General features: G+C 48.6%; 1 long non-coding RNA gene and 1 pseudogene across 1 annotated transcript; both read left to right on the top strand.

The window, feature by feature from the left end:
- The first annotated feature begins 739 nt into the window (after positions 1 to 739).
- Positions 740 to 20,866, top strand: LOC137466222 (uncharacterized). Its single transcript, XR_010995052.1, has 2 exons — positions 740 to 1,835; positions 20,552 to 20,866. It is a non-coding gene; the product is annotated as an uncharacterized lncRNA (long non-coding RNA).
- Positions 20,867 to 36,490: 15,624 nt separating this feature from the next.
- LOC137466225 (RELT-like protein 1 pseudogene) lies at positions 36,491 to 37,877 on the top strand (annotated as a pseudogene).
- Positions 37,878 to 60,948: the final 23,071 nt, after the last annotated feature.

The raw sequence follows: 60,948 nt of genomic DNA, 5'->3' as shown, positions 1-60,948 counted from the left end.
TTCCAAGTATGCCCAAGAAAGAAATAATAACCAGGGTTGGGGGGACTCTGCCTCTAGCCAGGAAGAGGCACGGGAAAACTGGATTCTTTTGCTTTGTTATCAGTCTGCTCAATTCCCCGCAGTATGCTGGACACAGACAGCAGTACATAGTGCTGCTTTTGCTTTTTGCTTTTTGCTTTTGCTTTTGCTTTTGCTTTTGCTTTTGCTTTTGCTCTTGCTCCTGCTTGTGCTTGCTTTTGCTTTTTGTTTATTAGTCAGTTTAGCTAGGCAGTCTGAGTTTTCCCTTGACTGCTTTTCTTTCCCATTTCTTGGAAGCATTTAAACCTGCTCCAGACTGGGACCTGGAAAAACACCGAGAGTTTTGCACTTCGTGGCCTGCAGCAGCCATTCCCAGTGCCAGAAGGACGGATAACAGAGCGACCACTCCCAGGAGAGACTTTCTGAATTTGTCATCTCTTCAGAGTGGTGAAAGAGTTTTGTCATTTGATGGTGTTCATTTTTTGTGCTGGGGAGTGCTTTGCCTGTTAAATAAACAAAGGGGTTTTTTCACTTCTCTCCAAGGAAATTCTTCCCAAACCAGGTGAGGGGAGGCACCGTGGGGGTTTGCTTTCTGGGGGCTCCTTCTGGAGGTTTTCTCCCAAATTTGCCCTAAAGCAGGACAAATATTTTGGCACCCAACGTGTGGCTTGAGAGAGTGGAAAAAACCCTGCTCTAATTGTTTTTTGCTTGCAGTTACTCTGTGTTTGTATAGAGCAGTTAGTAGCCATGTTGTCTGAATTCATAATGTCTCTTGGGGTGGAGGCCTGCATGTGTTTCTGGTCCCTAGGGTTTTTTGAGGTCTTAATACCTCTATGGTCCCTAGGTTTATTTTCTTATCCAGAAATAGCTCCGGTATTGTCCCTAATACGTAGTTTGTGCAGCAGAGGGGCACCGACCAGAATATCCATTGGGCTGGGCTTGGTTGTAATGGCTTGTAGGAAGTTTATGAAGGTAGTGGAGTCTGTTCCAGGAATGTATGGTTCATGGGTATGGTTGTGCACCCAGTTTGTTAGAGGAGAAGCAGGGGATGAGGCTATTCAACCTTTGCTTTCCTTCTTCTCCTCTGAATCTGTTACATCCCTATTGGAGAATGTTCAGTTTCCCCTGAATGTTAAAGAGACCATCTTTCTGGTATTTAATGTGGTAAGCTTCCTCTACACAGTCTGCAGCTTCTCTAGAATGAGGGCTGAGATTTCTAGAGGGGCTGATGAGACCCCTGACCCAGGAGTAGACCCAGGTGTGAGAAATCCTGAGTGGTGTGGGAAATGGGAGGATATGGGCCAAATCTTAAAGGAATTTTCTGACTCTATAGTTTGGGACTTTCCACATGAACAGATTCAGAACCCAGCTGAGGTGGGGAAATACCTAAAAGAGAAGTGCCATGATGAGCCTAAGAAGAAAAAGATCATTGCAGTCAGCTGGGCCCTGGCATATGCTTATCGCACCCTGCTAGATCCTGTAGGGCAGCAGACAGAGGAAGGGGGGCAGGGAGATAAATCAGCAGCGATCCCAGTCACTCAGGCTGCAGCCAACACCCCAGGCTCAAAACCAGACTGTAAGCCTCAACCAATGGCTGTTGCTACCAGCCCGAGAAGTGGAAAGTGCACAGACAAGACCGATCGATTAGTGGATGATGATGATGCAGGAGAAGAACCCTCAATGCTTCCTGACATAAAATCAGAAGTCAAAGCAACAGGCACAAGATCAGGAGCTAATATTGAGTCCTTTTCCCTGAAGGACCTTCCTGGCTGAAGAAAGGATTACACTCAATGATCTGATGAACCTATAATTAGCTGGTTAGTGTGGCAAGCACATTTCTCTCTCTCTCAGGATTTTTATAAAGGTGCACAGAGAGAAGTGAAAGAGAAAACAATTTCTATTTCTGCCCCTTGTTTTTCTCTTGTGGAATGTGCTTGGAGAATTGTTTACCTGGAGCAAATGCCTGGTTGGATCACGGTGGATTGTTTGGGCCTGATGGCCAATCAGATCCACCTGTGTCTGGGATCTCAAGAAAAGGGTCATGAGCTATGAGTTAGTTAGATATGACAGTTAGAGAAAGTAGCATGTAGTTTTTAGTATCCTCTTTTATATAGTATATTAATGTATCAAAGCATAATTATAATAAAGAAATCATTCAGCCTTCTGAACTAAGTCAGACATCATCATTCTTCCCATTGGGTTCGCCGACATCTACAACATGTGGTGACCCGGATCCTGTTCGTGTTGCAAGTGGTGACATTGAAGAAAGACCTGCCGCTCCGGTGGCAGTGGCCGATCCCTCCACGGCAGCAGCCAGTCCTCCCACGCCGGAAGCCAGCCCCCCGGCGCTGCAGTCGGCAATTGATCCATCGGCAGCAATGCCTGTGGTGCCGGCCGAGGACCTACCCATGCCGCCTCCGCCGCCAACATCGGCTCTAACGCCCGCACCAGCCCCGCCGGTCCCGGCTGCCCCCTCGGCTCCCGCGGCTTTCGCTGGGTCCCCAGGTGCTGCCACCAGCAACAGCAGCGAGCAGCAGCAGCCTGGGGCCGCGCTGGAGCGGACCCCGCCGTCTCCAATAAGCCTGGGGTCCCCTCCCAGCCTGTTCCCTGGTGTTGGCGGTCCTTGGCAGCTCCTTGCAGCTGCCACGAAAGTGGAAGTTATGAAGTTTAGTGCCTTTCTGGGGAACAGAGTTTTTTTTGGTCCAATTCTTGTTTGGGTGGGGGATTCCCATGGGAGCTCGAGGCCCCTCGCCCCTCCTGCTCGTGTTTGGGGAGCGGGGGGAATGAGTTCTGGGCATGCTGCCCCTGGTCTTGTGCCCGGAGAGTGTGGGGGTGCTGCTGCTGAGGGTCAGGGACCTGCGTGCCGGCCCAGCCGTACCACAAGTCCTGAGAATCAACATTTCTCTGGGGAAAGCACCTGCTCTGCTGAGCCCTGGGGCAGTTCTTGTGTCATGCTCTCGTTTGAGGGGCGGCAGCGACCGTGTCCTGAAAGGCTGCGGCTGCGGCCATGGCCAGGCGCAGTGCGGGATGAACAAAATGCTGGAGGAATTGCCGTGATGCTGGCCGCATGGTGGGGGCGGGCTGTGAAGATGAAGACCCCGCCATGCCGGCCAGGCTGGGGCCATTTGGGCCATCCACCAGGGCCCGGGCCACCACCCAGCTGGCCGGGTTTGGGTCGTTTGACCCGGCCCCCAGGGCCACCAGCTCCGCAGGGTCCTAAAAACCGCTGCTGCTGGGCATTTGGCATAAAAAAAAAAAATCACTGAAATTAGATTTTAGATTAATTAGAGGTGGTTGAAAAGACAAAAAACTAGAAAAAAAAAGTGGTTAAGAGTTTGACCATGGCTTTTCAGAGATTTTTCAGGTTTTTTTTTTTTTTTTTAATTTGGTGATGGGTTTTTGTACAAGAAAGGTATGTTTGCATGGTTGATGATCAGCCCAGAGTTGGTTTTATCAGTTGTTGCAGTCTCTGGGATGACATTCAGTGTTTTGGTGTTGCATCCTGGGTTTGGGTTCAAATTACGGATTTTTTCTTTGTGAGTTTTCCAGTTCTCTGTACCCCCGTGCACCCCCCGGGTTTTCCCCTAGCGTGGTTTCCATGCCTGTCTCCCCGTTCTCACAGTCCTACTCACCCCCGAAAAGCTGGGACACCCAAGCTGGGCGTTCGAGACCTGACCGGGGCCGAGAAAAGTAATGCGCAGCCGCAAGTGGCGCCCAGCGTCAGGGCCACGGCCAGCACAAGGCTGCGGAGCAGGCAGAGAGTCACCACAGAGCACCCGGGAGCCGCGCAGAGAGAGTGCTGCCACCACAAAGCCGCACTGCCAACCAGCGAGCGCCACTGCCAAGACAAGCGAGCGTGGTCCATGCAGAAAACCGCTGCCGCCACTGCAGGGTCGCGGTCCACGACGAAAAAGTGCTCCGTGCCAGACTGAAAATGGGAGCAAGAGCCGAGGTAAGTCAGTGACGTCTCCGCCACCCACAGGAAAACAAGCTGTGTTTTCCCGCATGGGACTGGAAGCGCAACCATTCACGGCTACGGAAAGCCGAAGAACGGATGCTTCCCGGGAAAGAAGACCCTGGTAGCAGCTTTTATTTGCGAAGATTCCGGTTTGTGTGTGTTAGCCACGGTAGCAGCTTTTATTTGACCCTGGTAGCAGCTTTTATTTGCGAAGATTCAGGTTTGTGTATGTTAATTGAGTGATTAGCCACGGGGGGTAGCCAGCTAATACTTCATGTGGGTGGGCTCTGACGTGATTCCAGGGGTACAGATCACGCAGCGCGCAGCGTGTGCGGCGGGCCGCCGGGGTCTTTAGCGTTTTTTGCTTTTTTTTCTTTCGCTTTTTCTGCACCAAGGGTGAGGCTGTGGGTAGAAATAGCATGGGGACCATGCTACCTACCCAACAAAGGGAATTCTATACCCAAATTAAGGGGATTTTATCGGTAAAACGTCCCTACCCCAAAAATTCAGTCAAGCAGTTTGTACGATGGCTCTGCTTTTCCTTTCCACGTGTAACCGCGGAGGATGCTCACAGAACAGAGTTCTGGGAGCAAGTAGGAGCCAGGTTAGCAGAAGGAATCGACAGGGATCCCTCTGTGAAAGATTGCTTCCCAAAGCTCCATTTGCTGATCTCAGAGGTTGTAAAAGCGGGGTCTGCACGAGAAGCGGGCAGGGAAAGGAAAGAGCCATCGGGCAAAACTGTTGTTTCCCCTGAATCCATTTCCCCATCCTCTCCTACCCCTTTTTCCCCTAAACCGGGTAGGCAGAGGGGAGTACTCCGCCACTCTGAGGCGCAGGGCAGCTCCACAGACGTGGACCGTGCTCCTGGCTCCCCCGAGCCGCCCCAGCACCCTCGCCTTACTGGAATTAGCTACTCCGCTGAGGAACTGACCCCAAACCCCTTTTCCAATCCCTTTTTCCCGGTTAGAAATCCTAGTTCTGGCGCTACCCCGCGCTGCTCTGCTCCCCTGAATCCCTTTCTTTGTCCCCCCTGAGGAAGCCGTAGCCACGTGGCTAGGGCCTCTGTCTTCCCAAGAGGGAGGGTGGCCACGTGAAGGGGTTTCTTCTTCCCATAATCCCTTTGCCCCCTTTGTTCCCTGTATCCCCACCTTTGACCCCACCCCCTCCTGCTTCCCTGTGGGTGTGGGCACCGCCCACTCCAGGCATCGGGTTGCCACCCCTCCCCGTGTTCCCCCTGGGGTAGGCGTTCCCTTCTTCCATGTCCTGCCTGCCGCAACATCAGCCCCACCCTCCCCCGACAGGGAGGGCTCTGTCACCTCTGCCCCGCTCTCCCAGGGAAAAGATTCCCCCCACCCTGTCCGCCCTGTCCCTCGTACTCCGCCCCCACGTTCTTCTGCTCCTCGGATACCCAGCGGCGGAGGGGGTGTAGGGGGGAGGGGAGGGGACGGGCCCAATCTATGAAGTCGAGCAGTCGCTCCGCACTCCAGCCTCCTACGCCAGAGGAGGGGAAAACCCTACATGGACACCCCTTTCCTATGAATCCATAAAAGAGGTCTGCAAATCATCACGTGATTTTGGACAAAAAAGCCCCTTCTTTAAAGGCATTTTAAAAACGACTTTAACATCTAGAACCGTAGTGCCAGCAGACCTTAAGCGTCTGTTTAGCTGCCTGCTTCTCCCATCAGAATACAGCCTGTGGGAGAGGAGATGGAAGAAACTGGCAGCAGACCTGCTTCCCGAAATCCGAGAAGGGCCTTACAGCCTGGATTTCGAGGAAGAACCAATCACTTTGGACCATCTCGGAGGTGAAGGAGAATGGAGTGAAGGGCAACTTCAAGCTCGAGGAATTCCAACAGCCGTGCTGGACATGTCCAGGGGTGCAGCAGAGCGTGCGTTCCTGGGCATGCCCACCAAGGACCCGATGGTTCCCTATACAGCGATTAAACAAGGTGTCGCAGAGCCTTTTGTGGATTTCGTAGACCGGGTCCGGGCAGCAGTCGAGAGACGGGTGGAGAGACCTGAACACCGAGACGGGCTAGTCCTAGAAGTGGTGCACATGAACGCCAACACCACCTGTCGCTGCCGGCCGCACCAGTGCCGACCCTCGACCAGATCATCGAGGAGTGCACCCTGAAATTGCACCTGATAGAGGAGGAGGCCCCAAAGAGACCTAAAGACAAGCTGCTCACATCTGCTGCTGCTCCTCCAAGGAACTCAGCTCTGAAGCAACTTCCATCCACACGCCGGTGCTTCCACTGCCATCAGGAGGGACATTTTCAGGATCGCTGCCCACTTCTAAGGACTATACCACTCGGGGCTGCGGGAGGAGGGAGGAGGTACGGGGACCCCACAATCCCAAAAAACTAGAAAAGGAACATGCACTTTTCTTGCGTGCTGATAAAAATGAGGCAAGTCGTGGTGCCGCGAGAGGAGCCGCGATACACCATCTAGTCCCATCTGTAAGCGGCTGCCTCTCAACTACTGACATCGGGGAGCCTTATCGGCTCCGACTCACCAATTCTGTCCACTTTAGTTCCCAGGACTGGCATTTCTTCATAGCAGATGCAGAGCTTCTATCACACATCTGCCGCTGTGAAACCAGGAGGAAGGAGGACCTTCTGAACTGCAGGTACCTCGTGCTCGGAGACACAAAAGGCACCCCATTGGAGATAGAGGTTCCTCCGGTAATTTCCACCCTTAATCCGAGGCTCTTCTATCTCGTGGCATGCTGTGTCCATCCCCCCCTCTTCCTGCCTAAGGGCCAGGTTATTGCACAGGCAATTCCTATTCCTCGTGCTCTCTGCAATGACCTGGAACTCTCAGTCTTCTATGCTGGGAAGTTGGGAGAGGAAAAACCCCTCGTATGGTGTAAACTCAAGTGTGAGGGCCGTTCTGCATACCTTCAGGGGATGTTGGACACGGGCAGACGTGATGGTCATTCCACCACACAAGTGGCCGTCACACTGGGAGCTGCAAAGTGTGGCCACGCCAGTCTTAGGACTAGGCGGGCCCCACCAGCAAGAGAATTCAAAAATATTATCCAAATTAATGGTCCGAACGGGCTGCTGGCCTCAGTATGTCCGTTCGTGATCGATTGTAAATTTACACTATGGGGGAGAGACGCCATGTCCCAGTGGGGAGCCAAATTGGAATTTCTGGCCCCTGGCATTTTTAGGTGCGGCCACTGAGGAGCGCCCCACACAGAAATTAACATGGCTCACAGGTAAGCCTGTCTGGGTGGAGCAGTGGCCGCTAAGTAAACAAAAACTGCAGGCCCTCACAAAAATACTGGAGGAGGAATTGGCAAATGGACATCTAGTCGAAACTAACAGCCCCTGGAACTCTCCAGTGTTTGTAATTAAAAAAACAGGGAAGGACAGGTGGCAACTCCTCCATGATCTTAGGAAAATTAATGAAGCCATAGAAAATCTGGGCTCTCTCCAACCGGGTATGCCATCTCCATCTATGCTACCCCAAAATTATAATTTGGCTGTAATTGACATTAAGGATTGCTTCTTCCAAATCCTGCTCCATCCGGATGATGCTCCCCGGTTTGCCTTTTCTGTACCCTCCATCAACAGGGAAGCCCCTATGAAGCGCTACCACTGGACAGTACTACCTCAGGGGCTAAAATGTTCCCCCACTATATGCCAGTGGTATGTCGCCAGGGTTCTGTCCCCAATGCGTGCCAAGTGGACATCCTGTATTTTCTATCATTACATGGATGACGTGCTGATTTGTGCCCCTGACAACGAGGTCCTACAAGCAGCTCTGGAGGACACTGTTAGGGCCTTGTCGGTGGCCGGATTCGAACTACAAAAAGAGAAGGTAGAGTTACTGCCACCCTGGAAGTACCTGGACCTAGAAATTAACAACCAAACTATTAGGCCTCAACAAATTCAGATAAGTAACAACCCCAAGACGCTGAATGACATCCAGTGCTTGTGTGGATCGCTAAATTGGATCAGGCCATGGCTGGGACTCACCACGAGGGAACTATCCCCTCTTTTTGACTTGTTAGCAGAAAGGGAGGGGCATGAGGGTTTAAGTTCCTCAAGAGTCCTGACCCAGGAGCCCGGAGCCGCACTTGAGAAGGTCCAAACCACCATCGCGAGTAGGCAAGCCCATTGCTGTCAACCAGGGCTGCCTTTCCGCTTCATCATCTTAGGTGAGTTACCCCATTTATATGGTATAATATTCCAGTGGGACAAGGGCCAACAGGACCCCCTCTTGATAATAGAGTGGGTGTTCCTCGGCCACAGACAGTCCAAGAGTATCGCCAGGCCACAAGAGCTGATGGCACAGCTCATAATACGGGCCAGGGCTCGTCTGCAAGTACTAGCGGGTTGTGACTTCACATGTATCCACCTCCCCATCAAAACATCCACGGGGAAAATGACCAAGGAGACCTTTGAACACCTTCTCAGACAAAATGAAAATTTGCAGTTTGCTCTAGACAGCTTCTCAGGCCAAATTCAAATTGGGCATCCTGGCCATCATCTGTTCAATACAGAATTCAAATTGTTGCCAAAAGAATTGCAAAGTAAAAAGCCACTCAAAGCACTGACAGTGTTCACAGATGGGTCAGGGAAGTCCCACAAGTCAGTAGTGACTTGGAAAGACCCAGAGACTCAGTTATGGGAATCAGACGTTAAGGTGGTGGAAGGTTCCCCACAAGTGGCTGAGTTGGATGCTGTCGTGAGGGCTTTTAAAAAATTCGATCAACCTTTTAATCTGGTCACAGATTCGGCATATGTGGCAGGAGCAGTGTCTAGAGCTGAACATGCAGTTGTAAAAGAGGTCCCAAATCAGGTCATCTTCAGGTTGCTCACAGAATTAGTTCACCTGGTTTCTAACCGTGAGCATCCCTTTTATGTGGTACATGTGAGGTCACACACGGATGTCCCAGGTTTTATTGCCGAAGGGAACCGCAGAGCAGACGCCTTAGCAGCCCCAGTACAGCTGGGAGGCCAGCCAAACATAGTCGAGCAGGCCAGGCTCAGCCATCAGCAGTTCCATCAAAATGCCCCAGGTCTGGTACGCCAGTTCCATCTGCGACATGACCAAGCCAGGGAAATTGTGGCCTCATGCCCCAACTGTCAGGAGGCAGCTCTACCAACACTGGGAGCAGGTGTGAATCCCAGAGGCCTCCGCAGATGTGAGGTATGGCAGATGGACGTCACCAAAGTCCCCGAATTTGGGAAACTCAAGAATGTCCATGTAACCGTGGACACCTTCTCGGGAGCAGTTTTTGCCTCAGCCCACATAGGGGAAAGAGCCACAGACGTGAGAAAACACCTCATACACGCCTTTGCTACTTTGGGGGTCCCAGCCACAATAAAAACTGATAATGGTCCAGCATATACTTCCAGGGTGCTCAGTAACTTCCTGCAGGAATGGGGGGTCCAATATAAAACCGGGATTCCTCACTCCCCCACCGGCCAGGCCATAATAGAGAGGACTCACCAGACCCTGAAGCAGGTCCTCCAGAAGCAGCGGGGAGATGTGCGAGTGATGTCACCGCACGAGAGGCTCTGCAAGGCCTTGTTTACCATCAATTTCCTAAACTGTTCTTTTGACAGGCAAGAACCGCCAGCCCTGAGACATTTCAAACAACATCAAGAGCTCCAGCCAGAGGAGAGGCCTCCAGTATTAGTGAGGGATCCAGACTCTAAAGAAATCCAGGGTCCATTCCCACTTTTGACTTGGGGATGGGGATATGCCTGTGTATCCACGCCCTCAGGAGTCAAGTGGATCCCCAGGAGGCATGTCAAACCTTACACACCAGGACAGTCAGTGAGTCAGAGCAATACAGTGCCAGTGGATGCAAGCGATGATCCCACCAACCAAGGGGTTGCATCCAATCGCAGACGCCGCAGAAAAGGGAGAGACTCAGCATCTCCCTAAAAAGCACTTTTCCCACATCTACCTCAGACCGTATATGTCTCCAGGCCGTGTTTATAATAAAGTTGTTGTCCCAGTTCCCCTATCCCCAAACACCCAAGAAAAAAGCAGCTCCAGTACCATCCCCAGGCCCTCTCCATCTACAAAGCAGTCACAGCAGCAGAAGAAGCTAGGAGAAGAGGCCACTGTGCAAGAATCCAAACAGAAACAACTGTCTTTTTTATATTATTTAAAGTGGGGAATTGTTGCATCCTGGGTTTGGGTTCAAATTATGGGTTTTTTCTTTGTTAGTTGTTGCGGTGTGTCTCCTCCCTCCCAAAGGTAACCCTCTCCCCCCGCCCCAACCCCCATGAGCCCTGGCTGTGAGACAGGGGGTCCAGGGGGTCGAGTGATTGGCAGATTTGAAAGATCCCCCCTGCCCCCTGTGGCTATTGGTAGACCTAAGTGCCCCTTCTCCCCTGGCACCCCTCCCCCTCACCTGGTTGGTGGCTACCTGTCCCTGCCCCTCCCCTTACCCCCAGGTTAAAAGGACAATCCAGCCACGTGGCCGGCCCTTCTGTTGGAGCTGCCACCAGGTCCACAACTCTGTAGCTGAAATAAAGACTCTGGATCAAGCTCTAGCAAAAGTGCCTCCTTTCTTCACCATCGCCTGAAGCCTCTCCACTGAGGAATATCGCTCGCAGCCTCTGAGTAACCCAAGGGTGTCACTGGGGAGGAAACATCCCAGCTGCCGCCATTGGATTCAGCAGCAAGGCAAGCCCGGGCAGGTCTCTGTCGGAATATTGGGAACCCCAATATTTGGCACCCACTCATGGGGCAAAAACTCGGCCCTGCGACCAGATGGAGACCCATCTGAGCTTCGCAAGACCACCGAGAGAGTTTCTGGCAGCTTGGCGTTCACTGGCAGGGCTTTGGACGTAGCTCTCCAGCACAGACTTGGATTAAAAAAGTCTCCTGAACGTTTTGCACCTCGGAGAAGAAAAGCTCCTTTCTGGTGAGCCAGCTTCTCAGAGGAGGACAGGGTAGCTTCTCCAGCCCCAGGGAGGTCCTGTTCAGGTGAAGAGAAAACCCCGACAGACCAAGGAGCCTTCGCACCGAGCTGGGTGAGTATTTCCACTCCACGGGGGGGTGGGAAGCTCAAAGGGAAATCCCTGCGGAGGGATCCCGTCTTTTTCGCCCTTATTAGGGCAGGTTTAGGCTACGGAGCCCCGCAGAATCGGGAACAGCAGCACGTGTGGCTCAGCTTTGTACGGCGCGGCTTTGCCGTTTTTAAAAGCCGCGGGAAGCTTTGCTGACGCGGCCGGGAGGAGCGGCAGGCTCCGCCCGTGCCTCTCTCGGCGCGAGTTTCGGCGGGGGGGGAGCACGGGGGGTCCGCGCGGCAGCGGCACCCGGCAGCGTGACCGCGGCAGCGTCAGCGCGGGCGGCGGCCCCCGCGGGTGGCGGGGGGACCGCGGCTTTCGCTTCCTCGGTGCGCGCGGGCGGCGCGGCTCAGCCATGTGGCGCGCGGGAGTCAGCAGGAGCTGCCGGCGGCAGTTTAAAGCTCGCAGAAGCTGCTGCTTTGTGCAGGGCTGAAAGCCACGTGGGTGTTCGCTTCCTGACTGCGGTTTTTGGAATTCGGTTGTGATTTTGGCTTTGTTTTAGGTCAGTGGGGTTTGTGTAGTGCTTGTAACATCTAAGATGGGGTCCAAACTTAGTACTACACAAAAAGGAGTTTATTATGAGATTTTAGGAATTTTTGCTGGTGGAAATGTGTCGTTTTCTAAGGGAAAATTGAAGCAGTTTATAAGATGGCTTTTTCTCCACTTCCCACAAGTCTCACCCGAGGATGTCCACAGCACCCAGTTCTGGGACACTGTTAGACGCGAATTGGTAAAAATTGGAAAATCTGGAAATACTTCTACTGCTAAATTTGTGTTTTGGAGTTTGCAAATTTGATCTGCTTTGCCCAAACAAAGGGAAGTGAAGGAAAAGCCAAACAGCAACGATTGTGCCTCTGCTCTCCCTATTCCCCCTCACCCCAATTCCCAACCCTGTACCCCAAATACCCTTCGTATTTTAAAGGGAACAGAATCTGCTCACGCCCAGGAAGCTGGTCTCCCTGAGCACTTTAAAATGTCCGAGACCCCCTGTCCACGAGGTTCTGGCCAGACCGAGTGGAATTCTCCCCCAACCCTTGTCTCCCCAGCTCAGAAACCCCGAGCACATGTTGGTTTTTCAGAGAGCAGTGATTTCAAAGATGGCTCCCAGTCACCAGAGAGCCCACAAAATGGCGGATGCCACATGGCAATATCTCCCACCTGGTCTTCTCCTTCCCATGATCCCCCTTGGCATCTCAAAAATCCTTTCTTACCCATCACCCCTGCTAATCCTCGTGATACCTTACCTCCCCCCACCCTTTCTGTCACTCCCTCAGCGCCGCCTCCATACCCTCCCCAGGGGGCGTCTACTGACGTGATGTCACCAGGCGTCCCCGCCCACTGTTCCCACAGCGTCCCCGCCCCCTGCCAACCCCCTGTCCCCGCCCCCCGTTCCCACGGTCTCCCCGCCCCCTCCCCGGGTTCCCACGGTGGGAACACGCCCACTGCTTGTCCCTGTACCCCTACAGGTGATCCCAATGCTTGCAATTCAAACCATAGGGAACAGGGAACCGCAGACCCAATACAGGGTCCCCTTTTCTCACTTGCTCCTGTTACATATCAGCAAGCAGGGCAAGCGGGACGAGCCACAACTGCTAATTGGAGAAATTTTGCCCAACAAATAATAAAAGAAATTTGCAAAATTCATAACCAATACGGCTCACACAGCCCATACTTCCGTGGTCTTTTAAATGCTGAATTAAGCAGAGCTGTAGTGGTCCCGTATGATTTAAAACAGCTTTTTGCATGTCTCATGACCACTACAGAATTCAAATTATGGGAAATTACATGGAAACAATTGCTGAAAGAGGCTCTCCCAGCCTTGCATGCTGATCCTAAAACGGCAAAAGATGTCAATGGTCTCCCAATTACCATTGAGCATCTCTCTGGTGAGGGTCAATGGTCTTTGGCCCCAGTCCAAGCTGCAACAATCCCTGTAGAAGTCCTTGAGAGAGTCAAAGAAGCAGCTGAAAAGGCCTTCTTTACTCTTCAACTTGATGGGCCTCTAGAGCCTTATAGTAAGATCAAACAGCTACCATCAGAGCCTTTCTCAAAATTTGTAGAAAGATTGACCAGAGCGATTGAAGTCCAAGTTAGGAAAGAGAATGCGAGGGAAGAAGTTTTGGAGGAAATGGCATTGGCAAATGCTAATGAACAATGTCGAACTGCAATTTTAAGCTTACCTCTAGACCTGCCTCCTACTCTAAACGATATGCTTCTAGTCTATAGCAGAAAAGTGCCTCTGATGAGTGTTGCTTAGGACACCAGACCAAAGCCGCTGCCAAGACCACCATAGAGAGTCGCTGTTGCCAGCCCTGCACCCGTTCCATCAGCACAGCGACACACTGGGCAGCAGCGAAGACCAGCAACGGTGGACCCTACAAAGCCATGCATGCTTTGTAGGAACCTTGGGCACTGGGCTCACCAGTGTCCCCTGAAAAGACAGTTTGATGAATTTGTAAATAGCAGGGAAAGAGAACTACAAGCTCTCCCAGAGGGTCAACAACAACAAAAAAACTGAGGGGGGAGCGCCGGCCTGCCAGGCGCGCAGACACAAAAAGAGCAGGCCAAGGGATTGAGGGAGGTGGGAAACACCAAGCGCGCGGTGACGTCTCAATTTCTCTAAGCGAAGCAGGTGCTTCAAAGACCACTTCTGCTGGTCCACCACCAAACGTGACAGCAAACAACCTTTGCTATGACTTAGGCAAACCCATTCTAACCACAACTTCTGTAAATGAGCCTTTCAGGTTGCAGCTGACGGAACCGCTCCACCTGAAAGACACTGACTGGCATTTTGTCTCCGTGAACCCACAACAGCAGGGTACCTGGCACGAAATTCACTGTAAGTACATCATCGTTGGGGACACCAAACACACACCACAAGACATCGAAATTGCTCCAGGGATGATAACATCAGATCCTGGGCAATTCGTTCTCTGGCTGCACTGTTTCCACCCACCCCTGTTTCTCCCCAAAGGACAAATCATAGCACAAACTATCCCAGTGCCAAGTCTACCTGAAAGCACTGGAAAACAAGGGCCCACAGTCGCTCGGGTCCAGGCTGTCGGGAGGGACAAACCCAAAATCTGGTGTAATGTCAGAGGGGGTGGGGAGTCTAAACGCATTGAAATGCTCTTAGACACGGGTGCAGACTGCACGGTGATCCCAGCACAGGATTGGCCGTCACACTGGGCTTTGCAAAACGTGGCTGGTCACGTTCAAGGTGTAGGGGGCTCGCAATTGGCGAGACAATCCAAGAGCATCGTCCAAATTGAGGGGCCAAACGGACAATTGGCAAATATACGTCCGTTTGTTTTAGACTATCCAGAACCCTTATTGGGGAGAGACCTGATGGCCCAGTGGGGAGTCACAATTGACATTCCAGACTCTCCACAGGATTTTTGGGCAGCGGTCACTGAGGAGCGCCCTATCCGAAAAATTAAATGGAAGACAGATACACCAGTCTGGGTAGGACAGTGGCCGCTCAGTAAACAAAAACTTAAGGCGCTGAATGAACTAGGGGAAGAGCAGCTGAAAAAGGGCCACATTGTGGAGACCAAGTCTCCGTGGAACTCTCCAGTGCTTGTCATCCAAAAGGCTGACAAAAGGAGGTGGTGGCTCCTCCATGACCTCCGAGAAATTAATAATGTCATTGAAGATATGGGCTCTCTCCAATCTGGTATGCCATCCCCGGCGATGCTCCCCCAAAATTGGAATTTGGTTGTCATTGATATAAAAGATTGTTTTTTCCAAATTCCCCTGCACCCTGACGATGCCCCGCGTTTTGCATTCACTGTCCCCTCCACCAACAAAGGAGACCCACAGAAAAGGTACCATTGGAAAGTCCTTCCTCAAGGACTAAAGGTCTCGCCAACGATCTGTCAGTGGTATGTTGCTTCCTTTCTGTCCCCAGTGCGTGCAGCCGCAGAAAAGACCATCATCTATCATTATATAGATGATATCCTTGTGTATGCCCCCAATGATGATCTACTAACCCACACGCTTGACCTAACGATCAATGCATTGGTTGTTGCAGGGTTCGAGCTCCAGGAAAAGAAAATTCAAAAGATGCCACCTTGGAAGTATTTGGGCTTGGAAATTGGAAAGAGGACCATTGTTCCTCAAAAATTAGAAATCAAAACAAAGATCGAGACATATGCAGATGTCCAAAAATTGTGTGGGTCTTTGAATTGGGTAAGGCCCTGGCTAGGTCTGACTAACAATGACCTCGGCCCCATTTTCGATTGATTAGAAGGGGAAAAGGACTCAGGGTCTCCTCGGGCTCTTACCCCAGAGGCACAGAAAGCTCTAGAAAAGGTTCAGACAATAATGTCCACAAGAAAGGCCCACCGATGTCAGCCTGAGCTGCCATTCCAATTTATCATCCTAGGTAAGTTGCCACATCTCCATGGGATCATTTTCCAGTGGGAGCAGAAACAAACACCAAAGGCAGGAGAAACACCTAAAAAGGGCCAAGACCGGAGGGACCCTCTCTTAATCATAGAGTGGATTTTCCTCAGTCACCAAAGGTCCAAGAGAATGACACAGCCCTCGGAGCTGGTAGCAGAACTGATCCGGAAAGCTAGGACCCGGATCAGGGAGCTGGCAGGATGTGTGTGACTTTGGGTGCATTCACATTCCAATTGAGATAAAATCAGGCCCCATTACTAAACCGATGTTCGAAGGTTTCCTTCGGGAAAATGAAGTGCTGCAGTTTGCCCTGGATTCCTACTCAGGACAAATTTCTATCCATCGCCCTGCCCACAAACTTTTTGAGGAACAGGCACAATTCAGTCTAAAACTGGGAAGTGTTCAAAGTAGGAGACCTTTAAAGAAGGCTCTAACTGTCTTTACAGACGCGTCTGGAAAGTCCCATAAGTCTGTTGTGACTTGGATGAATCTCAAAACTCAAGAGTGGGAGTCAGACATTGCTGAGGTGGAAGGTTCACCTCAAGTTGCTGAATTGGCTGCAGTTGTCAGGGCCTTTGAAATGTTCTCAGAACCATTCAATTTGATTACAGACTCTGCCTACGTGGCAGGAGTAGTATCCAGGGCAGATCAAGCAGTACTGCGAGAAGTGCCTAACATCGCACTTTTCGAGTTGCTCTCAAAACTTGTAAAGTTAGTCTCCCACCGAGAGCAACCATTTTATGTGATGCACATCAGCTCACACACCAATTTGCCAGGTTTTCTCGCTGAAGGCAACAGGAGGGCAGATGCCCTTGCTGCGCCTGCAGAGATGGCCCCTCTCCCAAATGTTTTTGAGCAGGCAAAACTCAGCCACCAGCTCTTCCACCAAAATGCACCTGGCCTGGTTCGTCAGTTTCACATCACTCGAGAACAGGCCAGAGCAATTGTAGCCACCTGCCCCCATTGCCAGCAACATGCACTCCCTACGATAAGTGCGGGAGCAAACCCGAGGGGATTGAACAGTTGTGAGCTGTGGCAAACCGATGTAACACACATACCATCCTTTGGACGGCAGAAATATGTTCATGTCAGTGTAGATACCTTTTCTGGAGCAGTCTATGCCTCTGCCCACACGGGAGAATCATCCTCTGATGCAATAAAGCACCTCCTACAGGCTTTCTCCTTCATGGGCATCCCCAAAGAGCTGAAAACTGATAACGGGCCCACTTACAAATCCAAGGAATTCCGGAGTTTCCTGCAACAATGGGGAGTAGAGCACAAAAAAGGCATCCCCTACTCCCCTACAGGTCAAGCTGTGGTAGAAAGGACTCACCGTGATATCAAAAGAGTCCTGGACCAGCAAAATCAGGTGCTAAAAATCGAACCACCCACATCCGGTTGTCCAGAGCGCTTTTCACCATTAATTTTCTGAACTGTTCCTTTGACAACCTGAATCCACCAATTTTACGCCACTTTGGGGGAAACAGTCAGATGTCAGTGAAAGAAAAGTCTCCAGTTCTAGTAAAGGACCCTGAGACTTGGCAGACAGTGGGGCCTTACAAATTAGTGACATGGGGACGTGGATATGCCTGCGTGTCCACCCCCTCTGGTTTAAAGTGTGTTCCATCTAAATGGGTAAGGCCCTATGTCCCCAAAGTCTCAGGGGATTCTGCAGAAGTGCCCCAGGTGGCTAACGCTGCCTGGAGAAGGAAACGCCGCGCGTGGTCCCTGGAAGAAATTCCATCTACACTTCCTATCAGGAACAGTTTGTAATAATTTTTTCTGTCTTAAGTTGCCTTTTACCAGTTTAGATCCTGCTGTTGGTGTGCAGTGTCGAGGCACCATGAGACCGAGTCTGCTCCTCGTCTTGCTCGTGATCACCCCACCAGCGATCTCTTGGATAGTCCCTCAGCCCAAAGCAAACGTATGGACCACCTTGACCAAAGCCCTTGGACAAGATCACATCTGTCTCTCCACAGCAACAGCCTCTGACCCCCTGTCAACTTGCCTGGTGGGAGTTCCCTTTAAATCCACGGAGTTCCCAAATGAAATGTGGCACACTTTAAATGAAGTTAACTCAATCGCACCTCCTCCTGGTCGCTACCCTGCTGACAAGCCTCTACTGTTCTGGCAGGGGTGGGCAAGACAGTTACCAGTGCCGAAGAAGGAGCCACAAGAATTCCATCTCTTGGGCTCCATGAATGCAACATTTTGCATTCACTTTAAATTTAATCCCCGGGTACCATACTATGAAGCTGAACTAAACACCTACCCCCACCCTAGCAACCCACACTACACAGACAAAAATTGGTGCGAAAACTCAGTCCTTGTCATGCACACATCAAGTGACGATTATAAGCCCCGTGAACACCCAAAAGGTGTGTTTTTAATATGTGGAGACAGAGCATGGGCAGGTCTCCCCCCTTGTCTGCTCGGAGGTCTGTGCACCTTTGGCAAGCTGAGCCTGTTCACCCCAAACCGAACCAATCTAATGCATTGGCAAATAAAAAACAATACCCATAAATTGGCTATCCAAAAAAGAGACCTAAGACAATTAGACCCAGACTGTAATTCAGAAATTGTTCACTGGTCCAGGTTTAAGGCCACTGCAATTACAGTCCTTCTGCCGTGGATCTCGGCAGCAAAAAGCATGGGAGAATTAGGCCGATTGGAATGTTGGGTTGCAAAACAGGCAAACTCACTTCTACTGCCCTGAGTGACCTCCTATCAGACGAGGAAATTACCAGGAAAGCCACCCTTCAAAACAGGGCAGCCATAGACTATCTGCTCCTCCTGCACAACCATTGCTGTGAAGAGTTTGAAGGACTTTGCTGCCTCAACTTGTCATCGAAAGCAGAGAATGTCCATACCACAATCGACAAGATGAAAACCATGGTGAATGACATCAAGAGAGAAACAGACGACCAGCTGAGTGGACTGTTCAAGGGCTGGGGACTCTCGGGCAGGTTGGGATCTATACTGAAAACTGTGTTTTCTGTACTAGCATAGCATAGCTTTTGGGTTAATCAAGCGCATGTTTTATAAGTTGATTCCAAGCTCATCTTCCCCTCCTGAAGTCTACCACCTAGAAGCCCCCAGAGCCCCAGTGGAGAACCCAGAAGGCTCAGTTAACACTGACGCTCCTGAGGAAGAGGACCCTACTTACCAGCCATGGTTCGGCGAGCCTTCCGCCCCCCAAACCCAGTCCTCTTCATTTTAAAACAAAACAAAGGGGGAGATGTTGCGGTGTGTCTCCTCCCTCCCAAAGGTAACCCTCTCCCCCCGCCCCAACCCCCATGAGCCCTGGCTGTGAGACAGGGGGTCCAGGGGGTCGAGTGACTGGCAGATTTGAAAGATCCCCCCTGCCCCCTGTGGCTATTGGTAGACCTAAGTGCCCCTTCTCCCCTGGCACCCCTCCCCCTCACCTGGTTGGTGGCTACCTGTCCCTGCCCCTCCCCTTACCCCCAGGTTAAAAGGACAATCCAGCCACGTGGCCGGCCCTTCTGTTGGAGCTGCCACCAGGTCCACAACTCTGTAGCTGAAATAAAGACTCTGGATCAAGCTCTAGCAGAAGTGCCTCCTTTCTTCACCATCGCCTGAAGCCTCTCCACTGAGGAATATCGCTTGCAGCCTCTGAGTAACCCAAGGGTGTCACTGGGGAGGAAACATCCCAGCTGCCGCCATTGGACTCAGCAGCAAGGCAAGCCCGGGCAGGTCTCTGTCGGAATATTGGGAACCCCAATAGTTAGTTTTCCAGTTCTCTGTACCCTCGTGCATCCCCCGAGTTTTCCCCTACCCCTGTGGTTTCCATGCCCATCTCCCCGTTCTCGCGGTCCCACTCACCCCAAAGCCCTGTGTCCGCCCCTGCCGTGTTCCCATTGGTGACTGTAGTACACGTCATCACCACAATGTCTGTACCCACTGGGCGGGAGGGCTCCCCATCCGCCCTGTCCCTCCCCTATTTCATCCCACTCCTCAGCATGCTCGAGGCCATTTGCATCCGTGCGAAGCTGGGAGCGGCTGCAGCTTTTCCACCACAGCTCTTGCAGCCAATAAAGCATCCAGCTGCCATGCGGATGGATTTGGACGAATTCCCTGCCTCTTTGTTTCTTCCCTCACGCCGACGGCGAAGTGTGGCCAACAGCCCACCCCGGAGCGCAGCAGCAAAAGCGCCCGGAAACTGCGGCAAGCCCCAGCCCTGACGAAAAGCTGAGACACCCAAGCCGGGCGTTCGAGAGCTGACTGGGGCCGAGAAAAGTAACGTGCAGCCGCGTTTTGGTGTTTGATAATTATATAATGTCACATTTGGTTTTTCTTTATGGGTATTTTAATTGTTATTTGGACTTTCTTCAGTTGTTTTGTTTCAGGATTCAGCAGTTCTCTGTTTCAGCAATGAGAAGGATTTTGAGGATGTCAAGATAAAAGTTTCCAGACAATGGACACCTTCTCCTGAGAATCAGCTGTTTGGACTTTGAAATTTGAGCATTCTTTTCATTGCTGTTTGGGTTTCTGTACTGTAAGCTTTGTTTTAGAGATTTGATAGATGATTTGCAGGTAAAGGATCTCTTTGAACATTCCACATCAGTATTTGATTTGGCTTTTGATTGATAGCTAGCAAATTGATAAGGGGACCTCTTCAGATGTTTTTGCTCTCTTTTGCAGGGTCCTGCAGAAGACTTGCAGATGTAGTTTTTTTATTTTATTTTTTTATCTATACTAAAACGGTGATATGTGGCAAGCACATTTCTCTCTCTCTCAGGATTTTTCATTGAGGTGCACAGAGAGAAATTAAAGAGAAAACAATTTCTATTTCTCCTCCTTGTTTTTCTCTTGTGGAATGTGTTTGGAGAGTTGTTTACCTGGAGCAAATGCCTGGTTGGATCACAGTGGATTGTTTGGGCCTGATGGCCAATCGGATCCACCTGTGTCTGGGATCTCGAGAACAGGGTCACGAGTTGTGAGTTAGTTAGATATGACAGTTAGAGAAAGTAGCATGTAGTTTTTAGTATCCTCTTTTATATAGTATATTAATGTATCATAGCATAATTATAATAAATCATTCAGCCTTCTGAACTAAGTCAGACATCATCATTCTTCCCATTGGGTTTGCCGACATCTACAACAGGTTAGTCTGTCTTTGGGATGCTGCAGGCGAGGCTACAATTCTGGACAGCACTGAAGCAAGGCGTTTGGGATCCTTGTCACATGATCCTGTCATCGACCAAGGAATGATGATGGGGGCTAACCCTCACAGCCTCTGGGCACACGTCCTGGAAAGTGTAGCACAAAGATACCCGAGTGCAGATGATCTATATATGCAGCAAACCCAGTGGAAGACCATAGAACAAGGGATCCAACGCCTGAGAGAAATGGCAGTGGCAGAGATTATCTTCTCAGATGACATAACAACTAGGAATCCAGACCTGGTACCATGTACATCTGTGATGTGGCGAAAACTTTGACCACTTGGGCCACAGGAATATGCTTCTGCTTTAGGAATAATGAAGTGGGATGACAGGGATGAGACTGTGCTCGATATGGCAAAGAAGCTTCAAGCATATGCAGATGCTGTACATGGCCCAACACTTGCCAGAATTGCAGCAGTGGAAACACGTTTGCTGAAACTAGAGGACAAGATAGAGCAGAATCATAAGAAACTCAGGGAGGAGATTAAAGAGGACCTTCTCCAATCTCAGTAGTACAGATCGGAAGTACCGGTATCAAACAGAGACATTCCCCAGATGGGGAAAGGAGGTACACCCCACGAGCTGAGCTGTGGTTCTTCCTGCAGAGAAAACATGAGGAGATGGGATGGAAAATCTACTGCTGCTCTGGCACAATGGGTGCGTGAATTGAAGGAAGACAGGGCTCAGAGAGGAAGTTCCACCAAAAGGAAAGCAGCTCCAGTTGCCTGTAGCCGAACAGCCAGGTATGATGATGATGATGACATGTCCAATCCCCTTGAAGGAACCTCTAAGACATATGCCCAATGATAGAAGGACAACCAGGCTTAGATGGGCCCTGCCTCTAGCCAGGTAGAGGCTATGGAAAACCGTGTTTTTTGGACTGTGTGGATTCATTGGCCTGGCATATCTGAACCACAAGAATAGAAAGCTTTAGTCGATACTGGTGCTGGCATGACAGGGGGATCACAGGACTTTACCCTAGGGGAAGCTGATGTAAGTCTGACTGGAAATGAGTGGAAGAAACACCCTATTGTGGCTGGCCCAGAGGCCCATGCATATTTCAAAGACCCAAAAGGACTCAGGTGGGCATTTGGGATAACAGCTGTAGTGACAGAGGGCATCCAGCAATTGAACACCTTGCCTGGACTGTCCAAGAATCCATCTACATTAGGACTTCTGTAGGCAGGAGAGCAACAGGCACCAATTGCCACTTCAACAGTGCATCGCCGACAGTACAGAACAACTCGAGATGCTGTGGTTCCCATCCATAAGATGATCCAAGAGCTGGAGAGCCAAGGGGTGGTCAGCAAAATCCAATCACCCTTCAACAGCCCCATCTGGCCTGTGCGTAATTCTGAAGGAGAATGGAGATTGACAGTGGACTACCGTGCATTGAATGAAGTGACTCCACCATTGAGCGCTGCTGTGCCAAACAAGTTAGAGCTCCAGTATGAGCTGGAGTCCAAGGCAGCAAAGTGGAACGCCACTGTTGACATTGCTAACATGTTTTTCTCCATTCTTCTGACAACAGAATGCAGGCCTCAGTTTGCTTTCACCTAGAGGGGCATGCAATACACCTAGAAGTGTCTTCCTTCTGGTGGAAGGAAGCACAGCCCTACCATCTGCCATGGACTGATCCAGGCTGCACTGGAAAAGGATGAAGCTCCAGAACACCTGCAGTACATTGATGACGGCATTGTGTGGGGGAACACGCAATGGAAGTTTTTGAGAAAGGAGAGAAAATAATCCAGATTCTGCTAGAAGCCAGTTTTGCCACCAAGAAGAGCAAAGTCAAGGGACCTGCCCAAGAGATCCAGTTCCTGGGAATAAAGTGGCAAGATGGATGGCAATCAGATTCCAACTGAGGTCATCACAAGATCACTGCTGTCTCCACCAACCAGCAAGAAGGAAACTGTTGCAGTGTGATTTCATGGTTTACCCCTGAACCCCAGGTTTCTCCCCTGAAGATTTCCTCCCAGGTGTGTTAATCACTCCTCCTTTCCCCACCCTGACCCCTGCCGAGCACTGTCTGTCAGCCCTGGAATTCCAGAAGTGTTGCGGTGTGTCTCCTCCCTCCCAAAGGTAAAGTCCTCTCTCCTGTCGCCCCACCCCCAGTCCCAGGAGCCCTGGCTGTGAGACAAGGTGTCAAATGATTGGTAGATTCAAAAGATACTCCCTGCCCCCTGTGGCCATTGGTCAACTCAGGTGTCTCTTCTCCCCCTGGGACCCCTCCCCCTCACCTGCCAAGACCACCACAGAGAGTCGCCGTTGCCAGCCCAGCGCCCATTCCATCAGCACAGTGGCACACTGGGCAGCAGCGAAGACCAGCAATGGTTGACCCCACAAAGCCATGCATGATTTGTAGGAACCTTGGGCACTGGGTTAACCAGTGTCCCCTGAAAAAGCAATTTGATGAATTTAAAAATAGCAGGGAAGGAGAACTACAAGTGCTCCTAGGGGGTTAACAACAACAACAACAAAACTAAATGGGAGGTGCCCGCCTGCCAGGCGCGCAGACACAAAAAGAGCAGGCCAAGGGAATGAGGGAAGCAAAAAAGACCAAACACACGGTAACATCCCAATTTCTCTAAGTGAAGCAGGTGCTTCAAAGACCACTTCTGCTGGTCCACCACCGGATGTGACACCAAATAACCTTTGCTATGACTTAGGCAAACCTATTTAAACCACAACTTCTATCAATGAGCCTTTCAGGTTACAGCTCAGAGAACCACTCTACCTGAAAGACACGTACTGGCATTTTGTCTCCACGAACCCACAACAGCAGGGTACTTGGCACCAAATTCATTGTAAGTACATCCTCACTGGGGACACCAAACACACACCACAAGACATCGAAATTGCTCCAGGAATGATAACATCAGATCCTGAGCAACTTGTTCTCTGGCTGCACTGTTTCCACCCACCCCTGTTTCTTCCCAAAGGACAAATCGTAGCACAAGCTATCCCAATGCCGAGTCTACATGAAGGCACCAAAAAACAAGGGCCCACAGTCGCCCGGATCCAAGCTATTGGGAAGAACAAACTCAAAATCTGATGTGATGTCAGAGGGAGTGGGGAGTCAAAACACATCGAGATGCTCGTAGACACGGGCGCAGACTGCACAGTAATCCCAGCACAGGATTGACCAGCACATTGGCCTTTGCAAAACGTGACTGGTCATGTCCAAGGTATAGGGGCTTTGCAATTGGCGAGACAATCTATGAGTGTCATCCAAATAGAGGGGCCAAATGGACAATTGGAAAATCTACATCCGTTTGTGTTAGATTATCCAGAGCCCTTATTGGGGAGAGACCTAATGGCCCAATGGGGAGTCACAATTGACACTCCAGACTCTCCACAGGATTTTTGGGCAGTGGTCACTGAGAAGCGCCCTACCCAAAAACTGAATTGGAAGACAGATACACCAGTCTGGGTAGAACAGTGGCCGCTCAGTAAACAAAAACTGAAGGCGCTGAATGAACTAGTGGAAGAGCAGCTGAAAAAGGGTCACATTGTGGAGACCAAGTCTCCGTGGAACTCTCCAGTGTTTGTTATCCAGAAGGCTGACAAAAAGAGATGGCGGGTCCTCCACGACCTCCGACTAATTAATGATGTCATTGAAGATATGGGCTCTCTCCAACCTGGTATGCCATCCCCAGCGATGCTCCCGCAAAATTGGAATTTATCTGTCATTGATATAAATAATTGTTTTTTCCAAATTCCCCTACACCCTGACGATGCACTGTGTTTCACATTCTCAGCTCCCACTATGAACAGGCATGCCCTGAGGAAGAGGTACCATTGGAAAGTCCTTCCTCAAGGACTAAAGGTCTCGCCAACGATCTGTCAGTGGTATGTTGCTTCCTTTCTGTCCCCAGTGCGTGCAGCCGCAGAAAAGGCCATAATCTATCATTATATAGATGATATCCTTGTGTGTGCCCCCAATGATGATCTACTCACCCACGCGCTTGACCTAACAATTGATGCATTGATTGTTGCAGAGTTCAAGCTCCAGGAAAAGAAAATTCAAAAGATGCCACCTTGGAAGTATTTGGGCTTAGAAATTGGAAAGATGACCATTGTTTCTCAAAAATTAGAAATCAAAAGGATCGAGACCCTTGCAGATGTCCAGAAGTTGTGTGGGTCTTTAAATTGGGTAAAGGCCTGGCTGGATCTGACCAACAAAGACCTTGCCCCTCTTTTTGATTTATTGAAAGGGGAAGAGGACCCGAGTTCTCCTAGGACCATTACCCCAGAGGCACAGAAAGCTCTAGAAAAAGTTCAGACAGCAATGTCCACAAGAAAGGCCAACCAATGTTGGCCTGACCTGCCATTCCAATCTATCATCTCAGGTAAGTTGCCACACCTCCACAGAATCATTTTCCATTGGGAACAGAAACAAACACCTAAGGCAAAAGAAACACCTAAAAAGGGCCAGAACCAGAGGGACCCTCTCTTGATCATAGAGTGGGTTTTCCTCAGTCACCAAAGGTCCAAGAGAATGACAACATCCCAAGAGCTGGTAGCAGAACTGATCCGGAAAGCTAGGACCTGAATCAGGGAGCTGGTAGGATGTGACTTTGAGTGCATTCACATTCCAATTGGGTTAAAATCGGGCCAAACTACTAAGGCAGTGTTGGAACATTTGCTTCAGGAAAATGAGGCATTGCAGTTTGCTCTGGATTCCTACTCAGGACAAATTTCTATCCATCAGCCTGCCCACAAAATTTTTGAACAAAAAGTTCAATTCACTCTGAAACTGGGAAACCTTCAACGTCGGAGACCTTTAAAAAACGCTCTGACCATCTTTACAGATGCATCCAAGAGATCCCACAAGTCTGTTATGACTTGGAAGGATCCTCAAACTCAGCAGTGGGAGACGGACATTGCTGAGGTGGAAGGTTCACCTCAGGTTGCTGAGTTGGCTGCAGTTGTTAAAGCCTTTGAAAAGTTCTCAGAACCATTCAATTTGATTACAGACTCTGCCTACGTGGCAGGAGTAGTATCCAGAGCAGATCAAGCAGTACTGCGAGAAGTGCCTAACATCGCACTTTTCAAATTGCTCTCAAAACTTGTAAAGTTAGTCTCCCACTGAGAGCAACCATTTTATGTGATGCATGTCAGGTCACACACTGACTTGCCAGGTTTTATCACTGAAGGCAACAGAAGGGCAGATGCTCTTGCTGCGCCTGCAGAGATGGGCCCTCTCCCAAATGTTTTTGAACAGGCAAAAATCAGCCACCAGCTTTTCCACCAAAATGCACCTGGCCTGTGGATATGCTCAGTTCAGTCAGAGAGAAAAAGAGAAAGATTTCTGCCTGGCTAAGCCTGGGAAAAAGTCCGAGAGGAATGTAAACAACATATTATCTTGCTTTCCATTCATATTTTTTATAGATATGTTCTACCACATTGACCTAAATTCAGTGTACCAATCAGGTGAAATGTTTTTACTTTAAGACCAATGGAATTAATGTTCACAATGTTCTCTATAAGAGAGAGAAGTGCTTTTGAATAAACACCATTTTGCCTTCTGAAATCATATGAGTCATTTCACCTGTCCCTGTCTCAGCAGTGTCATCTGGTGACCCCAACTTCTACTGCAGCCTGGGCTGAAGAGCCAAGACCCCGACACTGTGGGGGGAGGGGTCTTCGTGGCTGAGGCTGGATGCCAGCAGCCTGGAGGCTCTGGTCAGACACCTTTGCCCTCTTGAGTGAGGTAATGCTGAAACCCCGTGTCTTCCAGAGAAGACTTTGTTATATGTAACAGGTGTAATTCGCGCCATTTTTTGCATGATATATATAATATTAAATAGTTGTTAGAATGTGCCCTTTGGCATTAGAAGCCCCCCCTTCTCAAGCAAAACCAGGTGTGTGTGTTGAAACCTGATTTACAAGCAAGGGGATGTGGCTCGCCAGGAGATGGGCCTTATATGAGGCGATATGGAGACACCCAGGCGCTGATCATCGCGTGAACGACCCAAGATGGACATCAGAATCATCCCCCCGGGCCGATACATGCAAATACTCTGTTCCCGTAAATTTCATCAAGAGTTTCAATGACACCAGACTTCGAATTGTTCTGCCTTGTCACCGAGAAAGAAATCTCATCAACTTATGGGACTTGGAATGAAACAAAGGACTGAATGCCGAAATCCTGGCTTCAGGCAAAATTTTCCCCATAAAAATCGCTTGTACCAGGATGGTGGTGTGGGAGCATAGAGTGAAACCTCACTGAGGCTGATCTCTCTGTCTTGCACCCAGCGCCGATCCCGGGCTCGGCAGTGTCCTTTTCCTTGTGGCTGGCTAAGTTAGATCTCTATTGCTAAAATAAATTCTTTTTATTTTTTTAATTTGGCTGGATCATTTTTCATTTATAACAATCTTGGTGACCCCGACGTGATCCAGTTTGGGGTATCCAGGGGGTTCCCTATCCTCGATCCGGGTGGCACCTCGCTCAGTTCAGCGGCCGGACGGGAAGGAGGAATCCCATGGAACCAACCGGATTATGAAAAGCCGCAAAAGCCACAGTAAGAAAAAAAAAAAAAAATGTGGGCCCAGAGCTCTCGGAATTCGGAGCCTAAGTCTCCGAGGCTGCAGCAGAAATTTTTTCACTCATAAAATCAATGGGCACGAAGAATCCACGTGGGAAAAGGCGTCGTAAGTATCGCGTGGTTGGGTGAGATGTGAGTGGGTGTGTGTGTGAGACGTGACCTCGTCACGGGGCGAGAGCGGACCCCAATAAGCCACAGTTTCACTGTCCCGCGAGGGAAGTGGTCGGCTACGGGGGAAGCAAAAGAACTCGGGTACACTCACAACACGCATACAACCCGAAACTCGGGGGAGTTACGGGGATCCACTCACAGACAGGTCGGGGGAGGGAAGGTACGTTCTCTTGGGTTCGAGAAATTGGTAAACCTCACTGACTTCTGGACTCGGGGAGTCCAGGGAAACAGGTAAAAGAGAGCTCACCCTTCTTCCAACTGAAAACCCACAGAGCGGTTCACTGTGCGGCTACTAAGTTGGCAAGGCTCGGTCGGGGACAGACCGGTTTAAACATTTGGTAAGACTCTGTCTGGGACGGGACTGGAGTTAAGACTCGGTCCGGGACAGGACTGGAGTATACATTTAGCACGTGAGTAACTGACTTCTTGGAACGGCTTGCGGACACCGACTCAGAAACACAGTAAGGAAAAACTTCAAACATGGGACAAAGGAACAGTAAACTCCAGGGGAGAACTCAAGAGAAGAGTTTGAAATCCAGAAAAGGTATGAACTTAAAATCAGGGGAAAATAAATCGGGAGGAGGGAAAAAGGACGGGTTGCCAAAAATTCCGAGGGAAAGTCCCCTGGGCTGGATGTTAGAACACTGGGAAGACTGCTCCTTGAGGCGGGGGAAGTCCAAAGAAAAAATGATACACTACTGTGTAGAGGTATGGGGAAACAGGGAAATTGGAAAATTCCTATACTGGCCCATTTTTGGTACCTTTGAAAGTAAGTTTTGCCAAGCACTCTCTGAACACTTATACGAAGAAGGGGAGTGGGATGATGAGGAGCTGGGGTGTGCCAGGCTGTGGGAATATGCTAGCGTGCGGCTGTTCCCTATTAAGACCTCTGGCAGCAAGATAAGTTCAGGTAAAACTTGGGAACCCCTGGAAAACCTACCACCCCCATACCAAGTTCCTCCATCACAAGCACAGGTCCCGGCCGCCCCACCAACAGCACCTCCAGCTCAGTCTGCATCGCCACCTAATGCCCAAATACTGGCTGCAGACGCACCGGGACCTTCTCAATACCTCCCCCACCTCCCCTCCCCTCCCCCCCCCCTCCCCGCACAACATGGGGACACGCACACACAGCCGCTTCACACTGGGGAAAACTCATCTCCTCCCACCAGTGGAACTCAGCGTAAAGCAAGGAGAGAAAATACGGAGGATAGTGATGATGAAAGGGACAGACCTAATCTATACCCTTTAAGGGAAGTCCCAACCGCCCCCGGAGTCATCGGATTTGTAAACGTTCCCATCAATACGGGGGATGTAAGGGCTTTTAAAAAGGAGATGGGGAAACTAATGGATGACCCGTTGGGGGTGGCGGAGAGGTTGGACGAATTCTTGGGAAATAGTATATACTCATACGATGATATCTCAGCCATATTAAGATCCTTGTTTAATGCAGAGGAACGAGATATGATAAGGCAGGCTGCCATCAAGGACTGGGAATTCAGAAACCCCCACGGAGGGAGCGGGGCAGAGAAGTGGCCAGAACAAAGACCATCATGGAATACTCAGGCAGAGGAGGATCGGGCCAAAATGATCGGACTAAGAAACATGGTAATACAAGGTATCCAGGGAGCAGTCCCCAAAGGACAAAATATTAGTAAAGCACTACGGCAGTGTCAAGGGAAGGATGAAACTCCCACAGAATGGTTGGAAAGGCTCAGGAAGAGACTTCAAATGTACTCAGGTACTGATCCCGAATCCCCTGTAGGGGGAATCCTTTTAAAAACGCAATTCGTTGCAAAATCATGGGAGGACATTTGGAGAAAATTGGAGAAAATAGATAATTGGCAAGAGAAAAGCCTAAAAGAATTGTTAAAAGAAGCGCAAAAGGTATATATGAGGAGGGATGAGGAGAAACAAAAGATACAAGCCAAGGTGTTGGAAGCAGCAGTCAGGGAAGCAAACAAACAAGAGCAAGTCCAAACAATGGGAAAGCTGGCACAGGCTCGAAAGCCCCAGGGAAAGCCGGGACCTACACAATGGGAGAACAAACAGGTAAGTGCCCCTGAATGCTTTTACTGTAAGAAAAGAGGACACCTCAAGAGGGACTGTAAAAAAAGGATGAAAGATGAAATGATTTTTCAGGAGGATTAGAGGTGTCAGGGGCTCTATAATTTGGGGTTGCGAACATCTGGAGAGCCCTTGATAAAATTAAAGGTTGGACCCCAAAAGCAGGAGTTGATTTTTTTGGTTGATTCAGGAGCAGAAAGAACCACAGTGTGGCAACTACCTCCCGGGTGCACAAAAAGTAAGGATTCTATGACCGTAATTGGGGCAAAAGGGGAACCCTTTCAAGTCCCTGTCTTGAGGGATGTAGAAATAGAATCTGAAAATAAAATCTGTGTGGGGGACATCTTATTAGTAGAAGAAACAGAATACAATTTACTGGGAAGAGACCTGATTGTAATGCTAGGAATAAGCATAATTACGAAGGACTCAAGACTCATGGTAAGTTTATATAAGCTGACCACCGAGGATGAGGAAAAGATTGATCCCAGGGTTTGGCACACTCTGGGAGAAGCTGGAAAATTAAACATGGAACCAATCCACATCAAAATTGAGAGACCAGAAGATCCCATAAGGATCAAACAATATCCCATCCCTTTAGAGGGAAGAAAGGGTTTGAAACCAATAATTGAGGATTTAATAAAGAGAGGCACATTAGAACCTTGCATGTCAAGACATAATACACCTATCCTGGCAGTTCAGAATCCGGATGGTAGTTACTGATTGGTACAAGATTTAAGAGCAGTAAATCTAAGAACAAAAACCCTATTTCCCACGGTCTTTAATCCGTATACTTTATTGAATAATATCTCCCCGGCAGATATATGGTATAGTGTGATTGACTTGAAAGACGCCTTTTGGACTTGCCCCCTAGCCGAGGGGAGCCGGGATTTCTTTGCCTTCCAATGGGAGGACCCGGACACACAAAGAAAACAGCAATTGAGGTGGACTTCCCTCCCTCAAGGGTTTGTGGATTCACCTAATCTTTTTGGTCAAGCCCTTGAAAGACTGCTTAGTGAATTTGTGCCAATTCCTAGGACCAAACTGTTACAATATGTAGATGATTTATTGGTAGCTGGTTCTAATGAAGAGGAGGTAGGAATGGGAACTATAGCTTTACTGAATTTCCTGGGAAAATGGGGGATGAAGGTATCAAAGTCCAAATTACAATTCACGGAGCCCGAAGTGAAATAATTAGGGCACTGGTTAACAAAAGGGAAAAAGAAATTAGATCCAGACCAGGTGGCCGGAATAATTGCACTGCCTCCCCCAAAAACAAAAAGGGAGGTTAGGCAGTTGTTGGGACTTTTGGGTTACTGTAGGCAATGGATTGGAAGATACAGTGAAAAGGTAAGGTTTCTCTATGACAAACAACCGGATAGGCTCAAATGGACAAACAAGATGAAGAAGGCTTCAGGGAATTAAAGGAGACCCTTATGGCAGCCCCTGTATTGAGTCTCCCTCATATAAAAAGGCCCTTTCAGCTTTTTGTAGATGTTAGCAATCATACTGCCCATGGAGTTCTAACTCAGGACTGGGCAGGGGCCAAGAAACCAGGCGGATACCTATCCAAGCTCCTGGATCCTGCCAGCAGGGGGTGGCCCACTTGCTTACAAGCAATTGTGGCCATGGCAATATTGGTAGAAGAAGCCAAAAAGGTAATGTTTGGGGCTTCATTGACCATCTACTCCCCCCACAATGTAAGGAGCATTTTACAGCAAAAAGCTGACAAGTGGCTGACAGACGCTAGGCTTCTGAAATACGAAGCCATTTTAATTCATTCCCACGACTTGGAGCTAAAATCCACCCCGGCACAAAACCCGGCCCAATTCCTATTTGGGGACGCTCCAGGAGACCTGTCTCATGATTACAGGGCATTGCTGGGACTTGAAAGGAAAAAGGGGACGATTTTCACTGATTCCAAATACGCATTTGGGGTAGTACCATACCATTGGGAAAATTTGGGAAGAAAGGGGACTGCTAAATACCCGGGGAAAGGGGCTAATTCATGAAGAAATAATTAAACAAATATTAAAAGCCATCAGAGGGCCAAAGGCAGTTGCTGTAGTCCATGTAAAAGGACACCAAGCCAGGATGCACTTCCAAACTCGGGGGAACAACTTAGCCGACAAAGAGGCAAAAAGTGCAGCTTTGTTAAAAGTAAGTATCCCGGAGGTTGAAAGGGAGGAAACCCAGGAACTGCCCCCCCAACCCTCCAAAAAGGAGATAGAAGATTATCAGAAGATTAGGGGGCGTCTGGAAGGAGGTAAGTAGAAGTTGCCAGACAGGAGGGAATTATTATCGAAAGAATACACTAGGAAGATTCTAAGGAGATTGCACCAACAAACACACTGGGGGGCCCAAGCACTAGCCGAGCAATTCCTGAGATTCTTTGGCTGTAAAGGGATATATGAACTGACTAAGCAAGAGGTACAGGGGTGCATAATCTGCAAAAAAATAAATAGGGCAAACTCCCGGAAACTAACACTGGGGAGTCGCCCAGCAGCTTACCGACGTTTTGAAAGAATCCAGGTAGATTTCACTGATCTACCTAAGGTCGGGAGATACAAATTTTTACTAGTCATAGTTGACAAACTAACCCACTGGGTGGAGGCTTTTCCAAGCTCCAGGGCTACAGCCCAGACAGTATCAAGGTTCTTATTGGAGGAAATTATACCTCAATACGGGTTAGCAAGCTACATTGATTCGGACCAAGGAACACATTTTACTTCAAAAATTATTAAACAATTGGCAAATACCTTAAGTATCAGATGGGGTTATCACACCCCGTGGCACCCTCAGAGTTCTAAGCAAGTGGAAAGGATGAATCAAACATTAAAGGCCCAACTAGCCAAACTACTGTTAGAAACAAAAATGTCATGGATAAAATGTCTCCCATTGGCCTTATTAAACATAACAACTATGCCTCATTCCAAAACGGGGCTTTCACCTTTTGAAATGTTATATGGAATGCCTTATACTCATGGTATGCCTGTAGGGCATCCAAAATTAGAGGATGGGCAAATACAACCATACCTGATAACATTAAATAAGAATCTCGAGGAATTGCGAAAGCAGGGTGTAATCATGCAGCACAGCCCCCTTGGCTTCTCAATATGTAAGATACAGCCTGGGGACAGGGTTCTCATAAAAACATGGAAGGAAGTTCCACTATCCTCTCATTGGGAGGGACCCTATATCATCCTTTTAACTACAGACACTGCTATACACACTGCAGAGAAGGGGTGGACACACGTGTCAAGGGTGAAGAAAATTGACCTTCAAGACCAAGCCCCCGAGTAGAAAGTCACCTCCTCCCCTGGAGATTTGAAGATAACTTTGCACCGGCCTAGTAAATGACCGAGAGTAACTTGGTCAGATGTTCTGTACCAGATTGTAACTGTTACTCCTTTGCATATTTCATTTGCAAATACTGTTATAAGAAGTGGGTTGTTCACTGTCGGAGAGGAATAAGACCTAGTGGGCTGTGTGCAAAGTGCTTTAAACAAGAACAAAACCTGACTAGCCATTTTCTGGTATTGGCCACCAGGCTGAGACTGATTCAATTGGATTCAATAATTTGGTTTCATCTATATCAGAACGGATTGAGGGGGAAATTACAAACAAAAGCTAAAATCATTACTGTTGAGTGCCATAGGTTGAAAAAGGTACCCTGCAGTGCAGATCCTGTTGAATTACGCTGGTGGGGCACCTTTAAGCGAAGGTATGCAGCTCGGTCTTGGTACGAAACCACTGACGAAGATTCCTGCTGCCAAGAAGATGGTCTACCCCACCGCTGGAGGCACCCCAGTGGGCGCAGGGAACGGCAGAGGAATCCTAGCAGTGGGAGTAATCCTGACGAGCCTGAGTCTAGCCACATGCCTCAGCAACTTTCCTAACCCTGAAACAGGGGAATCCGGTGGCAGGTACCCAGGAGGCCCAGTGCCCCTGACCCCATGGAACTGCAGTAAGGGTAAGCCTAATAAACCTTGTTCTAAAATTAACACTCAACAGGGGGCATATAAATTCAAGGAAAAATTAAAATACCTCAAAAATGGACAGTCAGCACATAAATTGCACCGAAGAAGCCCAGGGGAAACTTCCATCCCAGCCTGTAGCAAATGTAATCGTACTGTATGGATTGGTGGGAAGCAAGAGTCAGTTTTTGTTGCTTACTTTCAAAGTAATTCACTGTGTTATAACCCCGATGAATTAAGTATGTGTGTGATGGGGGGAAAAACCTACTGGGTGGGAAATAACTTGAAGTACGAAAATAGGATACCTCTAAAAACTGAGCCAATTATCCTGGACCTTTTAGGGGACCAGGACAACAGGGTTTGTTTACAGTATGACAAGATATTCTGCTTCACAAAAGACAAAGAGGGAATGGACCCAGAAAACAAGATGAAACAGGTAATGCAAGAGGTAAAAAGACAGGAGGCTGAAATGAGAAAAAAAGAGGGTGGAACAGGAAAGATTGAAAACTCTAAGTGAGCAATATGACCAATTGGAAAAACAATACACAAAATGGGGATTACCTGCTTCAGATCAGAATCTATTTGTGGATCTGATGCAGGAAATTGCCACGGAACTAAGGCTGTCGACTTGCTGGATCTGTGGGGGGCTAAAATCTGCTGAGAAATGGCCTTGGAAGGGTGAGGGTTTGACTCCTGAACAACTACTGAAGTGGAAGGCCAACTGGACCCCCAAAATAATTCAAAGACCAGAGGGGTGGGTGTTGGATAAATGGGTAATTGGAACTTTCTGTCTCAGCAGAGAAGGTAAAGAATACTCAGAAGTTGTAGGCTACACTCCGTGCATATCCACTTTATCCATTAACTCTACCAGCAAAATTAAGACCTGGCAGCCCGAAAACCCTACTGGGTATTGGAGCCAGGAAAAAAAGGATAAGTGTGTATGGAGTGATAAAATCAGGCTTTGCTGGAACAAAAGCCCTGGAGCCAACCCATACCAGTCAATCAGCGAGTTAAGTAAGTACTGGGATGAACCAGAGAACATAAGGAATAGATAGAATGCACCAAATGGGTTGTACTGGATCTGTGGGAAAAAGGCCTACAGCGAGTTACCTCAACGCTGGAAGGGATCCTGCATGGTAGGACTAATCAGACCTGTTTTCTTCACTTTACCCAGGTCAGAAAGCAACTCACTGGGAGGCCCCTTGTATGAATCTCTAAATCGGGATAGGAGAAGCTTAAAGGAAAAATTCCCTCTCATTGGTGGGGGACAAACTTGGGGGGAAGATGAATGGCCCGCTGAATGAATTATCGAATACTATGGTCCAGCAACGTGGGCACAGGATGGGTCATGGGGATATAGGACCCCCATCTATTTACTGAACTCCTTAATAAGACTGCAAGCTGTGGTAGAGATTGTATCCAATCACACCTCAGATGCCCTCGAATTATTATCCAAGCAACTCTCAGATGAGGGCCTTTGTATACCAAAAAAGGATAGCCCTCGATTACTTACTAGCCGAGGAAGGGGGTGTCTGTGGGAAATTTAACAAATCTCAATGTTGTGTGGAGATAGACGATTACGGGGAGACTATTAGAGACCTGGCCACAGAGATTAAACGAGTAGCCCACATCCCGGTACAAAAGTGGAACTCCCTGCTCCAGTCATCGTGGTGGGACCATCTGTTTGACAGGGCCTGGTGGAAAAAGGTAATTTTCTTCATTTCATGCTTGGTGGCAGGGGTCATATTCCTACCCTGTCTCATCCCCTGTTTCATAAGGCTCATACACTCAGTAGTACAGGGGATGCAGATGGCAGCATTACCCACAGATCTAGAATCTGCTCTAAGAAAAACGAACCAGGTATCAAAACTGATGACACTAGAAGAGGAGACACCACATAGCAGGGCAGCTGAAGCCCTAGCCAGATTCGAAAAACAAATAAAGAAGAGAACAGATACACAAATACTACCACGAAATTCCGGCAGAGGACTTGAACATGGGGAAGTAAGGAAAGAATATATATCAAACTCGTTGTAGGCTCTGTAACCGTAAGATAAAATAATAACTATAGAAACTAGTAGAAATAATAAGTAGAGCGCAAATTAATGGGTTAATATAAAAGGTGGGGGATTGTTATATGTAACAGGTATAATTTGTGCCATTTTTTGCATGATATATATATAATATTAAATAATTGTTAGAATGTACCCTTTGGCATTAGAAGCCCCCCCTTCTCAAGCAAAACCAGGTGTGTGTTGAAACCTGATTTACAAGCAAGGGGATGTGGCTCACCAGGAGATGGGCCTTATATGAGGCGATACGGAGACACCCCGGCGCTGATCATCGCGTGAACGACCCAAGATGGACATCAGGAACATCCTCCCGGGCCGATACATGTAAATACTCTGTTCCCGTAAATTTAATCAAGAGTTTAAATGACACCAGACTTCGAATTGTTCTGCCTTGTCGCCGAGAAGGAAATCTCATCAACTTATGGGACTTGGAATGAAACAAAGGACTGAATGCCGAAATCCTGGCTTCAGGCAAAATTTTCCCCATAAAATCGCTTGTACCAGGATGGTGGTGTGGGAGCATAGAGTGAAACCTCGCTGAGGCTGATCTCTCTGTCTTGCACCCAGTGCCGATCCCGGGCTCGGCAGTGTCCTTTTCCTTGTGGCTGGCTAAGTTAGATCTCTATTGCTAAAATAAATTCTTTTTATTTTTTTAATTTGGCTGGATCATTTTTCATTTATAACAACTTGGTCCTGTTTGGACCACGGGTCGGCTCTTAGAAGCCGAGAACTGAGCGGGACGGGTTTTCCCTGAAATAGCAGACTGTCTGTCTCTTGAAGTGGACGGCAGTGGCCCCGCTGCTAACACGCAGCAGTGCGGGCAAGGCATCAAGAATGGATCCGGCAGCGACCAGTGGGATCCCGCCGACTGCGCCATCGCTGGGCCTGATGGCTGACAGGCTGGGCAACAGCTCTGCTCTTGGTGCTGTAAATTGTCTTGAGCAATTGCTGAGGTGGAAGAACACTACCTGTGTATCTGAATAACAGTGATTAGAACCAAAAGACTTGTCTGAGGTTGACTATCTTTATATTTAACATCTTAGATGGAGAGGTTCCATGGCTTACAGACAACTACTTTGACAACTAAAATAGATGGCAATGATGACAAGGCTGAACACCTAGAGTATATTGCCTTTGCTTTGGTTCCTGTTTTCTTCATCATGGGTCTCTTGGGGATCCTTATCTACCATATCCTTAAGAAAAAAGGATACTGTTGTACAACAGAAGCTGAAGAACTAGAAGAAGAAAAAATGATGAAAAAATAGAAATTAATGAAACTATACGTGAGAATAGTGACACTGTGGGACAAAATGTTAACTACATCATGAAAAATGAAGCAAATGCTGGTGTGTTAAAGGCCATGGTAGCAGAATGCAGTGTCTTTGAACCTGAAAGCCCATTATCTCCTACCTCTCCTGAGAGTCCAATGAGTCCAGGGACTCCTTTGTCACCAGGTGTTCCATTCAGACACAGCTGCAAAGCCCATCACTTCCATACTGTTGGAGGAGTGGTGGAAAAGGATGTTTGTACTTGCTGTAGTCACAAACGAAGACACGTTATAAAGCTAGCTCAAAAATCTAAAGAGAACAGAAGACATTGTATTGGAGAAGTTACAGTCCTTTCTGTGGGAAGATTTTGAGTCACAAAAGTGGATCACAAATCAAACTGCAAAGAGAGGAAAAGCTTGATGCCCATTAGTGGCATGGAGAGTGTCAATGGTGAGATGCCTGCGATGCCTGAGAAACAGGATGTGAGCAAAACACCTGCCATGCCTGCAAAACAGGAAATGCAAGAGAGGAGAAGCTCAGAGTAAAGGTGGAACTTGTAGAAGAAGATTGTCTGCAAGCACTTTGGAGAAAAGTGAAAACTCCCAAGAGATGCATGCTATTTAAGGAAATGTATTTATGGCAATGTAGCATTTTACAAGTTCTGTGATGTCATTCCTGCAAGGTTAAACACTTAATGGTTTTTGACCAGTAAAATAGTGAGATTTAGACACTTAAATACTGTTGTGCTGTGTAGACATCATAATGAATGGCTTCATCTTGGAAAGAAAATATACGTACAAGTTTTTGGGCAGGAAAGATAAAAGCTTTATCAAGTCTTAAACTATTTTTGTACTTAGACAAGCATTTACAAGCTCAATATTAAGAGTAATACAATTACCTCATAGATAAACTGCATTCACCCCAGTGGTCCATCTGGATTTTTCTTCTCCTGTTTTGCCCACTCCAAAATTGACAAGTGTTTGCTGAAGGTAAAAGCCAGCCTTTGAAATATGAAATTATTCTTTTAATCTAGTTGCTTGTAGCCAAGTAAAACATACATAATTATGTCAGCCAAATCTGCATGTGTGCCTTTAGTATATAAGCCCTCAAACTCCGTGCAGGGTACCTCAAAGTAGAGACTGGTTCAGTTATATGCAGATGTTAAATTGTCTGCTGAGGGAGGGTTTCCTTGAAAATGGGGAACCAACTTTCTATGGCTGAATGGCTGGTTCTGTCCTCCTGGCAGGGTTATATCCCTCAGCTGGGGGTCCCAGTGTCTGATGCCAAGCTCGTTGGACTCTTGGGTTGGGCTCAGGACCATGGATTTTCTGTGGCTCTCAGACATGCCTTGGATCGGAGAATTTAGTGTGACTTGGGTCACTGACTCATGACGGAGTCGAACAAGGGGGACACAATAGCGTCCTCACTGTTCACAGTCTGGGGGCGCATCTACATGGCCCTACGGGGCGAGACCCAGAGAGACAGCAATTCTGACTGGGAACTATCAGGAAGCAAAGATGCCATTTTGGTGTATATAGCGGCATTTCGGAATTCAGTGGGCAAGAGGTGGGCAGGGCAGTGCCAAGCCCCGCCCCAGTGCAGCACGGGGCCGCAAGAGACACAGGGATGCCCTGTGGAGTTTATATGTCACCGGGAAGCTATGTTAACCCAAGTATCCCCATCCCCGTGACTGTGTTCAGCCGAAATATGCTTTGCCAGCTGACTGGCATTTGTGAGCCATTCAGGAGCAGGGGGTGGAGCTTCCTTCATTCATTCCTGAGTGACTCATTATAAGAGGCCTCTGGGGAGCGTGGCAACCCGGAGCGCGGCAAACAGGGTCACAGCAGTTTGCGCAGCAGTTCATGCAGGCAGGGCAAGCAGGCAGGGTTCAAGGTCCTTGCTAGTTAGGTAAGGTGTTTTTCTACTGTTTGCTTGATTTTGGGCTTTCTCCTAGCAATGGTTTTAACCTGGTCTAAATCTGTGGTTGGCACAAGTGTATGTGACCAAGTAGAGCCCTCCAAAAAGTATGTGTCTGTACAGACCCATTCCTGCCTGGAGTGTTTGAGCGTATCCATAGTTTCAGGGGGTGCTGTGGAGGAGGCCTGCCTACGGTGTGAACAGGTGAATTATCTCCTTTCGCTGGTGGCCAAGCTTAGGGAGGAAGTTGAAAGACTAAGGAGTATCAGGGAATGTGAAAGGGAAATAGATTGGTGGAGTTCAGCCCTTATATCTTTAAGGGAGGCCCACCAAGAGTCAGAGGACTCATATGCCTCTCACTCTCAGGCAATAAAGGGGCACCTGGCAGATGAAGGGGAGTGGAAATGTGTCCCTTCTCGGGGAGGTAATAACAAAAATTCCTCCTGCCCCCCATCCCCTAGCCAGGTGCCACTTCAGAATAGGTATGAGGCCCTGGATCTAGAGAGCCAGCCAGATGGTTTAGAAGAAAATGATCTGCCCAGTGAGCCTCCCAATTATGACTCGTCTGAAAAATGGATTACCACCTCTAATATCAAGAAGAAAAGAAGGGTTATCGTAGTGGGTGATTCCCTTCTGAGGGGGACGGAGGGCCCTGTATGTCGACCAGACCCATCCCACAGGGAAGTCTGCTGCCTCCCTGGGGCCCAGGTACGAAATATCACTGAGAGACTTCTACGGCTGATTCAGTCCTCTGATTATTACCCACTGCTCATACTCCAGGCTGGCAGTGATGAGGTTGAAAAGAGGAGTGTCAAGGTGATTAAAAGGGAGTTCAGGGCACTGGGTCAAGTGGTTGATAGGTCAGGTGCACAGGTAGTGTTCTGCTCAGTCCCTTTGGTGGCAGAAAAAAATAATGAAAGAAATAGGAGAACTCACATCATTTACAAGTGGCTCAAAGTTTGGTGTCATCGGCAAAATTTCAGATTCTTCGATCATGGGGCAACCTTTACAGCACCTGCTCTACTGGAATTAGATGGGATACATCTCTCTGTTAAGGGCAGGAGGCTTTTAGCTCATGAACTGGCAGACCTTGATGAGAGGGCTTTAAACTAGGTCTGAAGGGGGAAGGGGATGCATCTGGGCTGTCTGGAAGCAGGCCCAAGGGTGGTAAGCCTGTGTTAGAGGAGAAATCAGCAGCCCAGCTGAGGTGCATGTACACCAATGCATGCAGCATGGACAACAAACAAGAAGAGCTGGTGGCCATGGTGCAACTGCAGAACTATGATATAGGCACCATCACAGAAACGTGGTGGGATGACTCACATAGTTGGAGCACTGCACTCGATGGCTACAAGCTCTTCAGAAGAGACAGAAAAGGGAGAAGAGGTGGAGGGGTGGCCCGTTATATTAGGGAAGTTTTGGATGTCATAGGTATTGAAACTAATGACGATGAAGATGAGTCCCTATGGGTAAGAATTAAGGGGAAGGCCAACAAGGCTGACATCCTATTGGGAGTCTGCTATCGTCCACCCAACCATGAGGAAGAGGTGGACAACTTATTCTATAAGCAATTGAACAATATTTCAGGATCATCAGCCTTGTTCTTGTAGGCGACTTCAACCTACCAGACATCTGCTGGGAACTTAATACAGCAGAAAAACAGCAGTCTAGAAAGTTTTTAGAGTGTGTGGAGGATAACTTTTTGTCACAACTGGTGGGTGAGCCCACCAGGGGAGGGACTATGTTAGACCTGTTGTTCACAAATAGAGATGGCCTGGTGGATGATGTGGAGGTTGGAGGCCGCTTGGGACACAGTGATCATGAAATTATAGAATTCTCGATAACTGGTGAAATAAGGAGGAATATAGGTGAAATAAGGAGGAATATCAATAAGATCTCTACGTTGGACTTCTGGAGGGCAGACTTTGGCCTATTTAAGAGTCTTATTCAGAGAGTTCCTTGGGAAACAGCCCTTGAAAATAAAGGAGTCCAGGAGAGATGGGTGTGCTTCAAAGCAGAGATCTTGAGGGCACAAGAACAGACTGTCCCTGTGTGCTGAAAGATGAGTCGACATGGCAAACATCCAGTCTGGATGATCAACAAGGTTTTGAAGGAACTTAGAAATAAGAAAAAGATGTATCATCTTTTTAAAGAGGGACTGATTTCTCAGGAAGCATTTAAGGGAGCTGCCAGGGCATGTAGAAAAAAATTAGGAAGGCCAAAGCTCAGTTTGAACTTAACTTGGCAACTTCTGTTAAAAATAATAATAAAAAAAGTTTTTACAAATATATTAATAGTAAAAGAAAGGGTATAACCGACCTCTGTTCCTTATTGGATGTGGCAGACAACCTAGTAACTAAAGATGAGGAAAAGGCAGAAATGCTTAATGCCTTCTTCCCCTCAGTCTTTAGTGGTAAGACAGCTTGTCCTCAAGACAACTGTCCTCAGGGGTTGGTAGGTGGTGCCAGGGAGCAGAATGGTCTCCCTGTTATCCAGGAGGAGGCAGTCAGAGAATAGGCTTTGGAAGCTAGTGATTGGGATTTGATAGAGCGGGCGGGCAAGCCTGGTGGTGCTATCTTGAACCCACCAACCCAGGAAGAGGAAAGCTATAGTTAGCTGTCAGCTGATCCCTCTGGCCTCTCGGGAAGTGGTACAGGGGGATTGAGGTGACGATACTTCACCGCAACGTACACTTGAGGCCTTTCCCGTGCACAAAGCAGTCCCGAATTCGGGGCAATAGGACAGGCACGATGTTATGGCCTGGCAGGTTGTGCAGGATTTGCAAGATAAGATAGCAAAATATGGGCTGAGCTCTGTTCCACTGATGCAGGTCCTCAGAGTGATAAACACTGACCTGCTTGCTCCCTATGATATCAAACACCTGGCCTCTATGTTCCAGTCTGTGCAGTTTGACGTTTTTATGAACAATTGGAGGAGGCTGGTCAAAAGGGTCATGGCTGAAAACGTGCATTTCCCTTAGATGGACCCTAGATCCTGTGTGGGGGTGGATGTGCTCATGGGACAAAATGCCTTTTCTAATCCTGATCTTCAGGCTACCTGGGACCCTCTCATACCTGAGAAGGCCCAGAAGGTAGGCTTTGCAGCATTGCTGAAAACCATGGAGACAGCCGCTCCCAGGCCACGATATGTGAAGATAATTAGGGAGCCAAATAATTGTTTTTGCCATCTGTTGAAAGTCTTGCGTCCACTTTGGAGAAGCAGATTGAGGATGAAAATTTGAGGCAGGTTTTATGCAAAACTTTTAGCAAGTGACAACGCAAATGATGACTGCAGAAAAATCATAAATGCGCTGCTAGGCAACCCATTGTTGACAGACATGGTCGAAGCTTATTCCAAGGTTGGTACGGTGGACCATAAAATGTCTGTTCTGGCAGCAGCCTTACAGGCAGGCCTGCTGTCCTCAGGGACTGGTTGGTGCAAGAAGGGGAAAAAGAAAGGCAAGCAGGCACAGGGGACAAAAGTAAGGAAAGGGGCAGATTCTAATTTCTTATGCTCCAGGTGTGGAAAGCCAGGTCATTTTGCAAACAAATGCAAATCTACCTACCATGCCAACAGCAAACGTTTGACAGGTTCAGGAAATGGGGCAAAGAGCGCACAGGGGAACTGTGCGCCAACACAAGTGATCTTCCAGGACACAGCACCACCACAGGGTGTCTCAGCCAGCTCAGTGCAAGCATCTGTGGCTCTGCCAGGGTGGATGTACACACCGCAGCAGCAGTCATCTTAGATTCTAGTAATGTGCATAAGGTTCCTCTGAATGCATTCAGGCCTTTAGGTCATGGGTTGAGTGCATTGCTGGTAGGACGATCTAGTACTACCCTTCTGGGAATTTTTGGGCACCCGGGTGTCATTGACGCTGATTTTAAGGGCCAAATTGTGCCATGGTTTCCACACCCACCCCCCGTCATTATTCCAGCAGGGACCCGCATTGCTCAACTTGTGCCTTTCAAGTCATGTGTTCCCAGGGCAGACCAACGGACGCATGAAGATGGTGGTTTCGGATCCACGAGACCGCTGCAAGTCTACTGATCCAAGGTCACTTCTGCTAATCATCCACAAATGATGTGCTCCATGATTTTACCAGGTGCCAGCCTGCCTCAGATTCCACTGCAAGGTTTGATTGACACTGGAGCCGACGTGACAGTCATCTCCTCCTCTGCATGGCCTCCTAAGTGGACTCTGGACTCTGTGGGAGCTGCCATTGAAGGGCTGGGGGATGCAATGCAGACCTTTATAAGCCGGCAGGCTGTGGTGATCAAAAACACAGAAGGGCAGACAGCTAAGGTTCAGCCCTATGTTACTGCAGCTCCAATCACTCTCTGGGGATGGGATGTGTTGGCAGCCTGGGGGGTATGGATCGGGACGGATTTTTGATAGGGGTCACTACGCTGAAGGGCACAGAATATCCTACACTGTCTTTACGGTGGCTAGTGACCAGACCAGTCTGGAAGAACCAGTGGCCCCTACCAAATGATAAGTTAGTTGCCCTTCGTGATTTAGTTCAGGACCAGCTTCGGCAGGGACACACTGAACCTTATACCAGTCCCTGGAACACTCCTGTTTTTGTGATCAAGAAAAAGTTGGGGAAGTGGAGGCTGTTACAGGACCTCCGGAAAGTTAATGCAGTCATGGAGAGTATGGGGGCATTGCAGCCTGGTATGCCCTCACCTACCATGCTCCCCACAACATGGGAAATCTTGATCATTGATCTAAAAGATTGGTTATTTACAATCCCTTTGCATCCTGATTGTCGCCGTAGAGCAGGACGGGAACGAGAATGACTCCAAGTCAAAGGCTAGAGAAAGAATTCTGATTTATTTCAAATGCACCGCTCTATATATAGAGAACATCGTGCAGACTAATTTCATTGGTCTTAGAGTAAAAACATCTCACACCATTGGTGTGCAGTGAATGACGCATGGTGGCAGAACATATCTATAAACAATGTGAATAACAAGATAGATTAGAAAATTATTTACATTCTTTCCCAACTGTCTCCCAGGCTCTCGTCTGGTTAGAAACCCTTCTCTTTTTCTCTCTGACTGAACTGAGAATATCCACACCTGATGACAAGCCAAAGTTTGCCTTTACAGTGCCTTCCGTCAACAATGCTGAACCTGTGCAGAGATATCAATGGAAAGTTTTGCCACAGGGCTGCAAGAACAGTCCGGCTATCTGTCAATGGTATGTGGCTCAGGCCTTGTCCAGAGTCTGTAAGGAGTTCTCTGACATCTATTGTTATCATTACATGGATGACATCCTGGTGGCGGCCCCCACTCAGGAAGAATTGCTGAGGGTACAGCCTCAGTTGTTTGCCACCTTGCATTCTTATGGACTGCAAGCGGCTCCGGAAAAGGTTCAAAGCCATCCTCCTTGGAAATATTTGGGGGTCAAGAGTCTTGAGTGAACTATTCAGCATCAAGAGGTGCAATTTGCAAATTCTATTGCGACCCTGAATGATGCCCAGAAATTGCTAGGGGTTGTCAGTTGGTTATGCCCCTATCTGGGACTGACCACGGCGCTGATGTCCCCACTGTTCAACCTTTTAAAGGGGGACCCGGATCTGAATTCACCCCAGAAATTGACTCCTGAAGCGCGACAAGCACTGGAGGAGATCCAACAGGCTCTTTCTGCTCGTCAGATTTATCGAGTAGATCCTTCCATTGATATTACTGTCTTTATTACCTATCCAGACAACCATCCCACAGGTGTCATTGGCCAAAGGAATGACAAATGGCCTGATCCTTTGCACATTTTGGAGTGGATCTTTTTGCCCCATCAACCCAAAAAGACAGCATCCTTGCTGCTTGATTTGTTTGCCCAGTTGATAATCAAATGCCATCATCGGTGTTTGCAATTGATGGCAGCTGATCACATGAGGATTGTTCTTCCAGTGGAGCAGGACACTTTTGAATGGGGTTTCATTAACAGCGTTCTTTTGCAAAGCACGCTGCAAAACTTTTTAGGGCAAATTGTTTATCATCTGCCCTGTCACAAATTGCTGCAACTGGCAAAAACAACCAGTCTGTTCTTACAACCGAAAAACAGTCCAGTGCCAGTGCGGGGACCCACCATCTTCACCAACGGTTCGGGAAAAACAGGAAAGGCCATTGTGACCTGGAAGGATGAGTCTGAATGGCAAGTGCTAGAAGGCCACGTGTCCACCTCAGCCCAATTGGTTGAGCTGAATGCTGCTCCTATGGCATTTCAGAAATTTTCTCAGGTGCCTTTGAATTTGGTCACTGATGCTGCTTATGTCACAGACATAACCAAAGAGTTGGATTGCTCACTGCTGAAAGAGGTCAACAACACAGTTTTGTTTCAATTGTTGAGAGCCTTGTGGTGCGCAATTCAAACCCAGGTTCATCCATACTACATCCTGCACATTCAGAGTCACACCACTTTACCGGGTTTCATAACAGAAAATAATGCCAGGGCTGACAGGTTGGCTAACCCTGCATGCATGGTGCCTCAGCCTGGCAGGACTGCAGAAGCCAAAGCATCGCATGATTTTTTTCACCAAAGCGCACATACTTTACGGAACCAATTCGATTTGACATCAACCGAAGCTCGTGACAATGTCAGCTCTTGCACTGCCTGTCATGGGTTTGCTGCGCCTTTACCAGCTGTTCCAGCTTGTAAAATAAGCACATATTCTATTTGCCATCTGTTGGAGGTGGGGCAGGTATCTTCTGTTAAGTTAGGCAGTTTTCTTATCTCTTCTAAGAACAATGTCTCCCTCCGAGGAGATATCTTCTGTTAATGGGCCATTGAATGACTCACTGCGTGACTGATAAAGTTACATCATCCCATTGTGAGATGCTCCACCCAGAGGGAGGAGCCAAGCATCTCTACCTGCATATAATCAGCATTTTTGGGACATCAGAACAGCCTCTTTGCTGGATTCGCAGAAGAGCAGCTTCTTCTCTGCTGAATTTTCAGAGGAAGACCAGGCCCATCTACTCTATCACCAGACCTTCAGAGAAAACGACACCCTTCTACAGGACCACCGCTTCAGCAGCATTTCATCTGCCACTCCAGGAGGAGCAGCCACCATTTAACTGGACTATCACCAACACCCTGACTCTTCAGGGTGTCAAGTTTCTGACTCTAACAGTAGTTTTGTTTGCACTATTTACATTTTTTTATTTAGTTCTGTTTTTTTTTCCTAGTAAAGAACTGTTATTCCCATTCCCATATCTGTGCCTGAGAACCTTTTTATTTTGAAATTGTGCTAATTCAGAGGGAGGGGAGTTTACCTTTTCTATTTCATGGGAGACTCTTGCCTTCCTTCACAGACTCCTGTCTTTTCAAACCAAGACACCAGCAGGGGTGAACCCCAGAGGCCTCAAGGCCTTGCAGCTTTGACAAACAGATGTTACTCACATTGCCGAGTTTGGTCGACTCAAGTATGTGCATGTGTCTATTGACACCTTCTCCTCCACCATATGGCCATCTGCTCACACAGGGGAGAAGGGTTGCGACTTGATTGCCCATTAGAGGATGGCTTTTCCAGTTATGGGAATACGTTTGAGTGTGAAAACTGACAATGGCCCTGCCTATGTCTCACAGAAGACGCATCAGTTTTTACGCTTGTGGAGAGTCTCACACAAATTTGTTATTCCGCATTCACCAACAGGTCAAGCCATTGTTGAATGCGCTCAAGGCAAATTAAAGCCTGTTCTGGAAAAAGAAAAAAGAGGAATACTGGGAGAGACCCTACACAGTCGGTTGGAGAAAGCCTTATATACTATTAACCATTTGACAGCGCCGCAAAACTCAGAGATTCCTGTCATTTTGAATTATTTTCTTTCGTTGCACCCAGCAAGTGAGACGCACCTGCCTCGAGTGAAGAACTGGGTGCGGGACCTAGCCACAAGTAAGTGGGAGGGCCCGTGTGACCTCATCACTTGGGGCTGCGGGTATGCATGTGTCTCCACAGGTACCGGGGTATGATGGATACCTGCGAGGTGTGTTTGCCCTGACTTGCAACATCAGAAACAGAATGTGGCCTGCAGATCACCTTCAAACGGTGACCATGGTGCCGACCATCCATCACAGTTTTCAGACGATGACCAAGACACAGACCATCAGCCAGCTGGCCCCTCTACAAGTGGGGAATGAACATTTATTCTTTTTGTTTCTGGAAACAGACTGTTGATGAGTTAGATTGCCTGTGTTACAAGCAGACTAGCAATGTTTTGGGGTTGGTGACAAATTTCTTAGAATTAATAGTTAAGTCTATGAAGGGAATGTAATGGTAGAGAATTTATAGTATAAGTTGAAATCTCTTCCACCGTTCTGAGCCAATGTCCAATGGAGGTTTTGACTGACAGCTGATAAACCTCAGAGTCGTGCTTGTCCTCTTTCCAGCAAGGGGCCCCGCAGGAGGATGACAAACACCACCACCATCTTTAAACAAAAAAGGGAATTGTGGATATTCTCAGTTCAGTCAGAGAGAAAAAGAGAAAGATTTCTGCCAGGCTAAGCCTGGGAAAAAATCAGAGAGGAATGTAAACAAAGGCTATCAACTCAGGCTCTGGGTATCTACTTAGAGGTGGCGTTTGGGGCTGTAAGGGAATGCTTGGTCCTCTCTTTTGTAAGCTTTCGTTTTGCAGAAATCCTGCACAGCTAGGAAAATTAGAGGTCAGGACGCCACTGTGGGCCAGTGCGAGTGGCCACAAAGAGTGGCCATTTTCCATGGGAAAAAGAAGTCATTTCCTCAGGCTCTGGGTATCAGCTCAGATGTGCAATCTGGGGCTCTAAGATCACGCACGTTCCTAATTGCTGACCACTGTAGTTCTGGAGAAATCCTGCAAAGTTTGCAAATTTTGAGGTCAGGGAACAAAATCTATTATCTTGCTTTCCATTCATATTGTTTATAGATATGTTCTACCACACTGATCTAAGTCCAGTGTACCAATCAGGTGAAATGTTTTTACTTTAAGACGAATGGAATTAATGTTCACAGTGTTCTCTATAAGAGAGAGAAGTGCTTTCGAAAAAACGCTCAATTTGCCTTCTGAAATTGTACGAGTCATTTCACCTGTCCCTGGCTCAACAGCATCACCTGGCCTAGTTCGTCAGTTTCACATCACTCGAGAACAGGCCAGAGCGATTGTGACCACATGCCCCAATTGCCAACAACATGCACTCCCTACAATAAGCGCAGGAGCAAACCCGAGGGGGATGAGCAGTTGTGAACTGTGGCAAACAGATGTAACACACATACAATCATCCGGATGGCAGAAATATGTTCATGTCAGTGCAGTTACCTTTTCTGGAGCAGTCTATGCCTCTGCCCACACAGAGGAATCATCCCTCTGATGCCATAAAGCACCTCCTACAGGCTTTCTCTTTCATGGGCATCCCCAGGGAGATGAAAACTGATAACGGGCCCACTTACAAATCCAAGGAATTCCGGAGTTTCCTGCAGCAATGGGGAGTAGAGCACAAAAAAGGCATCCCCTACTCCCCTACAGGTCAAGCTGTGGTGGAAAGGACTCACTGTGATACCAAAAGAGTCCTGGACCAGCAACATCAGGTCCTGAAAGTGGAACCTCCCCACATCCGGTTGTCCAAAGCACTGTTCACAATTAATTTGCTGAACTGTTCTTTTGAAAACCTGAGTCCACCCATCTTATGCCACTTTGGGGGGAGCAGTCAGATGTCAGTGAAAGAAAAGCTTCCAGTCTTAGTAAAGGACCCTGAGACTTGGAAGACAGTGAGACCTTACAAATTAGTTACATGGAGACATGGCTACGCCTGCGTGTCCAACCCCTCTGGTTTAAAGTGTGTTCCATCCAAATGGGTAAGGCCCTACATCCCCAAGGTCTCAGGGAGGTCTACAGAAAGGCCCCAGGTTGCTAATGCTGCTGGGAGGAAGAGACATCGCGCATGTTCCCTGGAAGAAATTACATTTACACCGCCTGTCTGGAATAGTTTGTAATATATTTCTGTCTTAAGTTTCTTTTTACTAGTTTAGATCCCGCTGTTCGTGTGCAGTTTCGAGACACCATGAGACCGAGTCTGCTCCTCGTCCCACTTGCAATCATTCCACCAGCCATCTCCTGGTTAGTTCCTCAGCCCAAAGCAAACGTATGGACCACCTTGACCAAAGCCCTTGGACAAGATCACATCTGTCTCTCCACAGCAGCAGCCTCTGACCCCCTGTCAACTTGCCTGGTGGAAGTTCCTTTTAAATCCACAGAGTTCCCAAATGAAATGTAGCATGCTTTAAACAAAGTTAACTCACTCACACCTCCTCCTGGTCACTACCCTGCTGACAATCCTTTACTGTTCTGGCAGGAGTGGGCAAGACAGTTACCGGTGCCAAAAAAGGAGCCACAAGAATTCCATCACTTGGGCTCCATGAATGCAACATTTTGCATTCACTTTAAATTTAATCCCCGGGTACCATACTATGAAGCTGAACTAAACACCTACCCCCACCCTAGCAACCCACACTACACAGACAAAAACTGGTGCAAAAATTCAGTCCTAGTCAGGCACTTGTCAAGTGATGATTATAAGCCCCATGAGCTCCCAAAAGGTGTGTTTTTAATATGTGGAGACAGAGCATGGGCAGGCCTCCCCCCTCATCTGCTCAGAGGTTCATGCACCTTTGGCAAGCTGAGCCTGTTCACCCCAAACCGAACCAATCTAATGCATTGGCAAATAAAAAACAATACACATAAATTTGCTATCCAAAAAAGAGACCTAAGACAATTAGACCCAGACTGTAATTCAGAAATTGTTCACTGGTCCAGATTTAATGCCACCGCAATTACAATCCTTCTGCCGTGGATCTCGGCAGCAAAAAGCATGGGAGAATTAGGCCGATTGGAATGCTGGGTTGCAAAACAGGCAAACTTCACTACTACTGCCCTGAGTGACCTCCTATCAGACGAGGAAATTATCAGGCAAGCCACCATTCAAAACAGGGCAGCCATAGACTATCTGCTCCTCCTGCACAACCATCGCTGTGAAGAATTTGAAGGTCTCTGCTGCCTCAACTTGTCATCGAAAGCAGAGAACTTCCATGCCACGATCGACAAAATGGAAACCACAGTGAATAACATCAAGAGAGAAACAGACAACTGGCTGAGTGGACTGTTCAAGGGCTGGGGACTCTCGCGCTGGTTGGATCTATTCTGAAAACTGTGGTTTTAGTACTGTTTATTCTAGTTATTGTAATTGTAGTTGTTAGCATTGTTTTTGGACTAATCAGGCACGTGGTTTACAAGTTAATATCAAGCTCATCTTTCCCCTCCTGAAGTCTACCATTTGGAAGCCCCTAGTGCTCCAATGGATCACCTGGAAGCCTCAGCTGAAAATACTGACCCTCCTGAAGGAGAGGAACCAACTTGCCAAGTGAGGTTTGGCGAGCATTCTGCCCCCCAAACCCAGTCCTCTTCATTTTAAACAAAACAAGGGCGAGATGTTGCAGTGTGATTTAATGGCTTACCCCCGAACCCCGGGTTTCTCCCCTGAAGATTTCCTCCCAGGTGTGTCAATCACTCCTCCTTTCCCCACCCTGACCCCTGCCGAGCACTGTCTGTCACCCCTGGAATTCCAGAAGGGTGTAGAGTGATTGGGCAGATTCAAAAGATGCCCTCTACCCCCGGGGGGCATTGGGCCAACCAGGTGTCCTTTGTCCCCTGAGACCTCCTCTCCCATTCCTGGTTGGTGGGGTCCCTACCCCTTCCCTCCTCCCCTCCCCAGGTAAAAGGGAGAGCAACCATGCGGTCTGGGAGTTCTGTTGGAGCAGTTGCTGGATTCAGAAGCCTGCGGGCCAGAATAAAAGCTCTGGATTAAAACCCTCCATCAGAACCAACTCCTTTCCTTCACTATCGCCTTAAAAGCTTGTCCGGCAGAGGGACACCTGAGGAGTGGACTCTCTACAAGGGGAAGCTCCATCCCACCACCACAGGAGCTCCAGAATGTCTGGACTTGTCTCCACGCGCCCAGCTGCATCATCCAGTTAGCCAAAAGTGCCTCTGGGGTGAAAACACCATAGTTGCCACTATTTGGTTCAGATGCTGGGGCCAGACAAGCCAAGGCACGTCCCATCCACAGTATTGGTAATACTAATACCTGGATTTTTTTATAGAAGACAATGCCTATGTAGATTCTCTGGTAGCTGCTGCTGCAATCAAAACTATGCTTAATGTGTTGTAGCAGGCAGTTTTGTCTCATCAATTTTTTCATCAGAGTGCTCAAGCTTTACAGTGGCAATTTAAATTGTCTCCTGGTGAAACAAAATCAATTATTTCTTCTTGTCCTGTCACATGACTCATGTTTCTGAGTATTATGGTACCAACCATAGGTGTCCTGGTTTGACAAGGAAGTGAGTTTTCTCAGGAAGTTGGGGTTGTAATGAACAAAGTTCCTGATACTCCTGGGTAGGGCCTTCCTAGTTCCCATGGCAACACTGAAACAATTACTAACTCTAGCTGAGTACCGATATTGAAATGTTAATTAGATAATTGCTCTGTTTGTTTTCTCTAAAATACCTGGAGATAACCTGCCTCCCCCCACCATCCCGACATTCTGGGACTAAAATGCAAATAAGAAAACCCCCTGCGATCATGGGAGTATTTTTAGGGGATAAAGACACCCTTAAATAAAAAACTAAACACAGTAGAGGGGAAAGACAAATGCCCTAGCCGAGGAAGAGGGAAACACATCCCCTGATTGACTTTTGTCTGTCATCATCACCTAAAAAAGACTAGACTAGAATAGGCTGTGGCAAGTGGAGAATGAAAAGACTGGCGGGGGGAAGCGAGTGGAATAGAGAAGTGACTGGGGCATCTCCTTAGAAGTAAAGCAGGCCCTCCTCCAGGCATGTGGGGCAAAGTAACTCCCTGGCAATCAGGGCACAGGGAATATCACCAGTAGGGCAGGTGGGATGTCCCTGGCATGTATGGTGGGAAGTCCTAGCAGGCAGGAGCGGCAAGTCCCACCAGGCAGAGTGCATGTCCCCAGCAAGGCAGGATGGTGTAACAATGCAGGTGGGGTGTCCCTGGCAGGTAGGGCAGGATGTCCTTGCAGGCAGGAGCAACAAGTCCCGCCAGGCAGAGGGCGTGTCCCCGGCAGGTAGGACTGGATAACAGGGTAGGGGAATGTCCCTGGAAGGCAGGGCAGGATGTCCCCGGCTGGGCAGGCATGAACCCGAGGAAGCAGAAAGGCAGGAAGGCAAGCAAGCTATGACTACTAGGAGAGTCAGGCAAAGGGGCTTGGCCGGAGTTCGAGTGTAAGGCTCGGCAGGACATTCGACCTTACCTCAGCAGGGAGACCAAGCTTCCCAAGCCTAGTAAGAAGGTTGGGCAGAAGGCCGGGTAAGAGTTTAGGTAAGATTTAGCAGGGGTCCAAGCCTAAAAAGTCCAGGAGGAAGTCCAAAACTTAGACTGAAGAGCAACAGAACAAAAGACAATATATATGAGTGTGACTAGTGATTGTCCTAGCCGAGACACAATGCAACGTGTCAAGAGGGTAGTACCAAGAGTGGGAGTTTAGTTAAAAGAGATTAAGTTCAGTCAAGAGATTCAAAATACTAAGTTGTGGGAAGGGACCAGATGAGCTTTAGTTGCCTGTCTGTATATTCCATTTTAAATAGATGCACCATTTAAAGTTGTTTTTTTTTTTTCTTTTTTTGGAGGCCTGAAAATGGGAAGAGGTTATAGTAAAGGAGCAGATCCTTCCAAAGAGAAAGCAAAGAGAATTCCCCCTAACAGCCCCTTGGGGCAACTGTTAGACCAATGGGATACTTGGGAGACCACGAAGGGTCTAGACAAAAGTAAGATAATACATTACAGTATAGAAGTATGGCCGAAGTTAGAACTACAGGGAGAGTGGCCTTGGTATGGAACCTGAGATCAGTGGATGTGTAATCAGTTAAACCAACACCTACAAACCTGAGAGAACCTTGATGTAGAACAACTATCTTATGCAGCTTGCTGGCTGGAGAATTCTATAAATAATGAGACTGTGGGAATATGCAAGTTACAAAGAAATAGAGAGGAACACAAAGAGAATAGAGAGGGGGAGACTAGAAAAATAAAGGAATGGGACCCCCTCGATTGCCTGCCCCCTTCTGCTCCTGTTACCTCTCCAACAGTTTCCCCAGTTAGTCCTTCAGCCCCTCCTATTGAGTCCCTGATTCCTTTCCCCTGTTTTCCCACCTCTGTTCCATCATCCCTTCCCCCCAGTTTCCTCAACCATCTCTCCAACTCCCTCTTCCCCTTCTCAAGCCAGAGTTTCCTTGCCTCCTCCCACGTGGGAGCTGAGGCCACCCTTGCCCAGTGTTGGTTCACCCCCTGGCATACCCCCTGGCCTCCAGTGTCTGTCTCCACTACTATTTCCCTGCCTGGTGTCTTGGGAAAAGCGCCATATTGTGGCATGTAATCCACAGCAACAAGGGTAAAGGGGCTCTTTCCCCTTAGAGGGGTTCCTATGGGTGGAGCAGCTGGGGGAGTTAGGTTTGTAGATGCACCTTTGACAGCTTCCAAAGTCTGGGGATTTGGGAAAGAGCTAAGAAATTCAGTGGAAGACCCTGTTGGAATATCTAGCCAGTTCGACCAATTTCTAGTGTTTGTACCTGGGAAGAACTGAGCTCTATTCTAAGCATTCTGCTCTCTCCAGGAGAGGTCTGGATGATTCGAACGGCAGGGCTGAAGATATGGGAAAGAGAGGATAGACTGGGGCCCCCAGGGAACCGGGGAATGCCCTTGGTGGACCCCAACCAGAGTCCCAGCCAGGAAGAAAGAAGGCAAGTGGAGACGGAAAAGACAGAGCCCCCTGGTGCTGCCACCAGGGAAGGAGCGGGGACAGCTGTTGTTCTGGACTTCAGCAACAGACTCTGCATTCCACGCCTCCTCACCCTTTGGCCACCGGTTGTGCCACAAGGGAAGAAGAAGGGACAGCTGCTGCTCTGGACTTCAGTGACAGACTCTGCACGCCTCCTTCCTTTCGGCCACCTGGAAAAGCAACAACAGCGGGGGCAAGCTCTGTTCAGGACCCCTGCCCAGCTGATCTTTTTAATAAAGAGCTGAACATTAATAAAGGCATCAGCCCTGTTCATTTCAGGGGTCAAACCAATCAGTGGTCAAATTTGGATATTAACACTTAACCACTGAAGGCATTGGACATGCCTCTGAGAACACAGGGGGTTAAAAGCAGAGAACTCCCAGGGGAACTCTCGCTTTGGTTCCGGTCAGCAGAAGAGTGCAGACCTCACCTGCCCAGCCACAGGCTGGGAGGGGGAGAGGAAGCCATGTGGCCTAGAAGAGGTAGGTCCAGGGTGTGAAGGGACTGGAACTGGGTCGGCCCCAGTGGACGGATCTGTGGAAAAAAACTGAGATGTCTTTGTTCCCCCGCAGAGGGAGAGAGAAAGAAAGAGACAGAGAGTGTGCTGGCAGTATGCCAGCAGAGGAGGAAGAGAAGCAGGGGGAAAGGTGCCCAGCCATGGGAGTTGGAGTTCTGGGAGCCAAGATTTCAGCCGTCCTGGGAGTCTGAGACTTTTAACCCCTTCTTGGACAATGAAAGCTTTGTGAAACATTAATCCTCCTTGATCTGAAAGAAAATAGAGACGGCGTGGGGCTCGAGATGTCAGCTTTCGCTGGGTCCCCAGGCGCTGCCACCAGCAGCAGCAGCGAGCAGCAGCAGCCTGGGGCCGCGCTGGAGCAGACCCCGCTGTCTCCAATCAGCCCGGGGTCCCCTCCCAGCCTGTTCCCTGGTGTTGGCGGTCCTTGGCAGCTCCTTGCAGCTGCCACGAAAGTGGAAGTTATGAAGTTTAGTGCCTTTCTGGGGAACAGAGTTTTTTTTGGTCCAATTCTTGTTTGGGTGGGGGATTCCCATGGGAGCTTGAGGCCCCTCGCCCCTCCTGCTCGCATTTGGGGAGCAGGGGGAATGAGTTCTGGGCATGCTGCCCCTGGTCTTGTGCCCGGAGAGCGTGGGGGTGCTGCTGCTGCGGGTCAGAGAGCTGCGTGCCAGCCCAGCCGTACCACAAGTCCTGAGAATCAACATTTCTCTGGGGAAAGCACCTGCTCTGCTGAGCCCTGGGGCAGTTCTTGTGTCATGCTCTCGTTTGAGGGGCGGCAGCGACCGTGTCCTGAAAGGCTGCAGCTGCGGCCATGGCCAGGCGCAGTGCGGGATGAACAAAATGCTGGAGGAATTGCCGTGATGCTGGCCGCATGGTGGGGGCGGGCTGTGAAGATGAAGACCCCGCCATGCCGGCCAGGCTGGGGCCATTTGGGCCATCCACCAGGGCCCGGGCCACCACCCAGCTGGCCGGGTTTGGGTCGTTTGACCCGGCCCCCAGGGCCACCAGCTCCGCAGGGTCCTAAAAACCGCTGCTGCTGGGCATTTGGCATTCAAAAAAAAAAAAAATCATTGAAATTAGATTTTAGATTAATTAGAGGTGGTTGAAAAGACAAAAAACAAGAAAAAAATGTGGTTGATTTAAGAATTTGGCCATTACATTTCAGACATTTTTCAAGTTTTTTTGTTTTTTTTAATTTGGTGATGGATTTTTGTACAAGAAAGGTATGTTCGCATGGTTGATGATCAGCCCAGAGTTGGTTTTATCAGTTGTTGCAGTCTCTGGGATGACATTCAGTGTTTTGGAGCTTGATAATTATATGTTGTCACATTTGGTTTTTCTTTATGGGTATTTTAATTGTTATTTGGACTTTCTTCAGTTGTTTTGTTTCAGGATTCAGCAGTTCTCTGTTTCAGCAATGAGAAGGATTTTGAGGATGTCAAGATAAAAGTTTCCAGACAATGGACACCTTCTCCTGAGAATCAGCTGTTTGGACTTTGAAATTTGAGCATTCTTTTCATTGCTGTTTGGGTTTCTGTATTGTAAGCTTTGTTTTAGAGATTTGATAGATGATTTGCAGGTAAAGGATCTCTTTGAACATTCCACATCAGTATTTGATTTGGCTTTTGATTGATAGCTAGCAAATTGATAAGGGGACCTCTTCAGATGTTTTTGCTCCCTTTTGCAGGGTCCTGCAGAAGACTTGGAGATGTAGTTTTTTTATTTTATTTTTTTATCTATACTAAAACGGTGATATGTGGCAAGCACATTTCTCTCTCTCTCAGGATTTTTCATTGAGGTGCACAGAGAGAAATTAAAGAGAAAACAATTTCTATTTCTCCTCCTTGTTTTTCTCTTGTGGAATGTGTTTGCAGAATTGTTTACCTGGAGCAAATGCCTGGTTGGATCACAGTGGATTGTTTGGGCCTGATGGCCAATCGGATCCACCTGTGTCTGGGCTCTGGAGAACAGGGTCACGAGTTGTGAGTTAGTTAGATATGATTGTGTCCTGGGGTGACAGGACATTTTCATGCTTTGTATCCCAATCGTGTATTCCTGTTCCCGTGCTCTCAGTTTGTTTTGTCTATAGCCGCACCCCTCCCCCGGCTGCTTGCTCTGGCTTGCTGCTGCTAGCTTTAGGCCCGCTTTGCTTGCTCTGCTCTCTTGCTTTTTTTGCTTTTTTTTTTTTGCTTGCCTTTTTTGCCACTTCTCTGTTTTTGTTTTTCCCTTCCTTCCTCCCCTTCCCTGAAGACATTGGACCTGCTTCGGACCTTGATTCGGGAACGTCAAGGAACTCCTCTGGAGTCTGCATTACAGAGAAGCTCAGCACCCTCCTCAGCAGACTGCCCAAGCCGTTCTGCCTCTCTTGGACTGGTGAAAATGTTTGTTCTTATCTCAGGCTTATTACGGGGAGGTCGACCAGACAAAATAGAGGAAAGTAATAAGAAACTCAGGGAAGAGATTAAGGAGGACCTCTTCTGTGGGAGGAGGTCTCGGAAGAGATCTACCGGGATTACCATGGGAAACTACTGTGGTGTAGGGGCATGGTAATAAGATTCCCGCCGTTCCCTATGTCCATCATTTGGTGTACCCTCCCCAGTTAATGTCAGTTAAGCAATGGTACCATCCCAGGTTCTGGAAAGTTCTTTGTTCCAAGTTCTGTCATTGGTTCCCTCCTTGTAACCACTCCTTCCCTTATCTCCCATTGGTTCGTACTATCCCTATCCCTCCCACAAGATCTTACCCCATTGGAGGTATGTACCCCGACCCCACCTCCTCTCTCTCGGATATAACCCCTATCCCCTCCTTTGGGGGGGTGCTCCGAGGGCTCTGGTCACTCAGACCTCGGAGTCCAGGCACTCAGGGTAGCTCCCCTCTCAAGAGGTTGTCTCCCTTTGCTCCTTTTACCTTTTCCTGCCTTTTCCTGCCTTGAATAAACCTCTGAGAACTGCAGCGCTCCGTGTGCCGACCCATCTATTTGGTGGATTCGAACTTTAGTCATCTGGGGCTCCTGCAGACCAGCGACCGGCGGGTTTCCCCGCGGGACCTGGGTCCGGGACGCCTCACTCCTCCAAATCTCAGCTGTACAAATTAGAGTCCCTGGTATCCAACGCAGACGTTCCATTGTTGGGGAGAGAAGGTACACCCCACAAGCTGAGTTGTGGTTCTTCCTACGTGAGTCTGGAGAAAACATGAGGAGATGGGATGGGAAGTCTACTGCTGCTCTGGCACAACGGGTGTGTGAATTGAAGGAAGGTAAGAAAAGGGAAGCAGCTCCAGTTGCCCATAGTCGAACTGTCAGGCATAATGATGACGATGATTTGTCTGATCCCCTTGAAGGAACCTCCAAGACATATGTCTCAGGAAAGAAGGATAACAAGGCTTAGAGGGGCCCTGCCTCTAGCCAGGTAGAGGTTAGGGAAAACCGAGTCTTTTGGACGGTGTGGATTCTATGGCCTGGCACATCAGAGCCACAGAAATATAGAGCTTTGGTCGATACTGGTTCGCAGTGTACCCTAATGCCTTCGGGACATGTGGGAACAGAACCTATTTCCATTGCCGGGGTGACGGGGGGATCACAAGAATTGACTCTGATGGAAGCTGAAGTGAGCCTGACCGGGAAGGAGTGGCAGCAACATCCAATTGTGACTGGCCCAGAGGCTCCGTGTATTCTGGGCATAGACTATCTCAGGAATGGCTACTACAAAGACCCGAAGGGACTCAGGTGGGCTTTTGGAATAGCTGCTGTGGAGGCAGAGGGCATTAAGAAATTGAACACCTTGCCTGGACTGTCAGAGAACCCATCTGCAGTAGGACTCCTGAAGGTAGAAGAGCAACAATACCTGTTGCCACCTCGACAGTGCATCGCCAGCAGTATCGAACAAATCGAGATGCTGTGATCCCCATTCACAAGATGATTCGAGAGTTAGAGAGCCAAGGGGTGGTTAGTAAAACCCACTCACCCTACAACAGTCCCATTTGGCCTGTGCGTCAATCTGAAGGAGAATGGAGATTGACCGTGGATTACCGTGCATTGAATGAAGTGACACCACCACTGAGCGCTGCTGTGCCGGACATGCTGGGACTCCAGTACGAGCTGGAATCCAAGGTAGCAAAGTGGTATGCCACAATCGATATCGCCAATGCATTTTTCTCCATTCCCCTGGCTGCAGAATGCAGGCCTCAGTTTGCTTTCACCTGGAGGGGCGTGCAGTACTCCTGGAACCAACTGCCCCGGGGGTGGAAGCACAGCCCCACCATCTGCCATGGACTGATCCAGACTGCACTAGGAAAGGGTGAGGCTCCAGAACATCTACAGTACATTGATGATATCATTGTGTGGGGAAACACAGCAGCAGAAGTGTTTGAGAAAGGAGAGAAAATCATCCAAATTCTCCTGGAAGCTGGCTTTGCCATTAAGAAAAGTAAAGTTAAGGGACCTGCTCAGGAGATCCAGTTCCTGGGAGTGAAGTGGCAAGATGGGCAGTGCCAGATTCCTACTGATGTCATCAACAAAATCACAGCTATGTCCCCACCAACCAATAAGAAGGAAACACAAGCTTTCTTAGGTGCTATAGGTTTCTGGAGGATGCATATTCCTGAGTATAGTCAGGTTGTGAGCCCTCTTTACTTGGTTACCCGTAAGAAGAACGATTTCCATTGGGGCCCTGAGCAGCAACAAGCTTTTGCCCAGATCAAGCCGGAAATTGCCCATGCAGTAGCCCTTGGCCCAGTCAGGATGGGACCAGATGTGGAGAACATGCTCTACTCTGCAGCCGGGAACCATGGCCTGTCCTGGAGCCTTTGGCAGAAGGTGCCTGGGGAGACCCGAGGCCGACCACTGAGATTCTGGAGTCGGAGCTACAGAGGGTCTGAAAGTAACTACACCCCAACAGAGAAGGAAATCTTGGCCGCTTATGAAGGAGTCCAAGCTGCTTCAGAGGTGACGGGTACTGAAGTACAACTCTTCCTGGCACCTTGACTACCCGTGCTGGGGTGGATGTTTAGAGGAAAGGTTCCCTCCACCCACCATGCCACCAGTGCTACATGGAGCAAGTGGATTGCCCTCATTACACAGTGCGCCCAAATTGGGAAACTAAATCGTCCTGGGATTTTGGAGGTAATTACAAATTGGCCTGAGGGAGAAAACTTCAGTCTCACTGGTGAAGAGGGAGAAGAGCAAGCGACCCGTGCCGAAGAAGCTCCACCGTATAACCAACTGCCGGCAGAAGACACACGTTACGCTCTTTTTACCGATGGTTCCTGTGGAAAGCAGCCATATAGAGCCCCACAAGACAGGTTGCACAAGCTATCGAAGGAGAAGGTGGATCGAGTCAACTCGCGGAACTCAAAGCTGTTCAATTGGCCCTGGACATTGCTGAAGCAGAGAAGTGGCCAAAACTTTACCTTTATACTGATTCCTGGATGGTAGCCAATGCTCTGTGGGGACGGCTGAAGAGATGGAAGGAGGCGAACAGGCAGCACAGAGGAAAACCAATTTGGGCTGCTGAAGAATGGAAAGACATCGCTATCCGGTTAGAGAAACTACCTGTGAAGGTTCGCCATGTAGATGCCCATGTCCCCAGAAGCAGGGCTAATGAGGAGCAGCAAAACAATCAGCAGGTAGATCAGGCTGCAAAGATAGGGGAGCTGAAGATAGATCTTGACTGGGAGCACAAAGGAGAGCTGTTCCTAGCACGATGGGCCCATGATGCCTCAGGCCACCAGGGTAGAGATGCCACCTATAAGTGGGCACGAGACCGAGGGGTGGATCTAACCATGGACAGCATTTCTCAGGTTATTCATGACTGTGAGACGTGTGCTGCCATTAAGCAGGCTAAGCGGGTGAAGCCCGCGGTGGTCCAAGTACAAGTATGGGGAGGCCTGGCAAATTGATTACATCACACTGCCTCAAACCCGCCAAGGCAAGCGCCACGTACTAACCATGGTAGAAGCCACTACAGGATGGTTGGAAACCTACCCCGTGTCTCATGCTACAGCCCGCAACACCATTCTGGGCCTGGGAAAGCAGGTCCTTTAGAGGCATGGTACTCCTGAGAGTATTGAGTCAGACAATGGAACTCATTTTAAAAATAATCTTATCAACACCTGGGCTAGGGAACATGGCATTGAGTGGGTGTACTACATCCCCTACCATGCACCAGCTGCAGGCAAAGTGGAGAGGTACAATGGGCTGTTAAAAACCACTTTGAAAGCATTGGGTGGGGGGTCTTTCAAGAACTGGGAGCAGCATTTAGCAAGGGCCACCTGGTTAGTTAACACTCGAGGTTCCACCAACCGAGCAGGTCCTGCCCAGTCTGAGCCCCTTAATATAGTGGATGGAGATAAAGTCCCAGTGGCCCATGTCAGAGGTTTGTTGGGGAAGACAGTATGGATTAATCCTGCCTCGAGTACAGGTAAACCCATTCGCGGGATTGTCTTTGCTCAAGGACCAGGTTATACCTGGTGGGTAATGCAGAAAGATGGGACAACCCGTTGTGTACCTCAGGGAGATCTGATTGTGGGATGATATCATTGTTTGCTGAACGTTACCACCATTGTCTGTACGTTACATCATACAGACATGAGACAGAAGGAATCGTGAAAAGTGTCAAAGGTCTGAGCAAGTAAGATGGAAGGAAATGTGGAAGTGTGGAAGGTTTGAGCAAGTGAGAGGAAAGTTTTTACATTGTGTTCATTAACATGTTCACGATAGGAGATAAGGGGTGGAATGTCCTGGGGTGACAGGACATTTTCATGCTTTGTATCCCAATCGTGTATTCCTGTTCCCGTGCTCTCAGTTTGTTTTGTCTATAGCCGCACCCCTCCCCCGGCTGCTTGCTCTGGCTTGCTGCTGCTAGCTTTAGGCCCGCTTTGCTTGCTCTGCTCTCTTGCTTTTTTTGCCTTTTCTTTGCTTTTTTTTTTTTATTTTCCCATTTTTCAGTTTTTGTTTTTCCCTTCCTTCCTTCCTCCC

The sequence above is a fragment of the Anomalospiza imberbis genome, unplaced genomic scaffold (genome assembly GCF_031753505.1).
Source record: "Anomalospiza imberbis isolate Cuckoo-Finch-1a 21T00152 unplaced genomic scaffold, ASM3175350v1 scaffold_165, whole genome shotgun sequence".
NCBI lineage: Eukaryota > Metazoa > Chordata > Aves > Passeriformes > Viduidae > Anomalospiza > Anomalospiza imberbis.
This window is presented reverse-complemented; position numbering and strand designations above follow the sequence as displayed.